General features: G+C 43.5%; 2 protein-coding genes and 1 gene segment (V, D, J or C); all 3 read right to left on the reverse strand.

Moving 5' to 3' along the window:
• Positions 1 to 4619: 4619 nt before the first annotated feature.
• Positions 4620 to 20588, reverse strand: nacc1a (nucleus accumbens associated 1, BEN and BTB (POZ) domain containing a). Its single transcript, XM_080009083.1, has 8 exons — positions 20179 to 20588; positions 13600 to 13753; positions 11828 to 12118; positions 9856 to 10489; positions 9269 to 9439; positions 8771 to 8876; positions 8343 to 8440; positions 4620 to 6746 (listed from the first exon to the last, which is right to left on the reverse strand). The coding sequence occupies exons 2-8, from the start codon at positions 13723 to 13725 to the stop codon at positions 6433 to 6435; spliced, it is 1740 nt and encodes a 579-aa protein (XP_079865209.1). The 5' UTR covers positions 13726 to 13753; positions 20179 to 20588; the 3' UTR covers positions 4620 to 6432.
• Positions 20589 to 31877: 11289 nt separating this feature from the next.
• LOC307237331 (immunoglobulin heavy constant mu) lies at positions 31878 to 36171 on the reverse strand (the record flags this gene model as incomplete). Its single annotated transcript, XM_080010044.1, has 5 exons — positions 31878 to 31895; positions 32146 to 32294; positions 32717 to 33004; positions 35604 to 35843; positions 36081 to 36171. The coding sequence occupies 5 exons, from the start codon at positions 36169 to 36171 to the stop codon at positions 31878 to 31880; spliced, it is 786 nt and encodes a 261-aa protein (XP_079866170.1).
• A 1311-nt stretch (positions 36172 to 37482) lies between these two features.
• Positions 37483 to 42860, reverse strand: LOC307236531 (Ig mu chain C region membrane-bound form-like). The segment is given in 6 exons: positions 42822 to 42860; positions 41470 to 41769; positions 40177 to 40503; positions 39760 to 40089; positions 38094 to 38230; positions 37483 to 37852 (listed from the first exon to the last, which is right to left on the reverse strand).
• Positions 42861 to 72089: the final 29229 nt, after the last annotated feature.

The following is a 72089-nucleotide window of genomic DNA, read 5'->3' on the forward strand; positions in this document are numbered from 1 at the left end:
GGTCACGTGGCCTCTTCCTGTCATAGTCATGGCAGTAAATGAGGGAGAAAGGGAGAGGGATGCACCCAGGAGGGTATTGGGGGTGTGTTCAAAGCAGGTGCAGGTGGTGTGTGTGTGCCTGCGATGACTCCGCCTGTATTTGTGTGTGTGTGTGTGCATGTGAAGTGTTCACCGGTGAGTGTACAGGACTTATCCCGTAGGTGCAGGTGGTGCAAGCAGGTGCAGGTGGTGTGTGTGTGCCTGTGATGACTCCGCCTGTATTTGTGTGTGTGTGTGTGTGAGTGCGTGTGTGTGTGTGTGTGTGTGTGTGTGCGCATGTGAAGTGTTCACCGGTGAGTGTACAGGACTTATCCCAATTGGTTCTGGTGTATAAATTCGGTTTTATATCGTCGCGCCTCAACGCAGCGGAAAAGGCCCTGAAGCCACCCCTGAGTCCTGCAGCCGCACAGACACCCCGGGACCACAGGAAAGCCCTGAGCACCCAGCCCTGCGGCCACAGAAGGCCCCCCTGGTATAGAGAAGCCGCAAGGCTGCGGAGCAACACCCAAGCCCGGCCCCAAGGAGCATAAACCAGTCCCAGAGATTGCGAGGAGACCCTGCGCCCTGAGGCGCACACACACAACCCACCCCCACGTGCAGGCACGAGACACAGCAGCAGGCGCCTAACCCAGGCCGAGGACGCCAAGCACAGACCGGAGGCCCGGAGCCCCGATCGACACCCCGCCTGAACCGGCCGCCTTGCAGGCAAGCTGGCGGTGCCCCCACTGAAGCATAGATTTTGAATTTTTTTTAAATTTTCTTCCTGAATCAGCCTGACAGGGTGGAACTTCCTGAGTGTGACACACAGATTAAAGGGACCTATTATGCTCCTTTTCAACAAGTTAATATAGGTATTTCTAGGTTCCAGACTGGGCTGTTTCAGTGGGTGGAGCCACCCTCCCGAGACCCCTATTTCTGTTAGCCAAAGTGGTTTGAGCATGGCTTCCGGGTTTCATTGTATTTACTCAGTAACTTTTACCGATTTCACCTTTTCAGTCCACAAAAATCATATTCTATCTAATCACTCATATTAGATCTAGAAGGCCTCATTTAAAAGGTTGTTCCAACATTCCTTGCTGTGCGCCAAGCTTGTGGGACACGGACACTGCACCACGACTCACCGGGACAATGCCGGCGGAGATTCATTGTTTCATGTAAACGTCGGAAAATCAAATAAATAATTACATCTACAATAAAAACATAGTACTTGTATTGGTTTTGTTTGGCGAAACGCACAGCTGATGGGATGGAAAAAAAGTGGAAGTGGAAAAAACCTTTAAAAACGGAGCGTCCGGGTGCCTTCTGGGGCCCCTGGGGGGAATGCTTGTCGTTGTGGGTGCGGGTTGGGGTGTGGGGGCCGGCTGTTGGCCTTTTGCTTCTGCGGCGGGCTTCCCGGGTGCTGGGGGTGGCGGAGGGCCTGTATACCTGGCGGCCTGCCGGCATCTTTCGGAGGTGGGGTGTAACATCGAGGTGCCCCGCGCACTTGATGCTACAGGGCACTTGATGCTACAGGGCACTTGATGCTACGTGTACGGTCACTTGGCACTCACGCCGGGCGGGGCGCCTGGTCGGCTGCGATGGGGCGCAGCCGACCATAAATAAAATAAAATAAAATAAAATAAAATAAAATAAAATAAAAACGGAGCGTTCAGAGCAGTCGGAAGCCTGAGGGTTCTGTTCACAGCGATTACTTTGTCATTACTTGACACTCTGGCCACGTCTAATATGAACATCCCACATTGTAACATTATATATATGACAGAAATTAAGGAAAAGCATAACATGTCCTATTTAACTGATGTGTTATTTGGGAGTTACTACTCACTTCGCTTACAAGCCAGTGTTTGGTTTGTCCATTCTGGGCTTCCGTAGAAACATGGCGGTGCAAAACGTCTCATTCTAAGGTAACACCAGATCAATTCTTAGTTTCATGGGATCATACTTGAATTGAAACACACTTATGAATATCATATTCCATTTCTGCAACGTCCGTTCTGTAAATTCCGCCTCTGCGCCTTTAAGTCAAAACATGAACCGGGAAAATCTAAATTCACAGCAAGGTTCACAAGACTCATTACACGCCGACAACAAAAACAAAAACAACATCCATAGAGAAATTGTTACAAACCTTTTATTAAGATATCTTTTATTCATGTTAACATTTTCTCACTTTGACTTTGTTTTGTCCCCCCATTTCTTTTTCCTTTTTTTTTTTTTTTGTTTTTTTTTTCCTCTTTTGACAGTAGTTAATGTGCAATTACTTTGATAATTTTGTGTCACAGTTACAGGGCTTTCACAAAGTTATTGGCACTTGGAACACGGAGAGTACAGGATGAGCAGTATAGGGGTCGCACTGGCGCTACGGGGGTCACACGGGGTCGGGAGCAGGGGGGGGGGGGGGTCTTGGCAAATATATACCTCATGCTGTGATCGCACAACAAACATTCTGATCTCTATGAGTGCCTCTATATACAATATACAGTAGTCATCTATACATGTATATAATCATATTTATATATGCACCGTATTGTGGAAAAAAAAGCTTCCCCATGCCATGCCATTGTTACGTTGCTTTTTCTTTCAAGTGTGTAGGTCTGTGTGTGAGGAAGTGTGATGCACGGACGCTGCTCTGGGCACAAACTGGAACTGGGTGAGGTTAGCGTTTGGAGGAAATGCAACACACACACACACACACACACACACACACACACACACACACACACACACACACACACACACACACACACACACACACACACACACACACACACACACACACACACACACACACACACACACACACGGGCCTCTTGTCCTCGAAAACCGAACAACAGAATGATGGAAACAGAACCACACGCCTAGTGCAGATCGATACGAGGCGTCGCCACCTCCCAACATTTTGATCCTAATATTCCCCTTCGGTCGGCGAGGTGAGGTTGGAGGTCAGCGCTGAGAGTCATTTTTTTTTTACTTTATTTTTATAACCGCTGTGTCCTGACCGGTAATAATGCACACAAATTGTGCATGTCGTTGAAATGTAGACTGACCGCTGATCTATGCAATTTCCCCGTGATCCAACTGAATGAACTGTATCTGCTTCTGTTTTCAAACTCTACAAAACAAACAAACAAACAAAATTACATTCATAAATTTGACAGCGGAACATCATTTTTGCCATCGCTATCACTCGGAAAATTACACACTATTTTTCATAATTTTTATTTTTTAATCTGTAGCCCTCTTTGTGGAATAGTCTTTGTAAACCTGCAGTCAACGGAACTTATTTGGGGCGTGTGAGCTTCTTATTTGACACAAATCGAGACTTGACAATCCAATTGACCCCCGTTGCCTTGAGTCAGTTTACCCTGGTTTTTATAGTACAAAATGATACAGCAAAAAGGAAGAAGCAAAAAAAAGAAAAAAGAAAATAAACAACAACAACAACAACAACAACAACAACGTGTTTACGAACTGGATCTCAGCCATGCGAGCCTCAAAGCACGGCACTCACGTCTGACTCCAACGAGGTGATTCTCAATCTGCCAATACGGGACCGATACAGACACCTGATGGCAGGCTAAAATGGACTCTATCCTACACAGAAATATTGTACCGATACTGATGCTTATGTCAAATGTGCAAAAAGAGGTTTTTGAAAGGGGAATTTATTTTATTTATTTATTTTTTTTGACATAGAAGAATGTTTGCTGTCTCTAACAGAGAATAATTGATCATACGTCAGTCGTTATGTTCTGGTGACGCCAAACTAACAGTCTCAATCTGTCACATTTGGTATAATATTGGCTTGGATTGGAACCCGGTGTCCGCCGATACTTACAACTTCACTATTTTTCAGCCCGTCAACATTTTTCAAATGTTAGTTCCCATTATGTTTCACTTTCTACGACAACCTAGCTGAAGGCTTCACTATTGTCTATACACTATTGGGAGAAAAAAAAAAAAAAAAAAAAAAAAGGTCACAAACTGTGCATTAGATCGGGTTTTATTGACTCTTTTGCAAAAGAAAAAGAAAGAAAAAAAATGAAAATTAGAGACTAGAGACAGGAAGTTGTGCTGCTTCCTACGAGAAACCTATGTATTGCAGCAATTGCAAAAACAAATATTACGGTTATTCAAAATATTCTCAAAAAAGAGACACTCAGCCACGTGTGACTGTAATGTGAGTTTCTCGTTATTGAAAGGAAGGTTTAACATGTTTTTTTTGTTTGTTTTTTCTTAAAGCTTCATCCTCTGCCCCATTGGACTGCATCGGAGCACAGTGAGAAGCTGCAGAGTGGTACGTTTCTCTACGGTACAGCGTTCAACAAGGAGGTGCCATGAATGATGATGATGATGATGATAATGATGATGATGATGGGAACCAACATTATAACCTGGGTCACAACACGACAAACTTCTCCTGTAAAGTTTAGTGTTCGGTTATCAGCGGTCGTCGCGGAGAAGTGGTTTCTGTCCACCCCTCAAACAAAGGTGTACAACAAATCATTACACATTGACATCTAACTCAAACCCCCCCCCCCCCCCCCCCCCCCCAAGAAAAAACCAAAAAAACTCCCTCCATTATTACAAAATGATTGGTCCTTTCATACACTCATCTGGTCACAAGCAGGGCAGCCCTCATCCCAAGCCTCCGTGAGGAACGCTTGGAATTCAGCGCGACCGCTTCCTGCGTCGTTTTCCGCGGGAGGTTGTGACAAATACTTAGAAAAGAACAGTGAACCGAGCAAACTGTCAAAGACGTGGGCGGATGTGAAGAACCATTATAAGTCGCCCACACCTCTCCATTGGCTAAAAAAGTGCACAGATCATTGGTTCGTCTCATTAAGGTGCAGAAACCTCCTTTTAAACCCTCCTTAAAAAAAGGTGCACAATCCGACCGAGCCGGCCGCTCTGAACTTAAATTGTCAAGGAGAAGGTGATTTGATTTGATTCGATTTTCATCATCGATATAAATGACCATTCATTTCAATCGCAACGTTCCCAACCAATTCCAGAAGCTTTTGCATTCGGGAACTATTTAGATGGATTTCCATTTTACATGACTGGGGCTGGCCAAACTGACGCTTAAAAGCTTGAAATATCCGAATCAGCGCGCTCGTCCCAGGGAAGAGATTTAGAAAGTACGGTTAGAGGGCGCCGCCCCCGCCGCCGCCTCAGGGACAAAACCGAGTCCGTTTCGCTAACAGTCAGGTCGTCTGCATTCGCAACATCATGGCTGGAAGGTGACAGGTTTCTTCTAAAATCAACAGTTCGCCCTCTCTGTCCGCCGCTCCCTGCTCTGTCACAATAAACACGAAAAAATAATAATAAACCGGCGAGGCTCCTATGTCGGGAGTATTCCCTCTGTCATTAGACCACGTTTTTTTAATGCAAAAATATCACTTTTCCTTATTCAACAAGATCTCTGCAAAACCGCCACGTAAAGTACAATAAAACACAACGTTCGAGATTTTAAACAATCCCTCTAGCTCACCCGGTGCCAACACACACGATATGCATGGCTTTGCATATAATAAATATATTTCATCTTCCAAAAATAGGACCATCTTTATTTTATTTTTTTCCTTTAATTAATGTTTTTTCTTATCCCCGTAGATTTCCTTACAATCATTGCAGCGAAACCCTTCCCACCAAACTCTGCATCGTTGTGAGGTTAGAGACGGTGCTGGAAAATAAGAAGCACGACCCGGCGTAGCACGCCCGGATGTTGATCGATTTGCTCTAGTGGCGTGGGAGGGGCGGTGGTATTTTGGGAACTGGTGGACGAGGAGGGAAGAGGGTGCCGTCGTTTTTTTTTTTTCTTTGTTTGTTTGTTTTTATTAATGGTGACTTTTCCTTTATCAAAACCGAGGGTACAGTCAATGCTCACAATCCATCCGTCCATCCACCCATCCATCCAGCATCCCTCTCTCACTCCTCCACTTGGACCGCCCTCCTCTCCACCCAAACACAGAGACACAGAATGACACAAACACAAAGCGAGCGCGGATCTCGAAAGGAATGTTTCTAATATGCGGGGGGTGGGCGTTGCGCGATTATGAAGGAGGGAGCCGGAGGGCGGGCGGGAGCCTCACACGCCCTCTCACACACGCTCCACCTTTTGTCTTTTGACGGGCGTCGTCGCAAGTTAAGAGATTATCGTGTTCACTTCCTGGGGGGAGGTTGCAAAGCGAGGTAACTGTCGTCGTTTTTTTTTTTTGTTTTTTTTTTTAACCGTAGCGAAGTAGCATAGACAGTCTGGCGAGTGGCCGAGGGGGGAGGGAGGCGAAGCACAGAGGCGGGCCGAGGGGGCGGAGGCGCGTAGCAGAATATCGGCCTACCTGTCGTAATAACACCTCCAACCCTTCCCCCCCGCGGGGCGACGTCTAGCATCTAGAACAGCGCCCCGCCTCCGTCCCCGACCACGTTCGGTATCGACTCGCCGGGGGACGCGCCCGACTCCACGCCGGCGCCCCCGGCGGCCTCCAGGGACGCCGGGTCGAACGGCGGCTCCGCCCCCAGGTTGTCGTCCTCCATCTTGACGGCGTCGGGCAGGAAGGCGGAGTAGGCGTCGCTCTCGGCCATCAGCAGCTTCAGCTTGGGGATCCAGCTCTTGCGGACGACGCGCCGCGCGTTGGTGCACATGTCGGCCGCGATGGCGTTCATCTCGCTCTCCTTGAAGCTGGTGGCGAAGTTCTGGCAGTAAACTGGAGGAGGAGGGAGAGGGAGCGATGCATGAACCGGCGTGGGTTTACTCGCTAGGTGTGTGCGCGCGCAGGACAGGAAGAATGCAGAGTCCACGCTGAACAGGTTGATTCTGCGGTCGGTTGTTATTGGACAGTTGGACACTCCTTTCATCGTGGTCTTTAGGGTTCGTTTTATGGTTAGTAGACTTAAGTGAGAGTTATGCATGAAATTAGTGTGTGTGTGTGTGTGTGTGTGTGCGCGTGTGCGAGTATACAGATTTCACGGTATTCTTATTATTCCGGTTTAATTTTCTGACGATCAAATATAGGACAATTTATGAGCAAATATGTAGAATAATTTATGTGGAAAAATAATACACAAACGGACATGGACAGTCCAGAGCACAGGCTTCCAACTATGGGCTCGTATTTATGTGTTTGGTGTCGTGAATATCTTTTTTTTTTTTAATTCCTACTTTATTTCGATCGTTTTGCACGTAGTTAACAGGATTATTGTCATTATTTTATCATCTCAAACTGCATTAAAACTGGCTCAGTTGTACCTCTGAATTATGAGCCATCATTTTGCATTCAAATTAAAACGTACTACTAATTATTAACCTAGTTTTTCCTTCAAAGCTCTGGTGGGACAAATGACAAGCATGTGGCTGACCTTAGTTGGCATGCGGACCACACTTCGGACAGGCTGGTCAACCTCCGCGCACAGCCAGTCAACTTTCATGGCGTATGGCGCTATCTAGTGGTCTGAACGAGTCAGTGTCTTTGACAAATTCCTCCGGTCCATGAACACGTTAAATAGTGACAGAACATCCACGTACATAAACTAAAAACCTTAATTTATCCCAAAATATGCCCCTTTAATTATTTCACCTCAGAGGGTTACTGTGAACAATCCATTCATTCTATTGTTCGTTGGTCCAAAAGCTTGATCCTTTCTCTCTCCTCTCCTCCTCATACCGTGTAATGTTGTCATTTTTCTCCGTGTTAGAGATGATGCCGTATTAAGCGGTGTGTATTATCTCGCGCATACGCCCGGCGCTACCGATATGGGGCGTTGTGCCTCTGATTGCTCCCCTGCTGTGGAATGGATCCCCCAAGGGTAGCACCTGTTCTATCAAACCAATTTACTTCCTAAACCTTTCACTGATATTCCTGGTGATATTCCATTTCAGGGGGACGTAGTAGGTCGGTTCACACGGCACTGAACAACATCTTTACACAGCATATGTCTGCTGACAACAACCCCATTTACCTGGCTTATTTACCGTTTTTTACCGCGTGGAGGAGAAGAAGCGGTGAAGTGATTAAAACGTATTTACCCCGAGCCATTTCATTGAAACAGACGCTAGTTACGAAGGAGGTGCCAAACGCCTCCGATGCTGCGACTTTCCACCTTAGGAAAGATGTGGCACCGCTTCACAGAGTGGCCCCCAAAGAGGTTTTCGAAACAGATGACCTGAAAACCTAATGATCTGAAAACCTGTCATGATGCGGTCCTCGTAAAGACCTATTTATGACCTAAGTATTTCTATCTCATCACAAAAAAATATATATATTTCTTCCAGTTATCCTGGAGATAAAGGAGCTTGCACTCACATTTAACGGCGTGCAGCACTCGGTTGTCCAGCGGCTTGCGGCTGGGGTCGTTGGTCGAGGAGCGGATGCCCGTGCCGCAGCTGTTCGCCAACGTGTTCCTGGAGCAGAAATGAAGAGTCAGGATAAAATAGGAACGAGGGACGGCCAAATATAAATACAGTTATCGTTATCGGTCCAATGCCAGGCTCAAATGGGGTATCGCATCACATAATATCCCCACTAACAAAATCGGATGCTAAAATAAAAATCCAGGGACCGATTTTCAAGGAGACTTGATTTTTTTGGTCTTTTGACACAAAGGGCATCTTATATTTCTTCTCTTCCTCGCATTTAATTACTTTGTCAATTGCTACGAGCAAATATATACTAATATCGCTGATTGCTGAGACTGAAGAAGATGAAGAAGAGGACGGAAAAAACGACGTCACCTGTCGAAGAAGGCGGCCAGCAGCCTCCTCAGCAACACCTTGTGTCTGGTCCCCGCACTCACGTGACAGTTCATCAGCTGGGCTCGCGATATGTACACGGAAGTACCTGAAGAACGTGCACAAGCACAGATACACACGCCACACATGAAGCGGTGTGTGTGTTGATTTTGTATTCGGAATAGGAATAACCAGAAAACTAGATTGATGATTCTCAACCGTTTCCATATCAAGGAGCCCCGATTTGGCACGCGCTAAGCCACGGAGCTCCGGGACCCCAATCCAGACCTCCATCACACGAGTCTATACTATAGTTAAGGAGATGACAGTGATAAAATAATCAAAATAATGATGACGTTTAACTTGAAGGGCGCACGGGGGTCCCCGGGCCCCACGTTGAGGGGCGCACGCACGGCCCTCCACACAGACACACAGAGACGCACACACACACAGACACACAGACACACACACACACACACACAGACACACACACACACACACCTGAGACTAGCTCCAGTTTCTCTGCAGGGTCTCCCTCCTCGTAGAGTTTTGGGTGGCAGCGGTTCCCTATCTGAGTGATGAGTTCTGTCGGGAGGCAGGTGAGGTCTCGGCCTCGCATCCGCCCCCGTGTCTCTGTGTGGTCTGGAAGGGCCTCCACACGCTCGCCCGCTGCTGCAGAAACAAACGAGAAAATTAAATGATTCATTATATATATATATATATATTTGAAAAACAAAGTCATTTCCATGGCACACATAGTTGTGGAGTACTTCGCAATGCCTGCTGAAAGGTACATTCATCTTTGTATGCTTGTGACACGGGAAATCAAGCAATCAAGCAACTTTTTTTCCCCTCTAAATCTAGGCCCGTGGTTCTTTATGTAGAAAATAACAAAAAAGCAGTAAAACATTTCCAGTTGTATCTGTCATATCTGTGATCTGTGAGGAAGGGATATAAGACTTGAAACCGCTCTTAACGCCACTGAGACAGACCTGAGCTGTGCATCAGAATCTTTCTGTTTGGATTGTTCGCCTTTGGACCGACTCTCCTGATTTTCCACGTGCCGCCAAACCGCAGAGCAGACTTACCCGCCACGTTGAGCATGCTGTACATCGTGTACATGTTGCAGATCTGCCGGTACTGCTCCTCGGCACTCTCATCCGTCCCCTCCTCCTCCTCCTCATCGTCATGGTAACTGATGGGCGAGTCGCTGGCATAGGCGCTCATGGTTCCGGGGCTGGTGCCGTCGGACATTCCGAAACTCGCGGCTGAGTTCCCATTGATGGCGCCGCCGCCGCCAGCGAGTCCGCCGCCTGCTACCATGCCAACCAAGCCGGTCCCGCTGACGCCCATGCCCATGGCCAGTCCCAGCGCCCCGGAGCTCTGGATGGTGCTGCCCCGCACCGACTCTTGAGAGAACCGGGCCGCTTTCCTCGACCCCCCTCCGCCGCCGCCCCCTCCGCCCGCCGTGCCCCCGTCCCGACTGCTGCCCCCTTCCCACAGCCGCTTGGCCACCGGGGTGCAGACCACCGAGTACGAGGAGGCGGCCTCCGGCTGGCTGGCCGGCTGCTCCGTCTTCACCCGGGACAGCAGGGGCAGCGGCGTCAGGCAGGAGGACGGCCGGGCCGCGCCCCCACTGATCTGCGTGACGGGGCTTTGGGGCTGAGAGGGTGGAGCCTCCTCGGGGTGGAGCCCCTGGGAGTCACAGCTGGGGGAGGACACCTGCGGATCATCAATATGGACACCGTTAGGGTTTTGATAGCGAAGCGATTCATATAGGACGACCGTGGTCTAAACACAAGGTAACGTAAAGGTGCTGTAGGTGAGTTGAAAGTTAGGGAGGCTTGTCATTCTTCCTTTCTGGTCTCTCTCTCTGCTGCTCTCATCATAACCCAGCAGTGTTGCCGGTGCACACACTGCTTACCAACTCCTCCTCCTGCTCCACAGTTAATGTGATTGAGCAAATGCCCAAGCCACACAGGGTTTTCAAAGCTATAGTACTTTCAGTGCCGCTTTGATTGTGACGTTTTTTTTTTTGTTTTTTTTTTTTCACGCTCCTGACATGGGAATGGCTTGTGCTGAAATCATTTTTTTTAGCTATTTATCTATTGTAGAGATATTACGTTTGCTTTTTGACAATCTCACCCAGATTCAAACGACTAGGTCAATACCAATCTCAAATGTCTAGTACAGAGATAAGTGCTAACTGTGTTAGCTCAATGCATGGCTGCAGATGGAATCACTTAGCCTAGCTCCTGTGAAATTATGGAAATTCACCTTCCAGCACCTCAAAAAGATTAGTTATTTAAGCGATGCATCAAAACATCAAAACTAAGAAAAAATTGTATCCTAGTTTTTTTTGTTTCACAACATTTTAAAAGACAGGACGAGTCAAAAGTAAACAGAGGGAAAGGTCTGGGAGTCAGTTGAGGGCAGCCAGTACAGTGTCACAGTGATGTGTATTTGTTTGACTACGAGCGGTTGTGAAATTCAACCGAGACCTTCCCCTGCCACATCACAGCGAACATGAACAGTTTGGCAAAGTAGCAGTGGATCCAGGAAAGTGTATTTCCCACGTGCCCCATCGCCTCTTGTTGCGAAGAGCTGTGCAGATTCTCTGGGGGCGCTGAGATTTGTTTTGAAGGGAAAAGTGAAACGGGGCACTGGTTCGAGCTGACTGCAACATAACGAGGGGGTAATCCAACAATTGCTTGGTAGTTGTTCCTTTTCATAATAGCACAAATTGCTCCATCAGATTGATTTTAAGTTAATTATGTGTCGTCAGTAGTAAGGCAATGGAAGGAAAGACTTCATTTAACCCCTGGGGTGATTTTCAGGTGTTAACAGCAGCAGACCTATTAAGAACAGCGCAAGTCAAAAGAGAGGTACAAATAAAATATCACATATATTTTATCTGTACCCTACCATTTATACCATCTATAAACAGAGGTTAACAGGGAGCGGCACTTGTACCGTACTGTTGTAGTATGGAAAACGGGCGTTTCCAAATTAATAAATCGATTCGTGCCACCGGATGGACCTTTGCTGAGACAGCTTTACCTTGAGGAAGAACTCCGTGCCCTTCTCCATGATCTGCTGGATCTGGAGGAACCCCGCCGTGTACATGAGTATGAACTGGTCCCCCACCGTCATGCTCAGCCGGCCTGTGTAGCAGAAGGCCAGGATCTGCTGGAAGCTCTGGGGCTGCACGGCGGGGGGCAGCTCCACCACCACGGGGCTCTTCCCGCCCCCGTTGCCGGTCCCTCCGCCGCCGCCGCCGCCGCCGCCATCGCTGCTGCTGAAAAGGTCCCGAAAATACGAACTGCTGGCAGCCAACACGGCACGGTGGGCCTGGGGAGCGCAAGGGCAGAGGTCAGTGCCCTCTTGAAATATTGGTACAAAGGCGTAGATGAGGTGTCCGGCACCGCGTGGTGATATTATTGATGCTGCGCTAGTTCTGTCGGACAACTCGACGGCGCCGCACGCTTCCACGCCTTCATGGGCCGGCCTATTTAAGCAGCCGGTCTCTCCTGCCCTGTCTGCTCTGCCGCCTCCTTTGCTGCACTCCCGCCACCTCCCACCTCATCCTGTTGGGATCGACTCTTCTATCCAATATATTTCTTGCTCATTAAGTGCCTCAATGCTTGCTGTACACTTCGCTGGGAGTGATGAGCAGTAGAGCCCGGACGCAAATAAATAAATGTCCTTTTGAAGTCGATCGAAGAGTTATCTTGGATTTAATGTTATAAGGGTACTGCTCCCTGAACTATGCTCTCTGGGACTGTGATGAAACTGGACTGAACTGAATTACCCAGGCACGCGCGTTTGATGTTGCTCAGTCTCTCGAGGCGGGAGTGTTTGTGCGTCTCACTCATGGAAAGAGTGAGAGGCCTCTATGCTGGATACATGCTGGATACATGCTGCTGCATGCATCCTTATGACAAATACTCCACACCGGGGCGGCAGCCAGGAACAGAGGGGAAGGGATGAAAGACGCATGGGTAATAAAGCGGTGAAAAGATTATCGATTAGAGGTCCCGAGGCCATCTCGGGTTAAATTTAAACATTTCTTTTTTTAACTGTAATTTATGGAACTTGTAAAGATAAATATACTTTTAAAATGAATTCATGTGCCCCCCCCCCCCAAATAAAAATACAAAAATAGATGATATATTTTCATGGGGCCCAGTGTTCCTGGCAGGGACCTTGGATATGGGGCACGGGCAGCGAGTTCATAGTGTTCATATTGTCAACGTCTCTACCTGGACGAGTGCTGCCGCGATACCTCCATTCTTCCTGATAAAATGCAGTATCCGACACTTCAAATAGGCTTATATAAGTGTGTAGCCTTGTTCTTATTGGACTGTAACCTTTTGTCTCTGTGATTTAATTGTCTTTTATCTATTTTAAGCTCTTTATTTCTATACTTTTATTCTCTGCTTTCATACAATGCAAAGCAATTTGAATTGCCCTTGGGTATTAAATGTGCTATACAAATAAACTTGCCTCGCCGAAAATATGTCAGTGTTCCTGAGGAAGACACTTCGCTCCTATCTGCCTCTATCCTCAAAAGCTGGTTGCTGCATTGCATGGCTGCCTCCGCATCTTCTATGAGTGGCTGAATTCACATTTGGTGTAAATCAGTTTTTCATTGGGGCAGTGTACTGTAGTTTAGTCCATTTAATGACAAGCTCAATTAGGAACCATTACTTGTCGAAGTGGGAGAGCAGCAGTAAAGTGGCCCAGTGCAGGGTTTTGTCTCATCTTGATGTTGTCAAGCCAATTTAAGTTGGATTAGTTGCAATGATCCGGCCTGTGTGAGGGAGGCTGACCTTGAAGGTGTGGCCCTTCACCACCACGGAGATGTCGCAGTAGAGGCCCTGCAGCCGCTGCTCATTCAGACACTCGAGGATGTTGTTGCCGAAGTTTGGGATCGCCATCTGGAGGGTCTGGGCCATGCTGCGCCTACGCACACCAACACAGGGTCTGCAGGGAGTGAAAGAAAGAAAGAAAGAAAGAAAGAAAGAAAGAAATCAATCAATCAATCAATCAATCAATCAATCAATCAATCAATCAATAAAAAGGAGACAGAAGTGCAACAAGTGATGCAAGTCGATCAGTGGACCACGTAAGGGAGGATATTAAAGCTTTATCAAAAGGTGGAACCTCAATTAAGGAAGTAAACAGCTGACAAATAATAGCCACAAAAGACAGCTTCAAGCTAAATATCAGTGATAGTTTAGTCACATTATAATTTAAATCTGAAAAGGCTGACAATTATCAGAAACAAAATAAAAACAAAACAAGGAAATACACATTTTCTAACATGTAGCCTAGTGGTGGACAAAACGAAGCCTTTATTTATCATACATTTTATTTTATCATATTGTTTAAATAGGTCATTAAATATGAAATATATAAATCATTAAATATTAGGCTTTTGTACTATTTTGGGATACTTTGTACTGGTCGTTGCTCTGTGGGCTGTGCAGTATAAAATTGCGTGGAACACATTACACTCAGGAAAAAAGGCAAAAAAAAAAAAACCTATAAAAAGGTATAAGCGCTTGTTTTGGGACAATAATAATTACATCATGTATTTAATAAGTGTTATTTATCCTTTCTTTGCTGCACTCTCAGTGAGCGGTGGCCGCTTGGTGCCGTGTCCTGCACGTCATTTATTTGTTGAGTTTTTTCTCTTTGTTTACATTTTCAATAAGTTATGTTTCCATGAAATATGAAAAACGTTGTGGTTTTTCTGTGGGTAATTCTGTGGGTATAAGCCATTGCACGGCTTATATTTTTCCGACGCTGTGTTGGATCTTGAACACATCACTCAGTCGCACATTTCAGTGGTTTCAACTGGACGCGGTGACAAATTTCTAAGAATTATTTTTGTTGTATTTCTCATTAATCCCGCAAAGAAACGGGGACCACAAATTTAAAATAGCAATTGAACAGATCTACTGACATTAACCAGGTAAGAAAACTAAATAAATATACACGTAAGTCGATAGTTTGATAACGTCTAAAGACTACAGAATGACCAAGTCTAGACCGCACACTGGACACGGTCCAACTGGATATTCTCAATTGGAATCTGTACATTAATAGTAAATAATATGATGAAATCATAAAGCGTCTTACTGTAAATTTCATCTCCTTAATTTAACTTGCGAATAGTTACGTGTCAGTTAACCAAAACAGCAGAAAGATTTGGGTCAAAGTTGTTCGGTATTTCACTAATACCTGCTTCGTATGTGGACCGATTTGGATTAAATTTAAACCACAAGATCCTTGTGAAATACAGGTTTGAACCACACCTTAACCGTGTTGGTAATGTCTTCTGAAGTATGTGTTCCAGGTAGTTTTAGTGGGGTTGGATATATTTTGGAGTGAAATGCATTGGCCCCGAGTCTGAAATATCGATCTAAATTCGGTCGGTTATTCGGCAATATCTGCTCCGTATGTGGATCGGTTTGGATGAAACTTCAACTTTAAAGACGTTTGTGACATACCAGTTCAAACAAGACGTAACTGCGTTCGTGTATTATGCCGGAGTTGGTTCTCCAGATAGTTTGTACTTTCCCCGAACAATAACAAAAGGGCAATACTGGCTGGAGCCCTGATGATGATAATAATAAATAATAATAATAATAATAATAATAACAGCAGCCATAATTATAATAATAATAACAACAGCCATAATTATGTAACCCTAACCCTATAATAAAAATAACAGCCATAATTATATTCATAATAATACTCATGATACTATAATTATATATATTGTTTGTTTATTGTATTATTGTTCTTGGTCATCAACTGTAGGCCTTAATAAGCCACCATCTAAATCATTCACCTATGTAGCTTTCAGCAATACATAATCCTTTTTTACTTGTAAAAAGTACTTATTATTACCCCACAGGAACATGATTGTACCTTTGAGGGTACATTTGCGAAATGTTTACTTTAAAGAACAAAAATGTACCTACACCGTGACTTTATTTCTGAGTGTACATGCTTAAAAGCAGGTTTGCCACCACTGTTGTAGCTTATCCTAGAGTAGTGTTTAAAACAAAACACAGGCCGAAATAAATGACTTCTCCTGCCATATTTAATTGCTGCGCAGAGCTGCAATCCATCACACACACTATATTTGAAACACAGTTTTGTTGTCATATATGGTTCGAGAGTGTGTTAGATATTCTGGGCTCTGGTTCACATAAGGGAGAGGAGAACAGGTTTGAGAATCCTTTTAACTACACTGAGAGAAGACAGAAGGGCGACACACGCCCCACTTCTCTGGTCTGATTTCAGCTTTTATCCCCTGTAAAGATGCATTGATTTGAATGTTTCTCAATTCGCTCAACCGTCAGTCCTTGAGTATTAATATTCCGTTCATTAAAGGAGATTTTGTAAAGTAATTATAGTATTTGGCGATTCATTCATGAATTACAATCGCGTGTGTTTGCCTCTCAATCCCATAAGTATATCCCATAAGTATTCTATCTAAACTGATAATATCAATGTTCGTGTGCAAACTTAGAAACAGTGATTAGAATAATAATTCAAGTCATTGAAGCTATAGTCTGACCCATACAATATTACACAGCTCACTGAGGCCTTACTGTACCTTATTGTGCTCACTTATTACCAAAAGCGGGCTTAGTAAAGGACAGTTGAGTCTGTATTATCTATGGGCAATGAAAAACAGTGTCCTCAAATAACTGGGTTATGTTCTGTTATTCTATGAGCAAATGTATGCCACCTAAACAAACACTGCATAGTTGCCTCGCATGTTTCCATTCAGCTCCCTGAACACCAAAAGCCAAATAAACCCCATTTGGCCTGCATCCTGTAGAGGCTGCATATGTTAATGTTTTCTATTTAATTAAAGCCAAGTTGATTCCCCTCTTCACTGCGAATATTAACATGCTGCGCCTGAGCTGGGTCTTGAGAGTTAAAAGTTGCACAGTGCTCCACGCCTACTCTATAAACAATAACTGATATTCAGAGAATGGGCTGTGTGTTGGAATCACACAGGACACGCACTGCAATAGCTATCATACCATCCAAGTCTCTACGCACTGTAAATAGTCATGAATTTCAAGAGAGCAAAGGAGCTGCCCTTTAGCATTGGGATGAACCGGCACTATATGCCCATTGTACCCATATCTACGATCTTAGCCCTTGTCACAACAATAAACAATGAAACTGGTCCAGTAATCAGTTTTACAACACATTCTGCACAGAAAAGTACAGTTTGCAAGATCTAACCGCTTGCACATACATTTGGATATGGTCACATGAGGATAAAGGTCTTGAGTACACCGGCACAGATAAGGACATGCACACATAGGTTAGAAAAGTATTGCATCAACAAAACTCCTTCATCACTCAAAGCTAACGCAACACAAACACATGCACACAGGCGTATACAACACTTACAACACACAACGCTATATTGTCGGGGTGATTGAAGCCTACCCGGTCCGCAGCATTCAACCAACTTTGGTCCGACTAGTTATTGGAAGCTGCTGTGAGCCACCCCATCATATCCAAAGCCTTTCATTTGGGAGCGAGCCAGGCTTAGGGGGTAAAGGGAGAAATGCTGTCTTTGTCTCTGCCTCTCTCTCAAGCTCCCTCTCCCTCATACTAAAACACAGATGCGCACACACCACCCCAAACAATCCCACAAAAGGCACACTGAGTCTCACACACACACATCAGACAATACTGCTTGTTTACAGTTTGGCAAGCGAGTCACACTGCGCACACACACACACACACACACACACACACACACACACACACACACACACACACACACACACACACACACACACACACACACACAGAGCACACACAGAGCACACACTGAGCACACACACCATGCCGAGTGCATGTTCCTGCGTGCTCCAAGGACGGGGCAGCGGGGGCTGTGTCGGGGTAGTTCCTGGGGATAAGGATCATCCGAGTTCCTTGCTCCTTTACGTACACCCAGCGTGCATTTCATAAGGTAGACCTGTACAATCCAATGTAATCCAATGCAGCGGCTCAGCCATAAAGGTTGCCTAAAATGTTCGGGGTTTTTACGCCGTCATAGAAGAGGCATTCATTCAATACGCTTTCATAGTCGGTAGTGGTATGTAACCGAGCTGCATTATATTGAGACGTGTTTTTCATATTTGTCAACCACCTCGGCCATAAACACTTCATTGAATTTACACCTTTCCGACGCGATGTCAACAAAAACTGAACACTTTTAACTCCGCGAAAGCAGAATTCATGGCGGAGCTGGACTGCGTTGGGTTGTACAGGTGTGCCTGAAAAAGTGGATAACCCCTGCAGCGTGGATCTAATAGCGGGCGGCGGAGTCGGCCCCGGGGCCTGCAGAGAGAAGTAGGTCAAACACACAGCGCGCTTCATGACCGGGCCCCCTTCCGAAAGCGGCGCCCGCGCGGCGTTTTGTTGGCCCGCCGAGGGGCCGGACGTCCCGTCCCCAGCGTGTCCCGCGGGGGGGGGTGGGGGGGGGGCTGACGGTCAAAACCCTGAAACAGACTGTCCCCCCCCCCCCGTTCCACTCAGAGCGGCGGCGGCGGCGGAGGAGGCCGGGGACGCCGCGGGGAGAGCGCCGTGGGGATTATCTGCAAGGGGAGACGAGTTGGCACCAAAACCGCTGCTCCATAGGCATTTCCTGGTTCTCCTGCCAGCGTCTGCCGTCGGCCTGCGGCTCCGTCCCCGTTTCCACATCCTGATGACAACTCAACACCCGGATTATCAAACTCAGGGCGAGAACATATGGCTTTTTTTTTTTTGTTGTTGTTTTTTTTTTAACCATTGTTTGGTGCATTACACTACAAAACTGACTGACTGAATAGGTTTGGCAGCATGACTGGTCCCACGGGAGGGGAGGTGGGGGTTACCGGTGTGGTGATGGTGCTGACAGGGTGATTATGGAAAACATATATACATACATATATATATATATATATATATTTTTTTTTTTTTCTTTCAAAATATATAAAGTAAAAGCGTCCCAAACAAAGAGCGTCATCTTTTCCCCTCACCCCTGAACATTTTAAACGCTTCCTGGCGGTCCGCCCCGCCCGTTAAGTCGCTGAGCTAGCCGGTGGAGCTACGCTAGCGGACGTTAATATTTTCGGGGTTGAAGTGGTGAAGGGTTCCAATGGGGTTTTTTTCGGATTCGGTTCTTGACTTGATGGGTGACTCGGTTAAAAAAAAAAATATATATATGTATATATATATATATATTAAATAAAAAATATAACAACTAAATTATATATATATATATATATATATATATATATAGATATATATAAAAACATTAAAGGAAAGAGTCGATCGATTTTTTTTTTCGCCCAAAACGTTCCGCTTCTGATTTGATATTCAGTCGGTATCGACGCGCAGGTGAGCCGGGAGGCGGGGAGGCGGTCGGCTCCGACTTCTCACAGGAATCGTTTCAGTGTCTCGCCATTGCTAACTTTGGCAGCGAGGTGCAGCGACGCGGATCACTTCTGTTCTAAATGGACATTGTTGTCAACGGAGCACTCGGTGACTATGTCCAATTCGCGACGAACTCAAGCGGCGGGACTGTTTCGGCCGGAGCGACTTCCGACTTCCCGAGTCATTCGAACGATTCGTTCACTGGGAACGAATCGGTCGCGCGTCGTGCGTCGCCCGGGCTCCGTCCAGCTCCACTCGGCTGTTTTCGCCGTCTCCACGGCGGCTTCCACCGGAGGCAGCGCTAACATAGCTCGCCGTGCCGTGCCACCCCTGTCCCGGTCACAAAACCCCAAAACAAAACCAAAAAAAAAACCCCGCCACCGTTCTACGGACATATAGGGTAGGATGTGGGGGAAATCGCGCCCCCTCCTCCCCGCCCCTTACACAGCCATTCTCCATTTTCCCCCCACACCAACAGGTCATCCCAGGACACGCAGCAGCTGACGGCGAGCCAGACGGAACCAGTGCGGCACGGAGCGGGGGCTGGGCACAATGCCGTGCCGGTGCCAGCACGGTTCTGCTGGTGACATGGCCCTGACATTACCAGTGTGTTAGTTACTGTACATTCACATCGCCATTGCCTACACCGCCGCGAAACGCCTTTTAGTTAAAGTTGAGAAAGCCGTAACCTGGACCCACGTCACCTTCGTTGTAAACAATGCACATTGTTAGCATACCGCACGTATCACATCCAGATGTAATTCCTAAACCCTGTTGTTGTTTTTTATTTTATTTTTTTTATTTTTTATCGAGCCAAACAGCCGGTGCAAACTAAGATTCACCGGCGCAGACAGACCTCCAACCCTCCCAGCGGCGGCCGGGGATCCTCAGACGACCCCGGCCGGGGTGCCTCGACAGGCGGCGGCCAGACGCGCACTCACCGCGGCGCTGGGAAGCTGCTGCGGGGCGTCTTGCTGGAGGCGACACGGCGCTCTGTCTCCTCTGTCTCCCTCCGCTACTGACAGCCATTCATCGCGGGCGAAGAAAGCCGACGGCGGAGCTATCGAGGGCGGCGCGGTGTCCCGGGGGACTGCGGAGCGGAGCGCAGAGTCACCGATCGCACGGAGCGGAGGAGGGGGAAGACAGGCATGACGCGGGCGTCACTCAATCGCATGATCTGTTCCCGAGCAAGCCTCAAATTTGGGAAGACCTATCCTACGGCGGGCGCTGTTTGCGCATTGGCACAGCAACAGCAGCAGCCTGCAAGAGGAAACCGCCCCCTTTCTTTCTTTCTCTTTTTCTTTCTTTCTTTCTCTTTTCCCTCTCCGTGCATATGGGAGACAGACATGGGAAAGTAGGCCTTTTGATTTGTATTATTAATTGAGTATAAACAAATGTGAACTCAAATGTAGCCTATCTACTTTTTTTTTTGTAGTGTCAGAGACAAAGTATATGCATTGTCTCATGTAGGTATTCATTGTTATGTGCATGGAACATCATTCTTCGGTGCATCATGTTCATACTATGTGAAGCCTAGTTGCAGCCATACATAAATATATAAAATAGAAATTAAAAAAAATTCTCGCTTTAATATAGTCATGAATTAATGACTGCCAAATAACATGAGGACCGATATTAAAGTTTTTTCAATTACTGTTTTAATTTCTGTTTTTACTCAAGTCCAAAACAAGTTACATGCCTGTCTTATGCAATTAGGTACAAAGTCATATGAATTTGAGTTCAGAGGAGTTACTTGAAGAGATGCTGTCCTTGATTTGTTTACAACTGTTGTAAAGACATGTGAAAGACGACATGGTGTTTAAACGTTTTATTTCTAACAATAAAGGTTTGAGGTCTAGGGACCTGCTGATGGGGCTCCAGCCAATCAGTAATTTCTGAATAACCACTCGTTAAACAAGTCAAAAATATAATTTATGTTGGGTATAGGGCACAATGACCTGTTTTTTCGCATTTCACTTTGCCAGGCCTATAAAACCCTTCCTAGATTGTGGCCTTGTCGTGGCGGAGGGCTTGCAAGTTTCAGTGATCCCCCAGAGCTATGTCACCAGCAGCTTCATGGTCTGTCAAGGCAAACGGGTCGGGGGTGAGAATCCAGAAAAACATGATCCTAAAACCCCTATGACATGGTGAACATGAAGACCAAGTTTACCCTGCCCGTAAGAGGGCCACCGGGACCCACTCCTGGAGCCAGGCCTGGGAGCGGCGTTCGCTGGCGAGCGTGGTGGCTGGGCAGCCCACGTAACCCGACTGGGCCCAGCCCGAAAAGAATACACCGGACCATCGTGTGGGCTCACCCCCCGAGAGGTGCAGGGTAGGGATGGAGTGTAATACCCGACGGGCAAGGGAAACTGGTGGAGGTTTGTGACATTCTGGACTTTGGTATGTGGAATGTCACCTCTCTGGGGGTTAAAGAGCCTGAACTAGTGCGTGAGGTGGAGTGATACCAACTAGATATACAGCAGTTGGGCTCATCTCTGCGCACAGTGTTGGATCTGGAACCCAACTCCTTGATAGGGGGTGGACTGTCGCCGACTCAGGAGTTTTTCCAGGGTGAGAAGCGCGGGGTAGGTGTGGGGACAGTCATAAGTCCCTTGCCGATGGCTACACAGTTGGAGTTTGTCCCAGTGGATGAGAGGGTCGCCTCAATGTGACCACGAGTTGCAGAGAGGTAAATTCTGACTGTTGTTTGTGTATATGCACCTAACAAAAGTTCAGAGTATTCAGCTTTCTTGGAGAAGGTGGGAGAGGTGAAACAGGGGAAGAAGGCCTTCAGGTGAAAAGGCTGCAGTGACAGCAGTTGCAGAAGCAAAATTCAGGTTCTGGGAGGTATTCGGAGAGGCTATAGAGAAGGTCTTTTGGGCAGCCTCGAAGAGGTTGTGGGAAACCATTCTGCGACTCTGTTCTCAGCAAGGGCAGGGAAACTGATCTCGACTGGGCATATTGTCGAGAGGTGGAAGGAACTCTTTGAGGAACTCCCGAACCCGATGTGCATGCCCTCTGAAGAGGCAGGGCTAGAAGAGTCTGGGGGTCACAGCCTCTTCCTTGACAGAGTTCACTGAGGTTGTTGGAAAGCTCCTCAGTGGCAAGGTGCAAGTGAAAGAAGTGGATGAGATCTGTCCACAAATGCTGAAGGTCCTGGATGTTGTGGGGGGTGTCTTGTTTGACACGACTCTGCAATGTCATGTGGACATCAGGAACAGTGCCTTTGGACTGGCAGACCAGGTCCCTATTTTCAAAAAAGGGGACCGGAGGCTGTGTTCCAATTATCGGGGAATCACATTACTCAGCCTCTCCGGGAAAGTCTATGCCAAGGTGCTGGAAAGGAGACTCCGGCCGACTGTCGAACCCCAGATTCAAGAGGAACAATGTGGTTTTTGTCTTGGCCATGGAACAGCGGACTAGCTTTTATCCCTGTTGCAGATGATCGAGGGAGCATGGACGTCGACATGTGTTTTGTGGATTTGGAGAAGGATTATGATCAAGTTCCCCGTGGTTGTCTGTGGGAGGTTCTGCAGGAATAGGGGGTGCTGGGGTCGCTTCTGCAAGCCATTCAGTCCTTATACACTCAAAGTGAGAGCTGTGTCCAAATTCTTGGTATTAAGTCAAGCTTGTTCAAGGTGGTCGTCGGACTCAGACAAGGTTGCGCCTTGTTTCCTCTCCTGTTCGTGGTTTTCACAGACAGGATATCAAGGCATAGCTGTGGTCTAGATAGTATCCAGTTTAGTGACATAAGGGTGGCATCGCTGCTATTTGCAGATGATGTGATCCTTTTTGCGCCATCACACTGTGATTCTCGATGCACACTTGAGCAGTTCGCAGCCAAGTGTGATGCAGTCGGGATGAGGATCAGGACCTCCAAATTTGAGGCCATGGTTCTCTCACAGAAAAAGATGGCTTGTCCCCTACAGGTGAGTGGGGAGCAACTGCCCCAGATGGAGGAGTTCAGGTATCTTGGGGTCTCATTCACCGTACCTGACCATGGCAGTGAAGATGGAGCTAAGCCGCAAGGAGAGGCTCTCAGTTTACCAGTCGGTCTTCATTCCCAACCTCATCTATGGTCAAAAGCTATGGGTAGTGACTGAAAGAATGAGATTGCGGTACAAGCAGCTGAAATGGGATTTCTCCGTAGGGTGGCGGGCCTCACTCTCCATGATAGGATAAGGAGCTCCGTGATCCGAGAGTACCTCCCTCTCCTCCACATGGAGAGGAGTCAGTTGAGGTGGTTCAGTTGTCTTGAAAGGATGCCCCCGGGACCAACCCCCCCTTTGGAGGTGTACCGGACATGTTCAACTGGGAGGACATTCCGGGGCAGACCCAGGACACGCTGTTGTCCCTGTTGCCACTGTGACCTGACCAGGATACGCGGGTTAGAAAATGAATGGATGGATGGATGGATGGATGGATGGATGGATGGAGGCCTATAGAACTTTGGGATCGTTGGGCCTTGTTGGGTGATTTTTGTTTGCTCATTTGTTATGATGATTCAATATTCAAGATTTAAGAGGTTTATTTATCACATACATAAACATACGTTCATACATACATGCAGTGAAATGTCTTTGTAACGCACTTGGAGATTATGCACAATAAGTTCTAAACCGAACATTACAGCTAACCTAATTTCTACCTAGCTAAAACTAACTGATTCCTAAAATGTAATGCATTTACGGAATAGAACTATATGAAATGAAATGAAATGAAATGAAATGAAATGAAATGAAATGAAATTAAATTAAATTAAATGAGACTCAAAAAGGTAATACAGACAGACAGAATACAGGGGGTACAAAATAGAAGTAAAGGGAATAGAGTTATGTATCCTGTATGGGATAGGCTATTTGTATATACGGATATGTGCAACAAAGTGGCATGTGAATAAAGTGTGTATGGAGATATACAGTAGAGTATACAACAGTACGACACAACAATACAGAAACACTGAACAGAACAGCAATACAGTGCAGTGTGCAGTAACCCAGAACAGTGATACAGTATGCAGTACAGTATGGTGCATGTGTTCTCTAATTCTGTTATTACGGATTTAAGCCAGTAGAGATGAAACCCTATTGTTCTTGTAAAATTCCCTATTATTTTTCCGGTTGTTCTTCAGAAATGTTTGCGCAATTTCCTGTGAGATGGTAAATGATAGCAACATGAAATTTTGCACATGCATAAAAAGGGACGGCTCTAGCCATTTTACTGTTCTAGGCGAACCGTCGATGGGGGGCAGAAGGGGCAAATGGGCAAATTGTGCCTCGATCACTGCCTCTCCGCGCCCCCCCTCCAGATGGTGCCCTAGGCGGCCGCCTATCTCACCCAGAGGAAGAGCCAGCCCTGTGCGTAGATATTCTCTTGCAAATGGCTCACAAACAAAGAATATCCAGATCCAATTAAAAGTAAAAAAATATATTTTATGTTGGAAAAACACCATAACTCCTACATTGTAAGTCTGATTTTCCCCGAAGCCTTGGTCTGTATATCCAGTCAATCAGAGCCTTAATCTGCCTAACTTGAGTTTCTTCCACTCTGAATTTTTGAAAGGCTTTGTCAGCTTTTGACTCATTGACACCAAATTAGTTACAGGACTGCAAGGGACCTAGCTTCACAAAAGTACTATAAACTATTTACGATCAGATAAGCAACATGGCAACTATTAACCATTAAACTTGACAATGGATGTGGTCTAACACTAAATTTACCATAATCCATTGACCTGAATGGGGATATTAGATAGAGGTATTGGAACCTATGTGCCAAAGTATTGTAAAATTTGAATTTTAGGGGGCACTACAATTGCCAAAAATGTGTATCGCTTATGTGATTAGTGGAATTTCACAAAACATGGTGTACATGCTTTATAGACAATTTATAGTGGAAATATGCAGCTTGATTGTTATGGGTATACTAGCCTAACCTCAGCATATTTACGTGTGGCCAATCACATAATGGTTTTAGAACTCAAGTTGGGTTCAGGCAATTATCATGACACTGAGTAACATGGGTAACATGTTCAGACCACTAATTGGAACACGCACACCAAGTTTGGTGTTATCCATCCAAATATTACTGAAAGGCAGGACATTCTCTTGGTTGAAATATTAATGAGCTGTGGACACATAATATTTATTTATTTGTTTGTTTATTTATCTGTTTGTTTGTTGATTTGTTATTTACAATATGGCAGTGATGTACAACATTGTGATATGTGAAAAAATAGAGAGGGGGGGGTGTCATGAAGGGTCCCATGGCCAAAAGGCCATACTAAGAAGGCCTGGTATATTGTTAATGTAGCTAACCACACTTTGGGACAATGGGAATGTCCTCACAATTTTTTTTATGAAGTGAGAATGGGTGTGTGGACAGTGGGATATTTTTACTTTGATATCTTTTCCATATCACTACATAGTGCAACAAAGGACCAAATTATATTCTGCATTGTTTTTATTCATCATACGCAACATGAACACAAAACTTAAAGCCCGGTGAACTTGGCAAACTAAAATATGCTTTCTAGCACCACGCCTAACAATACACACTGTCTTATAGGAGGTAAGGGTTCGATCAGCTTTAGTGCACGCATCTCTGAGTCCAGCCTCATTGCAAGTGAGTGAGACAGCTGGCTTACGAAACTACGACCAGAGATAGCATATTTTTATGCTTGTCTCACCTCATAATAAATGAGCGTCATCTGTCCTGTAATTTGATCTGTCCATCTGTCCTTTGATTTGAAATCATGGCTGTCTTTTTCGCTTTTCATTGCTTTCCAGGGGCTAATGGGAGTCCTGAAAACATACTGTGCAATGGAACTGTGAACCTATCATCCTGTCTGTAATGAGCACCCTCTGGTCATTTTGTTTAGTTGAGTTAGTTTAGTTAAGTTGTCACTTAAAACAAGCTTCAGTGTGATATAGATTTAAATAGTTTTTCATCTCATACGTAATAGATATACTTGACTTTGCAAAGATCAGCTCACTCCTCCAGGTCTTGCTGAAGCTTGTTTTTAATATTTTTTGTTGTCCCTTTGTGCTTTAATTGTACTTTACTGTTTTAATCTTTAATCTTAATCTGATTTAATTTTTCCAACACCCTGCTGCAACCAAAATCTCTCATTAGGGACAATATAGAATTGAGAGAAAGAAGAAATGGGTTGAATTATTACCTTTCTACTGCACTAGTCCTTTTATCGATATAGCTTTGTTATGTATAGTAAAGTGAGAAAAGAAATCCACAGATGAGATGAGATCAAATTATATAATATAATATAACATTATGCTATATGATATCATATGATATGATTTTATATTAAATGGCATATTTTCGTTCCCAAGGGGTAATTGCAATTTTTAGGTAAAGTTTCGAAAGAGGCACTTGTTAATTATACAGTACCTGTCTTCGAAAATTCAGACTTCAAAAATTCAGTTTGTGTGAGATGCTAAACTACCGTCTGAGCTCTACAAATGAACTTGGTTCTCAGAATATAATTACGCAAAGGTTATTTATTGCGATATCTCAAGAGAGTTTCACAGCACATGACAAGGCAGTCTGTGGAAAGTCTAAACATTTCAAGAAGGGAGGTGGTTATATAGAATAGCTTGTTTACATAAAGGTTACACACACAAAAACCCTCGGGGAAAACAGGAGCATCTTATGGCCTTCACAGGATAACACACATAGTCTCAACACACAAAGAAGACTCGGGTAAAAAGGACATCATGCTACTGTGCATAAGCTTTCAGGAAAGAAGGCCGCTATGTGTAAGGGTCCAAAACAGTAAGGCATGTGATCCTATCAATAAGTTTGTGCGCCAAGAATAAGACATGTGATAAGCACATGGAAGTAGAATTAATATATGTATGACTATAAGGGAGGAAGCATAAATTTTTCGATTTCCATTACATACACTACATACAATTAAAACAGCTGATGAACAGTAATGACAATAGTGCAACGTTTCAAGTATTACAGTATCTATAGAAACAACTGTTTCATGCAGATGTGTATATGTATATATGTACTTTTAGAGCTTATAGTGCTTATTGTGCATAATCACCGGGTGTCATGACATTTCACTGCATATATGTATGACCGTATGTATATGTATGTGACAAAAAATCTCTTGAACTTGAACAATACGCTACCACCATATACGTATATATATAGGAGACGTTCCATCCTTAGAACAACCATAACTTTTCATGCTGGAAAACAAATGGATAAGGCCTGGATGGAAGAATGTTCTACTGAAGTGACTTATTACATACTTTTATGTTGTATACATGTGCCTGGTACCATATGTTTATAGTAATGTGCTGTAAAAAGTACATAGCACATTGGGGTATATTTACAACGAAAAAGTACAAAGTGTGTCAACATGGAACCCCAAAATGCTGCTAATAGACTATCTTTGAATCAAAAGTTGATTGAATATCAAAACAAATGAAAGAGTGAATTCAATAATTTAAAATGATAAAAATAATAAAAAATGTTTCAGATTTACCTCCAAGGAGTTGAGGAAATGCATTCGAAATAGATTTACTTTGGTCTCCCATGTAATATTTACAAGCTCTTTTATTTTTTTTTACTCTCTACTTGTCCAATTTTCTCTGTCTCTGCGCTTGTTTAATTATGTATTTCCCATTTTCCCCATGCATTCTTGTTCATAGTCAGGATTTGGACTAACTTGGCTCTAAACTCCACCGAGTAACTCCAATATTTTTTTTCTACGAGTCTACAGTATCTCATAGTCAGTATTTTTATTTATATGTATATATATATATATATATATATACACACACACACTGCATACACACTACATACACACTGTATATGCTTGACCAAGGTCTCTCATTTTCAGGGCTTAATATAACTAGTTTAAGAATACTTATGTTTCCTATCACATACCGGTTGATTGATCAAACAAATCAATACCCCATATTTACACAATTCCTCGAGGGCGGCAATATGTATAGATCGGTCCAGACTTGCATCCAAAATGGTGTACTACGTACTATATTCTGTAGGCCTATGTTTGTACTATCCAGTATGTGTGTTAGTATGTAAGTAAAAAAAAAGATGTCTTCTCAGACGTACTACATCTTAATATAATGTCGCACCACTTCCTTTCAGCACATTTAGGGTGGATGACGACGCTGCGTATAAACTTTTACCGGTGTCTCGCCCGCACAATGCATTGGTTGTTTAGTACTTTACTTTGGTATTTGATCATACTATTGTTTCAGACATGCTAAACACAAAGTTGGGGTACTAAGTAATGTACTTGTATGCTATTCCAGACACAGGGCAAGTTTGCATGTGTTCAATGTCAATTTTAAATATACCGTCAGCCTGCTCGCTCAGATCACACCCAGTTCAGCAAGTGGGAACTTGTGCAAAGGTCGTAAGAACACAACTAGGTGCAAAGTTCGTAAGAATGAATGTCGACTATTTGGAAAAAAAAAGAAATGTACGCCAACAAGAAGTGAATGTCTACAGCGTTGTTTCTCAAATGGGAGGACACTAAGAGCTAAGCTACAACAGGGGAATGTGAAAATGGAAATAATTCATTTCAACAACTATTATAATAATAAAATCTGCACTGACATTTTTTAAATGAAAATTCTATTTGATTGATTAATTGTATAACAGGTTATATAATTATACAATTATAAACAGGTCGCTGAAAGTGTTGTGTGTTATTACAACGTTTAGTTTTAGGAAAGAAGCAGACAAGGAACAGCAAAGAAGAACGTGTCATGTGTCTACTGTGTGTAATTCAGCAGAATCCTTCCAGAGGTGGAAGAAGTACTCAGACCTTTTACTTGAGTAACAGTACAAATACCCTGACACAAAATCGCTGTTTGAAAAAAAAGGAGAAAAGTATTACATTCACATTGCAACACAAGTAAAAGTACACAAGTACTTGCTGTTTAAAGTACTCAAAGTAATAAAGGTAAAAGTGTCTGTCATAACCAGTGCCCTGATATAACTATCGGCCTATAGTGCATAAAGTGATACTGTAGCTTTTCGGTGCAAATGGGTGCTCATGATCCCGATTACAATTTACAAAGCAATAGTACGAGTGGTGTCAGAGTAATTTATATATATATATATATATATATATATATATATATATATATATATATATATATATATATATATATATAATTAAAAAGTATAGATATTGGCTTTTAAACTGGTCTCGAAACTGAATATAATTCAGCAGAAATAGTTGAAAGTACTGTACTGTGAAGTGCAAAATAGGCTACTTGTAGTTCGTTACTTCCCACCACTGCATCGTCTACATTTTACACCTTTGACCTGATAAAGTCACATCAATGAATACAATCCTGGAGTCTCCTAAAAGTAAAATTAAAAAAAAATAAAAAAATAAAAAGCAAAACAACAATAATAATAATAATAAAAAATAATAATAATAATTGCAGAACAGTACAGGTTTCTTTGGCTTAGAAAACAATTAAAATACTCAATTGCCAGAGGGTTTTTGAGGTCCATCAGGCGGTGCTGCCGGGCATCCCCCTGGCTGGCATGAGGACCCGCGGTCCAGCAGGCGGTCCACCGGGCAGCCCCTGGCATCCAGACTGGCAGCGGCGTGCCGTGACTCCGTCCCAGCAACAGCGTCACCGAAGGGGGCGGGGCTGCCTCGGCGCTCTCAGCCAATCGGAGCGCACGGAATGCCAGCTCGCACCAGTGTCAGCCAATGGGGGGGGCGGGTTTTCGTCCGGTCCCGTCCCGTCCCGTCCCGTCCCGTCCCGTTCCCTTCCAGATGTAAATTCCTCCAAACCCACTAGATACACAAAGGCAGACCCAAACACGCCAAATTCACGCTCGTTTACACAATTTCCTCATTCAGCGTCGGCGCAGAGTTTAAACAGACAATCATTCCCAAACTGCCGGCCGCCCCCAAACTGTGGCTGTTTGTGTTATCGTGGTTTTTTTTTAGTTTTTTTTTTAAGTGCTTCCAGTCGATCTGGACCAGTATCCGCCTCCAGAGCCGACAGGTATGACTTCTACTCCAGCCCGGTTGTAGAGCCACGGCTCCCTCTTGTGGATAACGCACGGTACCTCGCAGGCCCCTAAAAGTACACATCTAAAAGTGTCTGAAATGTTATGGAGTCTCGGATTTGTCCACGTATCCACTCGGTTCTTCTGTATCAGCGTCAGCATTTCAGAGGTTTCTCAAACCCGGAAAACCTACCACCCCGTCTCGCTCACGCCTGTCCCAGGTGAGCCCAACCCACTTACACTTCTTCTGCCGTCGCTTTCGACACCACTTCTACCGTCGCTTTGAAAGACACCGGAACGGTCCTGACACCATCCCCCGTGACGCCTCCCGCCAGCCCCAGCCTACCAGCTCCACCTGCGCCACCACAGCAGGAGACTGGACCTCGCCACAACGAGTCGTCAATACCTCCAAGGCCTAGAGGTGTTGACTGCACTGTTTCAGTTGTGACAGCAGCATTTTGTTTGGAAGGTGGTATCATATTGCCTCAACTGTGTTGCTTAAACATCGCTCATAACAAACCTTATGTTAGAAACACAGTATAATAACACAATTTAGTAATTAATTACTAAGGACATAACAATTGCTCCGTTCTTCCGTATGCATTTATTTGGAAGGAGAAGCATTAGTTTCAAGTAACATTGAAGTAACAGTAATGCAGCCCACTTTCCACGTAGGTGAGGAATGATTTCAAATCGAAACGAAATGCTTTCAGTTACAAAAACCTCCACATTAAGCCTCAGCCCTGGGGCTTGCACTAACGACTATAAAATAGGGATGCACTAATTGTAAAATTATTGGCCGATACTGACGTTTAAAATAACTATTTGGCTGAGGGCCGATGCCGATACCAATTTTTTTCCGAGTTCCCGTGAACGCATCATCACTTACTGCTTAAAGCGAGAGACCCGTGTCAAGAGACCCTTGTCAATGTCTCCTAAAATCGAATGCAGATGGTATCCTTCTATCGTACGGATAAAAAAATAGATCAATTAACATTAAAATAAAAAAATAATTGATCAAAACAGTTTACTTAATTACTGAAAGGACGTGTTTGGTAGTGACAATTTTTCAAGTCACACACTGATTTTCAGACTTTGGAAAACATTTTCTTCACCTTCCCCACAGGGACCATGCACTTTGAAATGTAGGCCTGTGAATTGTTTTTTCATTAATGTGGAAAGGCAAATTGGAACCAATTTGGTAGAAGCAGAAGCAGAGGTATTTAAAATAAAACTTAAAAGTGAAACAATCAAAAATTAGTTTTGGGATTAATAATAAAAAGGTCTTCAAAAGTGTTATGTAACTCTGATACCTGCAGACACCCTGTTATAATAATAATAATAATAATAATAATAACAATAATAATAATATCATAAACATGAATTTATGTTTTTATTTTAAAGTGAAGTTGTGGGGTACACCGCTAAACTGAGTGAGCTCAACATCAGTGAAACTTTTATTTATGTTTAATGTCTGTGGCAAATCAACATGAGAAAGCTGAAGAAAGAATGAACAAAAAAAAAACATGGCAAAGATTAGAATGAACAAAAAAAAAACATGGCAAAGATTGGAATAAACCTATCAAGACACGTGTTGTCACAGAATGTCCATAGCCTGGTCAGACGAAAGGATCCAGTAGAGGGCTCTGTTATTTAGTCTGAAAAAAGGAAATTTTGAATTTATGTGAAATCTGCTGCCATCTAGTGATTATGATTGCATCACACACAGAAAATATTTCATGTTCATTTCATTTCACCTATCCATTTCACATACAATTGTATCTGATAATAAGGGATGAAAACTCTTTCAACCTCTGGGAAAATAAATATATACTTTCATTATTCAGTCCCCAAGTTTTCCTCACCTTTATAAGCATAACCGATGTGCCATAGAAGAGGGAGATGAAGAAGAGGATAAGGAATGTGACGGCCATGTACCAGTTCTCCTCCCCTGAGTCCTGCATGAAAGCATCCTGTTTGTTCTCATCAAAGAACACTCCCTCCTCCAGAATCTCTACAGACAGGATGAAGAAGAGATATGGAGTTGCTGTCTATTAAGATCATTTTGCCCAGAGCCAGAAAGTTTGCTTGAGTTTTTGAAAAACAAATAATTATCATTTCAAAATATAATTTATGCATAGAATGACAACAGTACCATACAGTAGTAAGCGACCTTGGTTTTTTTGAAAGGCGCTATACAAATTTAAGTTATTATTATTATTATTATTATTATTATTATTATTATTATTATTATTATTAACAGTATGGCGTAAAAAAAGCATGTCAGTGAATGGACGAGCTGCGTAATATCACCCATTTAACACCATAAAACATCCCAACACTAACAGAGCCATGTTTATGGCTGTTGTCAGGAACCATATGATTTCCCCACTTTTAAGTACGTCGTAAGACATTGTATAAAGGACAAACGTGTACCTGGTTTAGATATATTCAGGGTTAAAGTGATGGTCGGGTGTGTCACCCTGCAGGTGTAGACCGACCCAGGAAGCCAGTCGGAAGGGGATAGACCGAGTCGGCTCTGGATGCTGAACTTCCCCTTCGGACTCCTGTGGGGTGCGCTCGTGTTGTAACTCCACAGCTGCGTGGCGTCATTAAGAAGCCAGGTTATGTTGATGGATGCAGGGCTGAAGCCATACACCAGGCACACTAGCTCGCCAGAACCCTGCAGCAGAACACCCGTTGGCTGGGAAAGACTGACGGCGCCTCGGGGGAAGATAACACATAACAGAGTCATGTTTTTGTGTATTGTTAAAGGATGGGTTTGCTTGTGCTTAAGTGCAATCCAATAGGGCAAAGGTTTAAAAAAGTGAAATATCCTTTTCCACAATGGCTGACTGGCATTATACACCCACATGTCTTAATAATAATAATAATAATAATCACTTAATAGTAATATCACATTTTATTTAAACCAATTTTCTGCTGCAATACATTTAAAGCTTAACACTGGCTACAGAAGGCCGCCAGTAGGAAGCAACATAACTTCCTGTTTTTAGTCTCAAACCCAAAAGGTCTGAGTCATGGAAGAACAAGAGAGTTGATAAAACCCTGATAAAAACCTGATGAAATTCAGGGTCTGTGACCTTTTTTGAGGTTAATGTATAAAGACTGTCTGACAATCACGTTTGTTTTCCCATTTTCAAAAACAAAATGAAATTTGTTTTTTTAAGGATTTCCCCCATTGAATTGCATTTAAACACAGTGAGCAGCAGCAGAACAGTGTGTTTCTCAAAGCGTTGATGGTGATGGGAACCAACATCAAGGAGTCAAAAATGCTTAACCTATCCCTTAAAAACATTTGTATAGACAAATAATTAACAAGAAAATAATAATAAGAAAATAACAATTAAATGGACTGAAATTATTTCTTTGGAAATAAAAATCACTTCAACTATTTGCTAGGTATTCTCCACATAAAAATCGAATAAAATGTTTATATAATTATGCTGCAAATTCCTGACTCTTGTCAGGTAAAGAAGCTTTATAGCAAGGCTCAATGTCATATTTTATCAATAACAAATGGATTTCAATGGATTTATCCAATCAATTTTTCATTGCCTTGATTTTAACTAACTGACTGAGCGAGGAACACATAGATTAGAATGATCAATCTGCTCATTATTACAATAACTAAAACAGCATTCATGCATGTTGAGTAGCATTTGTTTTAAAAACAATCTCTCAAAGAATTTTAATGGTTGATAAATGGCAGCTGCTTCTTACGCCTTTTGATTGAGAACTGATTTGTCTAATACCTCGTGACGATTACAAATCCCGCGCCTGGCAAAACCACATGCCCACATTTAATATCCAGTAATATTAAAGTATTTTCATTTTTTGCTTACCTAACACATTCGCTACAGTGTGTTTGAGTAATTCTTTGCTTGACTCGTGATCGACGACGCAGGAATAGATCGATTCCTGATGCCGTTCAGACAGCGACACATTTAGCCTGCTGCTTAAGGAATACGTGCTCCTTCCTGTGTATTTCAAAGCAGGACTGTTGCTGTAGTGGGATGTTGGTAATTGTAGGCCATCCTTCTCCCAGTACACAACAATGTCAGATGGGTAGAAACCAGAGACTAGACAAATAAGTGTGGGGTTGTTCGGCTCCAACAGTTCCCAGTCAGTTGGCTGTATTATCTCCATTGATGGACGCTTTGGGTCTTTAAACACACAAATGAAAATAAAATGTCAGCGGTTTGCATTCTGAGAAACATTTATACATTTTGTTTTGGAGACAAATAATTTCTCATGAACATAGTTAACATATTCAGAAACGGTGCTGGCTAGAGTTTGGGAAGTGCTACCTCTGTTTTTGCTTATATGTTTCTCATGTCCCTGGTCAGCACAGCGGTGCTTTGCCTCACAGGACACTTGTGTGTATGCATTCCAGGCCTTTACTGATATATTCAGGAAGCTGTGCATGGTCTCTGTGCCATTGCTGTGTCTCACGGGCGGCTCCGTGTGCACATTCTGAGAAGGTTTGATCCCACCCTCTTTCCAGGCAATGGAGAACTCATTTAGATTTGGAGCCACCAGAGTACAGGTGATCAGCCCTTGTCCATACGTCCTCAGATGATGGAGATACGGGCCTTTAATGTCAACATCAACAGACTGAGAGGAAACTGGAGTCACTGAAAAAGAGGAAGATGGTCGAACAATATATGCTCAGTGACAGCCAAAAACATTATCATTTTTAAAACCAACTTATGTTCCACAAATCCACTTATAATGAAACATTAAGATTACATTGAGATAACATTTTCTGACTTTTCAATGCTTATGGTTCAAATGAGAATATATATATTTTTTCCTTTCAATTTTATTTATTTTCTTATTGTTTAAATTCACCTGAACACAAGCTGATGGGCTTGCTGACAGCTGGTTGGGTAGACCTATCAGAGACTTCACAGGTAAACACGTCCCCAGTCTTCCACTCAGTCTGAGTCACATGGAGGTGACTAGTTACTGCCACTCTCCCATCTTCACCTATCCTGATGTCAGTGGTTGACCCAGATTTGCGCTGAGACCCAGAAAGCCATGTGATCTGAGGGTTGAATCCCCGGCCAATGCACAACAGTTTCTGAGGCCCTGAGCGTTCACTTGGCGATAGAAGGAGCTCCACCGTTGGCTTACCTAAAAGACCAACATGTTGTATGACAGTTCAAAATAATCCACGTGATAAAAGTTTCATCAACACAAAACATGGAGTCAACATTTTACTCACTGAAAATCATCCCAGTTGGGGTGGACAGCCAGGTTTTGGAGAATCCTTGATTCACCCTGCAGGTGAATGTACTTTCTTCATTCCAGTGAGTTTTGGGAATGTAGAAGCGCTCAGTGATGGTATGGAAGTCAGACGCTTCAGGAAGATCGACAAACACTTTCTCTGAGATGTCGGACTCGTTGGCCTGAAACGTCACGTAGATGTTGCTGGAGGCGAGTTGAGTGATGTCGCACTCCAGCAAAGCACTGTCTCCTCTCTGCAAGTTTGGCAGATATCTTCTAATCAGCACTGATGGAGCTCCCACTGGAGGCCCTGGGCAACAAAGACATGCAACTCATTGCGCCGTTCAAGGAAATGTCATAAAACAACCATTTGGGACGTTTTGGATAGTTGTCTTACCTGTTACACTTATGGTCTTCTCTGTGGTAGTGAAGCAGCGATGTTCTCCCTTACATGTGAGGTTATGGAGTGTCTTCCATGCACTGAAAGAAAGGGTGAGGTTGCTAACGATTTTAGTGGTGTCTCTTCCATGGCTCTCTCTATGGATACTGGTGGAGACTATCCCATCCACAAGCCAGACCACCTTGGCGTCAAACGCAGTGTGAACGACACATGTAGCTGTAACATCCGACTCTGCCATGATTACCGCCTTGAAGCTGGGGATCTTCAGATCAATGGATGGATGGGATGATGGATAAACTGCCAGAAAACAAAGTATTTGTTTAAATTCTCAAAATATACATTTCAACACAGTGTAAGGCAAAAAAATTACAAAAATATCTGGAAAATAAGTAATATACAATGACTGAAAAGAACGGAAAAAAAACATGTGTAAAGAACAGATGAGGAATTTTATTTTGTTTAATTTATGGTTAGATTCATGTTGTTGAAGAAATATTAAGCATGTTAAGTTGAAATGCTTATCTCAGAGATCAGAATTCAATGTATCTGTATATGTTTGAAAAGGTGACAAATTGATCTTTTATATGTTGTGTTTTCAGAGAAATGTATTCACACTTACCTGAACAAATACTGAAAGATTCTGAAAACATGGTTGCCTTTTGGTTGGACTTGCATGTAACTGTTGGGCCCTTAGTCCACTTCTCCATATCTAGTTCAATTTGGCTTCTTAGAATGAAGGTTTTCTTTCCTCCATTTACACTTTGAGACCTTTCTGGAATTTGTGCTGTTTCCAGAGCATCGCTGTCCAGTAGCCATTCCACTTTCGTGATAGAATCATCTGGAGAGAAGCCACTCAGAGTGCAGATGAGGCTCAGCGGAGAGGCGCCGAACCCGGCTCCCCAGACAGGGTACAAGGTGATGTTTGGATGAATGACCAGCTTCACTGAGACAAAACATATACTTTATTTTTTTTCCACATTTACAGCAATAATCAGCTGATGGACTGTTTACATCTTCAGTTGCTATATGTTTGGGCTACCTCTATCTAAGTAAAGCATACCTTTACTAGTCTGTACAAGAAAGCAAACATTAAATGTAACATCCTTTAAGTAAAGCTAAATGGCATAGTTTTAAAGTGATGGAGGGTCTGGAGGGCCGTTTGCACACATGTTAGAGCAGACATGGCTGAGCGGTCTGAGCAGGCAGCAGCAGAGGCATCAAGCAAAACCCTGCGCTCAGAAAAGCACCCGAAATACAGAAGTGAAACATGGTGCTGCTCAGCAGCGCATCACAAACACCAGGTGCAAGTAGCAGTGAGGGAAATACGTTTCAAATTTGAATATTTCAGAGCAGTTTGACTTTCTATCTCTTGGTTTTGTAATTGTTCTTTTCATGACTTGGCGAATAGTTTGAGTTCTCTAGTCTGTTATTATCACCACATGGGATAACATACAATATATATCAAATCTTAACATTCAAATATTCCCAGAGATGAGTAAATCTATGAACTGAATCTCTTTAACTCTCTTTTGACGTGAGCATGATTAAATTAAGACTGTTACAAAACCTGTGGTAATGTTGGAAAGTTAGATGACTTGCATTTATAACTCATCTCAAATATGTCAATAATGAGAACCTTTTGTAACTGGTGGAAATAATACATTAGGGGAACAAACAATCTGACATTTCACTTCATATATGTATGACCGTATGTATATGTATGTGACAAATAATCTCTTGAACTTGAACTTGAACTTATAAAAGGTTCTCTTTCATTAGATGTTTATTTTTGAGAATGAAAACACATAATTAAATGAATATGTGATTGTTGCTACTTGAAAAATAGGATTTTAAAAAGGATTGATATATGAGTTTGTTTTTCCTTTTTTATAGAGAATCAACAGCTCCTGTCACTTGATCTGAAAAAAGAAAGACAACGATATATTTGGATCAGTAAATAATGATCTCAATATATACCAATATAAATGTAATACCGCTAGTCCTCTGTTTGGCCTTGTGTTCTTTAAATCCAGACATTGTGTACGTTATGGACTAAAGTTCTAATGTAGACCAAGCTGGACTGTAAATAATTATACCACTATAATAATTGGTAATCTATTATAAGGGCTTCACTTCTCTTTGATCAGCGATCATCATTACCTTGATGGCAGTGGATCCAATGCTGTAGACAAGAGTGATGAGGAAGAGGATGATGAAGGTGAGAGCTGTGGTCCCCATACTGTCCTGGTCTGTTTCTACAGTGTGACCCCATTGGTCGTCAGTCAGGATCAGAATATCTGCGTAGAGGTGAGGCAATCACATATACCACCTTCCACTGAACCATAGCAACTACACGTGGTTATCATGTTAAATTATAAAAAAAATACATTTTATAAGCAATTAAGCAGTAATTAAGCAATCATTTTTATTTGAATGAAGATAATTTATGGCTTTAGCCAATGCTTGATGCTAGACTGTTTCTGCTATAACGTGTGTTAAACTCGAAAATTGCCACGAAAAACACTCTCACGTTGTACATTAAATCTGTTTTCTGGAATCTTATCATGAATTCTAAAATCGTAACTGCAACTATTCCTATGTAATGACATTAAAAAGGCTTTTGACATTAACCATAGTTCTAAGTATTCAAAAAAATTTTTTAATCATCTTGTTATATCGAAAACCACTGACAGTACCATTTAGAATGATCCCAACTTGCTTTTGAAAGATATCTTTATTGGTGAGGAAAATGGTTGGTTGCTTGGCTTGGCTTGTTGTTAAAATAATTTGGGAAATAATTTAGTTATTTATTGCAAGACCAAGGTGAATGATTTAAGTGTTTTTTTCAGGGCAAGACCCAGTAGAGACGGGAAAAGCACAGAAACAAAGGCAAAAACAGTTAGTTTCACAACATTTAATCAACTAAGGACACATTCAATGATAAAATGATACTAAGTCAATTTAGAAATTTAGTAATTAATGAGGATTATTTATTTTCTAGGCCATAATTATGTGGAGGGGGTAGGTTTCTTTTTCAATGGAATGGATTTATTATTTTTTAATAGATTATTTAATGACTATTATGCCTTGGGATACAAATGTATGCATCAAATCCCTGGAATATCTGGCATTTTTATCCCCCTGCTTCATTTTATTGAACTTAACTGACGGAAATAAATATAGGACGTATATTACTAGCTCAAAAGGGACATGAACTGTGTGGGACATACAAAAACAATTGTGAAATAATTTTTTTTATTTATTTTGGTTTTGAATTTTGCAGATTAAAGAAAAAAACAAAAAGTCATATCACAGGCAACAAACACAAACAGAACACAACACATAATGACACAACAGAACATCTACTGGGTCTTGCACATTTAGGGGATGCTCATGTTGAGGTTGACCAAGTTGGCCAATTCAGACATTCTCTCCATAATGGACCTGACAATGACTCGAGTCGAATTAATCATCGACTCGTGGTAGACTACGCAGTTGTACACCGTCTTGGTGTGTTTCCAAACCTGGGAGCTGAATCTAAGTTGGCCATAGACAGAGAATTGTCCGTTTTTTTCTAAAGGGCTTGTCATATTGGTGGAGAAAGTCGAATCTACCACCATATCATTAACCAGCCAAGACACCAAAATCTCCTTGGGGTAGAAGTCTTTCACATAACAAGTGAGGGTCACCTCGTCATTAGACTGATCTGCTGGAGGCAGCAGATAAACGGAAGGGCGTTTAGGGACTCCTGCAAGCATGAGAAAACAATTAGGATTGAATATTCACCATCACATTTTGAAATGTATAACCACGTGTGTACACTGACCGCTCTCTTTTATGTAGACTTTTTTCTCTTCCTCTATCAGTTCCTGGTGCCTTACAACGCAGCGGTAGTTTATTCCGGCACTCCACTCCTCGTACGTTATGTCGATAATGGCGGTGAACAGTTTTCGGTCCCCCCGTTGGCTCTCACGCTGATCGCTCAGAACCAGCATATTGTCTTTGTTATTCTTCCACTTGACGTACTCAATACCTTGTTCTTTTTCAAGGACCTCGCATATCAGTTGAGCTTTCTTGTTCAAAAACATATCCTCTAGTGAGAGGGGTAGGATCTCTATTTCAAAGTACAGATCTGGGTTTGAGCAGGGCAGATTTTCTGTTGAGAGAAGAACATGTTTACTACTTCACTGTTGTTGCTGAATTTTTTTTGCAATTGCGACAAGTAATGATATGTTTTACTCACCTATGTAGGCCACAGATTTTTTTGTGGAATTCTGACCTCTCTCGGCCACACATGTGAAATCCGCATCATCCAGCAAAGAGGTGTCGTTAACCTGGAGATAGCTTGCTGCATTGTATCGAGTCCCACTTTCTGTTTCTCTGCTCCCAATATAAGTCTTGATGTCAGATATTTGGTCACTGATTGGCTTCCCGTTTCTTAGCCATTTGAACTTATAATCTTTTGGTGAAAATTCACTGGCAAGGCAGTAGAAGGAACCCAGCTTCTTTTTCTTCATCTCCTCGTAAGAGGAGGTAAAGACGTTAAGAGTTGGCAGAAGAAAATCCTGGACTGAAAAACAGTATAAGGATATATTTTTTCATACATATATGTGTATACACATATACGTTTTGTAGCAGTAAATGATATACATGCAGAGGACAAGGGAAAACATGTTTAAATTGAAGTTAAATTCAACCAAATTATGTAACAAGGTCATCTTTTTGGACATTGACTCAAACATTTCAATGGGTTAGACATAAAAAGAACTCAGTAAAGTTTTCTAAGCTGCAAATGTTCATTGGAAGGAAGTGGAGGTGCAGAAGGTATTATAAATGAGGGGGTTATGCAAGTAGATGAAAGGAAGCAGAACATAATTACATTTTCTGTACATAGCAAGTGTGGAAATCGAAGATGTGCAAAGTAATCAGATATATATAATAAGACAGCAAATTAATATGCATTGGCAAGCTTTAGCCTCTCCATTCCCGCAATAGCCAAATCATTCTATCCCTGCAATGATCCGGCAATGAGTTAATAAATATGACACATAACATATGAATGGTGTTTTCTAGTCACAAAAAATATATAAAATACAGTAGAATAAACGAAAAAAATACAATGAATGTATAATATAAAAGATCTACATAAATAATACTAGAGCTGCGTCTATAATACTTATTTCTGATTTCTTATTTTTAGGTTAAACACATTCCTGCACTATAAATTACTACTGTTGTGTCCATTACTAAAAATGAGTGACGATGCTGTGTGAAAATTGTAATTTAAAACAAATTTTTAACACAAAATAGCAATGTTGCACAAGAGCCTTGCTGTGACATGCTTAATTAAAAAAAACATTTTTGCAGTAAGATAATAGTTACTCTAAGGAGATACAACTAGCTATTTTGATATGAATTCCAATTTTAAGACAACCCTGTTAAACATATTTTCACATATTGTAGGTTACCTTACAGTTGGTTATTGGATTTTCAACTTACATATATCTAACTTATTTCAATTTCTTTGACATCATACCTGTTGATGGCCGGATCACGGCATCATTCTTTACTCCCGAATGTTCCACTGTACAGGTGAAGACTTTCTTGGATTCCCAGTCTTCTCTCCGCACATTCATCTGACTGACCCCTGTGTACAAGTCTCCCTTCTCGACCGTGGGGTATTGGACGAAGTCGTCCAGAGCGGTTCCGTCCACTGTCCACTTGAAGGTGAGCGCGGCCGGTCTGAAGCCCGTGGCGAGGCAGCCGATGGTGAACATGTTTCCAAAACCAGAGCCACACTGGGTCAGAGGGAACACTGTGGGGGCCACTGGGCTCCCTGAAAGAAACAAATAAATTTTAAATGATGCATAAAATAAATCCTAGATTAAGATAATACATATTATTATTTTTTGATAATCCTCTTCTATAATCCTCTTTGATCACTGAAAATAAAGCCCATTGAAGTTTGATCGATGAAGAGGCTAAATACAATTGACAGATTTATTTCATTTTATCCATATTAGTAATAAATCGTACTGTCATTCTCAATGTCAATTCCACATAAGTCATTCATAATAAATACATTTCATTCAAAGTCTCACTGGTGTTCATCGTCATAATAAAATTAACAAATAATTAGGCTGCTTCACACAGCTTGACTGTGTAGATTATTAAAAAACATTCTTTAAACAGTTTTTGTAAACCTCTCCTCTCTTATAATCACACTTACAGACCCTGAAAATTGATCATTCTGCTGGCAAAATGCTTCAAACTGTGATGAGTCACACTTTTCAGCTAAGAAACTAATTGGAGTAGAAACATCAGTAGAAACAGAAATCATTATGCAATGCATACTATTACCCTTTTTTTTTTTTACATTTTAAGAAGTGATAAAACGCTTAACATTATAGCAGGATAGTGCAGATATATTGTATGTACTAAGTGACTGGAGATAGAAAAAGGTTTAACTAGATAGAAAAAGTAAACTACACCATTCTATCAGAATTCATAGAAAAAAAAACCTCAATGCATGCATGTTGTCATCGCCAATTCCATGTATTTCTATCTTTTTACCATTCTCAGATGTTTTTGGAGATATAACACATTGCCTTTGAGTAGCTGACATTTATACTGACAGCTTGGAAGCAAAGACATAAGAAATGACTGCCTTCCTTATTACAAAACCATCAATACGCCAAAATACAAACAGAGATAGATTTAAAAACTGCTTGAATCCTCACCCCAGCAGTCAAACGCCGAGAAGCCACAGTTTAATTAATCGCTTTACCAGTGAAACAAAACGTGTCGAATCGCCTCAATTCATCTTATTTTTTCTGAAATGTGCTTTCATAATTTAGACATTATTTGTGAAGTAAGAATATTGCTTACCTGATGTGACAGTGACCATGGTCCCTTTGCCCCAGACGTCAAATGCATCACAGTGTTACAGATTACTAGTGACACCATGCAAAAATATGTGCCCACAGAGTTGCCCGAATATTCAAGATATTTACAATCCTAGATAATTTTTACCGACACGTCAAATCTCTTTTTCATAATGTATCATCATTTAATATTTGATAATGTCTGAACAATAATCTTGTCCTCCATCTTGTCTCCCTGTTTAGATATATTCAGACATCTACTAATTGTGTCCTCTAATATTTTGAAAAGGCCTGAAGACAGAAACAAACCTGCTCAGAAGGTGAGCCACACATTTTAAATATAAACATTAAATCATATTTGGTTTAAAACAGTAAAGTTCTTTACCTGATGTGACAGTCACCGTTGTTCCTTTTCCCCACACGTCAAAGTAATCATCACAGTGGTTGATTTCAATCGCGCTCTAGTGCAAAGAATGCTCCTACTTCTGTTTTCCCTCTTGTTCAATCCAGTTTTTAACATTCTCCTTCCAAAATTCAGCATTTTGAAACATTCATCAATTATTTCTGTATAGATTTGTCTCTGTTTCATAGGAATTAAGCCAAATGGAAATAAAAATCACACGTATATTTCAAGGGGTCAAAATCAGGTGTCATAATAATATAGTATAATATGTTATATCAAACCATAATCACATTGCATGGCAATTCTTTTCCAGTTCAAATATCAAATATCAAATATCGAAGAAATACTTTCCGCTCTGTTTCCATACCATCCGGAGTTTGATCTGGCTTAAGTTTTGGCAGATAGGTTTCTGGACGAGGCAACTGAATGCACTATATATAGAACTTTACCCTTGAGATTACCATATCCTGAGCGCATGAGTAACAGAATATTTTGCCTCTGTGCTCTGAGCTGGTAAACACTTTTCATCATGTAAGACGTTAGGCTGGCTGTACGGAAGAAGGTGAAAGTCAAATCCATTTCAAATGAACTGGCCACAATACCAACTTAAAATCTTCATGTATGTTTGTACCTAAGCGTTGAAGAAGAGGATTTTTTTTTCATGAAAATGAGAACGATTTAAAAAACAAGTCATATAACTGACTGACCATGATGCTCCTAATTCTTATTAGGTTGGGATAGGTTCCCTGTCCCAGGTTCCCCAGCGAACAGGGGTGGTGGTCCCCATTTTTCAAAAGGGGGACCGGAGTTCCTTCTATCGAGGGATCACACTGCTCAGCCTCCCTGGGAAAGCCTACTGTATGCCAGGGTACTGGAATGTTAGGATCCAGCCGATACTCGACCCTCAGATTCAGAAGGAACAATGCGGATTCCGTCAGGGTGTGGAACAACGGACCAACTCTTGGCTCCTCAGGGATCCTTGGGGGGTCGGGGGAATTTGCCAGACCAGTCCACATGTGTTTTGTAGACTTGGCACAAGCTTATGACCGTGTGCCCCGAGGGATTCTCTGGGAGGTACTATGGGAGTATGGGTTCCCTATACAACCAGAGTGACAGTTGTGTTCGTATCCTCCGCGTTAAGTCTGTTCCCCATAGTTGTGGGGCTCCGGCAGAGGTGCGCCATGTCTCCTATTCTGTTGTGATTTTCATGGACACAATATCAAGGCGTGGGCCGAGGGCCAGAGTCTATCCAGTTTGGGCGGGTGGAGGGGTTGAGGATTTTTCCAGATGATGTTGTCCTCTTTGCCTCATCAGACTGCGATCTCCAGCACTCACTAGAACAATTTGTGGCCGAGTGTGACACGGTGGGGATGAGAGTCAGCACCTCCATATCCGAAATTATCGTTTGTGGTCGCTCAACCGCCGCAGAGTTGTCGCTGCCTTGCCTGCCTGACTCTATCGCTGTTGCTTGTGGGCATCCTCTTCAACTTATTGCTGAGTAGTTGCCATAGCAGCGTAAACAGATGAATGCGCACACAGCTGCATCAATTTATTTAGATGATGTTTACTTATATATGTATATTACGTCTCCATAGATGAATAGCGTAGCGTTACATCATAAAGTACGGGGAAACTGGGTACCGCAACAATGAGCTTCTCCTCTGTTTTGGGAACAAAAGTTATGTAGGAACCAGAGTCAAGGTGTATTTTCACGGACAAACCAATGGAAAATAATTTTCGCTTTCCGGTGTCACAGCTAATTGGCATAAAGTTGAACGTCGGTAAACGTTTTCCTGTGGCCAAGTCTCTGAGATTGGGCGGCAACTGCCACTAGAAAATAATGTCTTCCAGCGGTGTTGTCGCTGCGTCTCACATCTGGTGTGAGTGTACGGTAATTTAGAATTCGGGCGGTCCCAGGATGTCTTGTCCCCTTTGGGCCCACTTTTCACTGAATCTGACTAACGACCACAGTTGGGGGGGGGGGGGTCCGTTACCCGCTGTCCATTACGCACGGTGCTTCTTCTTTTTTTAAATTTATTTATTTATTTATTTTTATTGGCCCCTAGCGGTCACAGGGTGCAACTGCACCGGTTGCACCGGCGGTAGTGGTGTAACGGAACGTAGTTGATCTGTGATCCTAGGTGTTGCCCCCAACGGTTCGGCTCGCATGTGAACCATTTCGGGAAGCAAATGTCGCCGCTATGCGTCTGCTCAGCCGCAATATTGGAGCGGTCAGGATCCACCAGTAAACATCCTACGAACATACAATGTGTATTGAGGGATGCAGACTTCTCTACAAAATCGACTAACACGCTTAATTCTGAACTGATTTTCATGAAATTTAGAGGAGAGTGTGTTGAGAAGGTGGAAGGAGTACTTTGAGGAGCTGATGAATGAAGAAAATGAGAGGGAGAGAAAAGTGGATGATGTGGCGATAGTGGATCAAGAAGTTCAGCAAATTAGTAAGGATGAGGTGAGAACAGCATTAAAAAGATGAAGAGTGGAAAGGCAGTTGGCCCAGTAGACATACCTTGGGAAGCATGGAAATGTGGCGTTCCTAACGAGACTGTTTAACACCATCCTGGAAAGGGAGAGGATGCTGGAGGAGTGGAGAAGAAGTGTACTGGTACCCATCTTCAAGAATAAGGGAGACGTACAGAGCTGTAGTAAATTCAGGGGAAAAAGTTGATCAGCCACAGCATGAAGCTATGGGAAAGGGTAGTGGAGGCTAGGTTAAGAGGAGAGGTGGGGATTAGCGAGCAGCACTATGGTTTCATGCCAGGAAACAGTACTACAGATGCAATGTTTGCTTTAAGAATGCTGATGGAAAAGTACAGGGAAGGCCAGAGGGAGTTTCACTGCGTCTTTGTGGATTTTGAGAAAACATATGATAGGGTGCCGAGATAGGAAGTGTGGTATTGCATGAGGAAGTCGGGGGTGGCAGAGAAGTATGTAAGAGTGGTACAGGATATGTATGAGGGCAGTCAGACAGTAGTAAGGTGTGCAGTAGGCGTGACGGAGGCATTCAAAGTGGAGGTGGGATTGCATCAAGGATCAGCTCTGAGCCCTTTCTTGTTTGCAATGGTGATGGACAGGTTAACAGATGAAATCAGGCAGGAGCCTCCGTGGACTATGATGTTCGCGGATGACATTGTGATCTGTAGCGAGAGTAGGGAGCAGGTTGAGGAGAGCCTGGAGAAGTGGAGGCATGCATTAGAGAGAAGAGAGAAAGTCAGAAGGAGTAAGACAGAATACATGTGCCTGAATGGGAGGGAGGGCGGCGAAAAGCTGAGAATGCAAGGAGTGGAGGTGCAGAATGCAGATGAGTTCAAGTACTTGGGGTTGACCATCCAAGGCAGCGGAGAGTGCGGGAGAGAGGTGAAGACTACTTATTCTATAAGTATTCAACTTACTGTATTACGTTTTAGGAGTCAGTTAGTCGGTCTATTAGAAAGGAATTTTCTACTTTTATTTTTTTTCCTAGGACATATTGTGTGCTATCACCGGGTGCGTTGCATTACATTTCACTGCATATATGTATGAAAGTATGTATATGTATGTGACAAATAAAAATCTTGAATCTTGAATCTTGAATCTTGATCTGTGACAGAAGGGTTCCAGCAAGAGTGAAGGGGAAGGTCTACAGGACGGTAGTGAGACCAGCAGCACAGTATGGGACAGTATGGTGGAAAAGTGAGAGAGGCCAGATTGAGATGGTTTGGACACTTGTGTAGAGGAGATGAGTTACATTGTGAGAAGGATGCTGAGGATGGAGCTGCCAGGCAAGAGGAAAAGAGGGAGACCAAAGAGAAGGTTTATGGATGTGGTGAGGGAGGACATGCAGGCGGCTGGTGTAAGGGAGGAAGATGCGCAGAACAGAAGGTATTGGAGGCAGATGATCCGCTGTGGCGACCCCTAACGGGAGCAGCCCAAAGAAGCTGAAGATAAACGTAAGAAATGAAAGAGGATACTGGTTTCTTATTGGAGTTAAATTCAGTTACTGGGGGCGGATCTAATCATATTTTTTCATTCGGTACCGTGTTTAAAGGAAGATGGTATAATTTTTGAGATTTTATTTAAAGTGTGAGTGTTGTTTTCATTTAAGGCCATGGGCAAAAGTTACTTGCTTTAAGTGTTTTACAGAATCAAACATTGAGGTGCCCCACACTTGCTGGGCACTTGCTCACTCACGTGTATGGTCACTTGGCACTCACGCCGGGCGGGGCGCTGTGGGGCTGTGATCTGGGCCCGCGGTCCGTGCCTTGCGTCTGTGGCCCGGGTTGGTTGTATGTATGTGTGCGCTCCTGGGGCGCAGGGCCTCCTCGTGCTCCCTGGGACTTGGTCATGCTCCTCGGGCTGGGCGTGGGAGTTGCTCCACGGCCCTCTGGCTTCTCTGGGGCCCCGGGAGTCTTCCGTGGCCGCAGGGCGGGGTACCCGGGGATCTCCTGCAGCCGGGGGTTTTCCGCGGGGCTGTGGGGTTCGGGGGGGCTTCGGGGCCCCTTGCGTTGCCTGGAGGCGCCGTAACATAAATAGCGACCTTCTACAACAGTACCAATGGGGATAAGTCATGTACAGTCACCAGTGGACATCTTACACACATACCCACACACACACGCACGCACACATGCACACACGCACACACGCACACACGCACCCCTGCTTGGAGTGCACCCCAGCAACCGGGAGTTGCTTTCCTCTCCTTTCCTCCCTTATTTACTGCCATAACCTTGACAGGAAGAGGCCATGGGACCAATTGTAGTTCCAGTTTTCCTGGACCTAGCTGGACCTAATTCAGTTTTTCAATACATCATCCAATGTCCATGTTTTTGTGTAAATGTTGTTTGTTTCTATGTTTATTTGTCTCGCTGTGGTAATTATCCCCCTCTTGGAGTAGTGATTAGTTGTTTATAGATCCAAACTGTGCTCTTGTCATTCTACAGGGCATCCACAGGACAGAGCTATTGCAGGAGTTATTGTGTGTGTTTTACAGAATAAATGCAAGCAAAGTTATATTTGTCTTTCTTTTTTGTTTTTTAGTTTTTTGCAGAGCCGAAAAATTATCCGATCAAAACCGTGATACGATCCGAATCGTGAGTTTTGTAATCCGTTGCGCCCCTAAACAGCAGTAATTACGCCAATGGTTCTATGCCACGTCCGTGAAATGCCACATGCCACACAGGTGAAAATCCAAGAGTCCACGCATGTTTCATGAATCCTGCATTGTTTTATTTTACAGGCATTGGTTCAAGGGCTTCATGTTTATAACTGACAGGTGATCAGCTAACCAGCTGAAAAAAGGGAACTGCTCAACTAAGTGGAGAAACACACCAAGATGTTATGATTATGTGTCCACAACATTTAATGCAATCCACATCCTGTACAGCTGTGTTTCCTACCGGTTTGTCGTGTCTGTAGAGCTGGAGCCTTGCAAAAGCTTGCACTTGCACTCTGCATTCCAATGCAACATTAGCCCACGAATCAAGTACCAAAACTCACCGGGGATCCCAACTGCCTCCAAAATCTTCTTCCACACATAACTTTTTTAAAGGGAAGTCTCTGTAAATGGATAGCATGACATCATGAACTACGGGGAAACCGGCTACCGCAACTATAAGCCTTTCCCCCATTTTGGGAGCAAAGTTTTTGTGGGGACAAAAATCAAGGGTTTGTTCACAGTTTATTAGTGGATGAACCAGCGGAAATGCACCGCCCGCTCAATCGCTTGGAAATAGGATGTTTCCCGGCTGCTTTGTCGCTGCGGGTCGCTTCTGGCGTGCGCGTACAGTTATTGATGCACTCACAAACAATTTGTTCGTTGGGAATGAATCGAAACGAATGACTCACGAGTCTGGAATCGCTCAGTCAAACTGCAGACACACAGGCTGAACTGCGTCAAAGCACTCCCCTCACTGATTCAGAGCCAAACTTCTCACCACTCCGCAGTGTTCTGCTTGTGCAATGGAATGAATGTATTCAAATTAAAGGGCTAAAATGTTTGCAATGCTTTACAAATTGGCGGGGGGTGTGTCATTATGTTATTTATACAAAACACGGCGCTGTAATAGGCTGACACGCAGAACGATATGCAGACCCTCCAGCCCCAACATAACATTACTCAGACCCTGTGGTTTTAATTTTTTCTGCTTTTTCACCAAAACAATCTGTTTCAAGGTCGTTATTGACATGAAATATTATGACATAGCCCTCGACATACACTGCTCATTTTACTGAATATGAAAAAGAAAATTGGTCCGCGGGGAGGGGGTCAGCGTGGTTGCTCCCCGGCCTGCTGCGCCCCTGGATCGATCCGGTCGCGACTCGCCTATCTCTCCCAGTGCCAAAACTCATACTCAGCACATACACCACACAATAGACCGAGGGCTTGCCGGATGGGTGGGGTGCAGACTATGTGGGTGGGGATGCCGCGGGCAGCTGCCATCTTGCCTGTCACGCTGGCCGGTGGCCTCTTCCTGTCAAAGTTATGGCAGTAAATAAGGGAGGAAAGGAGAGGAAAGCACACCCGCTTGCATGTTGCCATCCAATGTTCATGTTTTTGCGTAAATGTTGTTTGTTTCTATGTTTATTTGTCTCACCATGGTGATTATCCCCCTCTTGGAGTAGTGATCAGTTGTTTATAGATCCAAACATGCTGAATAGTTCTCCAAAGAGGGGAGTTGGTGGTGGCTCTCCATAACCAAAAACTGTGCTCCTGTCATTCTACAGGTCGTCCACAGGACAGAGTTATTGCAGCAGTTCTTGATGATTTAAGAATTAATAAAGAGTGGCGTTGCAGGTTGAGAACTTGAACTCCACTTGCAGACTAACTCTGTCCTGAATGCAATGGCATACAAATACTCTGTGTTGTATGCCCAGCATGCTGGCAGCACAGGTTAAAAAAAAAAAACAAATAAATGAAAAAGAAAAGAACTGCCTCCTCAACAGTGGATGAGCGTTGACCAAAATAAACGCCACATTATCTTTGGTTTAGTTTATCTTTCTTTGCCTTTGTTGTTTCATGATGTTGGGTTTTGTCCATATCGTGTTGGCTTCTAAAATATTACAGGCCAAAAAATATATAAAATTGAATATTATAATATAATTAGAAAATATGATATGAATAGCTCTAAAATAATACATGAATAATCCAGCACATCTTCATCAGATATGACTGGATTTATTATACATTTGTTTGATGCTTTTGGGTGAGAGGTTTTTGTGCAGGGATGTATCACTGTGACCCCACCCCAGTATACACAGTGATTCAAGCAATGACATAAAGCTCGATTACTGCTACCCACTGGCCCCCACTGTTTCAAATGATGAATAGAATATCCCTTAAATACATTTAAATATATCCTAAAACTGTCTTGAATTACAATTGAATTAAATCATATCCTTATTATGTCACCTACATTTAAGAACATTAGGGAATTATGACATTAGTTAAATTATATAATAGCATGTTGTATGTCAGTATGTCATGTCATTTCAAATAGTCATGGGGAAATGTTGACTATTTTATTAGTTTTGATCTAATATGATAGAAAATTGTAAAAGTTTCAAATGATAATTTGTATATCTATTATAAATATACACATTTATTTAAAAACATAGACTGAATTTGTCAGAGACAGAACTGATATTTATTAGGATCTCTTTTCACTCATTAAAAAGAGGCTTTTTATCTGTTGGTCAGGTTTTAGTCTTTAAATAATATTTTCCATTGTGAATTATGGAATAAAGACTGACAAAGCCACGACTATATGATGCATACAAAACTTAATTTCAAAATTATGATGTTCGTTGTACAAATTATAGTATTGTATGTCTGCAATCATTTTAAGCAGTCCTTGAGAAGTGTTTGACTCTATTTTATGAGTTATTTTACATGATTAAAAAATTATGTATATACAGTATAAGCATATATACTGTATATATGTATGTATTTGCATATGCAACCTCACCTTTTAATAGTGACAGTTGCCTAGGTTTTTGTAAAGGCATTTATCACTGTGGCCAGTCCATACACAGTGACACAGACTTCTGCAAAAACTATGTTCCACAGAAGGTGGGATCTCACACGTACACATTGAGTTCCATATCTATGCGTAGCACTCAGTCTGAGGTATGTTTTTATGTGAAAATATAATATCATAATAACCAATTTAACTTTGACAATAATAAATAAGAAATAAACTTGAGTTACAAACCAATATAAAAATAATCCCAAATTGAAGACACCCACACAGTCCACTTTGGGCGGAATCGAATCCATTAGGATACTTCTTAAACTTCAAGTCGTGAGAACACATTTGAGATAATGCTTGATAGATCAAAATTGACTCTGAAAATATTTATTTGTTTTTATTATTAGTATCTTAAATTAAGGAAAATTAATACATTTATTTTACATTATAAATATACACATTTATTCGTACTTTGACATTTAGGAATACATTTGTCAAAGAGAAATGCTCTTTTCACAAGTTAAAAAAAAAAATGTTTTAGTCTGTGCTTTGAGTTCTATTTTTCATTGTGATTTATGGACGAATACGAAGAACAAACCAACATATATAAATATACTGTATATTATGTATGCATTATTATCGTAAGAGTATAATTATAAGACAATAAATTAATTGATAAAAATAGATTTGTGGTCGACCGCCACAGTCCCAAGTTGGGCAGCTTCATACCATTTTTATCAGTAACCTTTGAGATCATATTTAATCGTTCAAAAATGACTTCTTCTTCTTTTTCTTTCGGCTGCTCCTGATTTCAAAGTAAAAAAAAAAATACTGTGAATGCTTCTTTTTTTTCATTTGAATGTTTAATTGTTTATTATTCATGTTTTCAGCGTGATTATTTTAAGGTGAAATTATTCAAGCAAAGAAGTGATCTTAAAAAAACAAACGTTGCAAACCGGCAGAGGTTGATGAAATTGGGTTTTTGCAGTGTTCCCCAAACCTAACACAGCATCCTGGTTGGCAAAGGACCAGTCCCTCATTTTACTGACTATGAAAATGAAAATAATTGCCTCCTCAACAGTGGATGAGCGTTGACCAAAATAAACGCCACATTTGCTTTGGTTAAGTTTATCTTTCTTTGCCTTTGTTGTTTCATGATGTTGGGTTTTGTCCATATCGTGTTGGCTTCTAAAATATTACAGGCCAAAAAATATTAAATAGAATATTATGATATAATTAGAAAATAAGATATGAATAGTTCTAAAATAATACATGAATAATCCAGCACATCTTCATCAGATATGACTGGATTTATTATACATTTTTTTGATGCTTTTGGGTGAGAGGTTTTTGTGCAGGGATGTATCACTGTGACCCCACCCACTGTATACACAGTGATACAAGCAATGACATAAAGCTCGATTACTGCTACCCACTGGCCCCCACTGTTTCAAATGATGAATAGAATATCCCTTAGATACATTTAAATATATCCTAAAACTATAATACTTTAATTACAATTGAAAATATCACATCCTTATTATGTCACATACATTTAACAACATTAGGGAATTATGACATTAGTTAAATTGTATAATAGTATGTCGTAAGTCAGTATGTCATGTCATTTCAAATGGTCATGGGGAAATGTTGACTCTAGAGGCCGCCCTTGCTCCATCTGCAGTTCCCTACTCGAGCCCAATTGCACACACCTGGGATCAATTACCTGCATCACTCTCACAATATTTAGCCTCAGCTTCCCAGTCATTCCTTGCCAGACCGTCAACTGTGCTTGTTTCTAGTTCCTAGTTTATGTCTCGTTGTCTCGTCTTCCCCTTACCTGCTTATCTCCTCTCGTCGACCCAGTCTGTCTCTCCAAATCCAGCCAGCCCGGTTTACCTGCCTGTCCCCGCTCGTCGACCAAGGCTGCCCGTCCTTCTCCATCCAGCCTGGTTCTCCGTCTCTCCACCCGGATCCTGGACCCCTTCTCCTGGTCATCATCCCTGCCCTGCCCCGCTCCATCCCTACCTGACCGGGTCCTCCTGGCCGGCTCCACCGTCCAGGCTAATAAACATCGTTTGCCTGCCTTCCGTCTCCCTGTGTCGTGCGTTTGGGTCTCTTCTAGTTCCGGTCGTGACAGTACGGTCTGGCCAGGAAACCATGGACCCAGCAGACACAGAAGGGCTCTGCCGCGCACTGCGGCACCAAGGAGTGTTGCTTGGGCAACAGAACACCTCCGGACCAGCTCGGCTTCCGTCAGCAGCCTGCAGGGTCCTCCGGCCCCCGTTGCCCTCCCTGCTCCTCCGACCCGCCCTCCTTCCCCCACCAGGGCTCCCAGGGCCTCTCTCGTCCCCCCTGAGCCCCACGTTCCGGCTCCAGCGCCTTACGACGCCGATTTCGGCCACCTGCCGCGCCTTCCTCGTGCAGTGTGCGGTGGTTTTTCAACAGCAGCCATCGTCGTACGCCTCTGATAGTGCCCACATCGCGTTCCTCATCTCCTGTTTGAGAGGGGCGGCTCTCGGCTGGGGTTCCGCGGTTTGGAGTCAGGGGGGCCCCGTGAGTCTCTCCTACGATCTGTTCACCCGTGAAATGAGGAGAGTCTTCGACCACCCAGTTTGCGTCAAGGACGCCGCCAGAAAACTCCTCTCCCTCCGCCAGGGTTCCCGTAGCGTCGCCTCCCTCGTCTTCGAGTTCTGGACTCTAGCCGCAGAAAGCGGCTGGAATGACGGAGCCCTGCAGGACGTGTTTCAGCGCGCCCTGAACTACGAGTTGCGGGATGAGCCCACGGACCTGGACCAACTAGTGGAGTTGTCCGCCTGGACAACTGGCTACGGGAGCGCCAGCGCGAGAGGGAGGGGGCGAGACTCCAGCCCGTGCCTCCCGTCTTGGCAGCCACACCCTGGTCTCCAGCGCCCGCTACTCTTGGGCGCCTCAGAAGTCCCCCGACTCTCTCCGATGCCGAGCCCATGCAACTTGGTCGCTCCCGGATCCCCCCCCCGAGGAGCGAGCACGCCGCATACAGACCGGCGCCTGTCTGTATTGCGGCCGGCTGGAACACCTCCGAGTCACCTGCCCGGTCCGGCCACGAGAGGGCGACTCCTCGATAGGGTTACTTTCTGGTCGCTCCAACTCTCTCTCCCGTCCTCTGCTCCCAGTTACCCTCTCGTGGGGGGATATAACACTCTCTTCCTCCGCTCTCATCGATTCTGGGGCGGATGCAAGTTTTCTCGACCAGGGACTAGCATGCCAGCTAGGGCTGACACCCGTCCCTCTCCCCGCACCGCTCGAGGTCAAGGGGCTGAACGGGTCACATCTGACCCGGATTACGCACCAGACAGCCCCCCTCAAGCTGCTACTCTCCGGCAACCACCGTGAGTCCTTGAGGTTCTTCCTCATAGATTCCCCACTGAATCCCGTGGTTCTGGGGTACCCCTGGCTCCGGGGTACCCCTGGCTCCAGACCCACAACCCTCAGATGGACTGGCGCGCGGGCAGCGTGAGCTCCTGGAGCACACACTGTTATGCCCACTGCCTCCGCTCGGCCTCAACCCCGCCGCCGGACGCGCCACCGGGGGACCCCAAGAGCTCTGACCTGTCCTCGGTTCCGTCGCAATATCTGGACCTGGCCCCGGTCTTCAGCAAGCAGGGTGCGCTATCCTTACCACCTCATCACCCCTACGACTGCACAATCAACCTCCTGCCAGGCGCCCCCTCCCCTGCAGTCGCCTGTATAACGTCTCCCGGCCCGAACAGGAGGCCATGGAAACTTACATCCGCGACTCTCTCGCTGCCGGGATTATTCGCCCCTCGTCTCCTCCGCTAGGCGCAGGGTTCTTCTTTGTTGCTAAGAAGTACAAGATCCTCCGTCCTTGCAGTGACTTCAGTGGCCTTTACGACATCACTATCAAAGACAAGTACCCCTTGCCCCTGATGGATTCAGTCTTCGTCCCCATCCAGGGTGCCACCCACTTTTCCAAGCTCAACCTCCAACGCTTACCACCTGGTCCGCATCCCCGAAGGGGACGATTGGAAGACCGCGTTCAACACCCCGCTCGGACACTTGGAGTATCTAGTAATGCCCTTTGGTCTGTCAAATGCCCAAGCGGTCTTCCAGGCCCTAATTAACGATGTCCTCCGGGACGTTCAACTCATTTGTCTTTGTACCTCGACGACATCTTGATTTTCTCCAAATCCCTCTCCGACCACGTAGAACATGTACACCTGGTGCTGCAGCGCCTCCTGGAGAACCGTCTGTTTGTTAAGGCCGAGAAGTGTCTTCCATGTTCCGTCCATTTTCTTCCTAGGATTCATCATTGGCCGAGGGAGGCTGGAGATGGACCCCAAGAAGGTGGCCGCCGTGTTGGAGTGGCCAACCCCAGCCAATAGGAAGCAGCTCCAACGGTTCCTCGGGTTTGCTAACTTCTACCGGCGCTTCATCTGTAACTTCAGCCGCATCGCTGCTCCCCTCTCAGCCCTTACCTCCACCGCAGTGGCCCTCAAGTGGACCGCAGAGGCCGCATTCCTCAATCTCAGGAGCCGCTTTTCGTCGGCCCCAGTCTTGGCCCAGCCCGACGCCAACCTCCCGTTCATGGTAGCGGTGGACACTTCAGACACGGGGGTAGGAGCAGTACTTTCTCAGCTCTCTCCAAGCGACGTTAGCTGCACCCCTGTGCCTTTCTGTCCCGCAGGCTCACCCCACCCGAGCGCAACTATGACATCTATGACCGTCAAACTAGCCCTGGAGGAAAGTCGCCACTGGCTTGAGGGAGCAATCCACCCCTTCGCCGTCTGGACCGATCATAAGAACTTGGCCTATATCCGGACGGCGAAGCGGCTCAACTCCCGGCAGGCCAGGTGGGCGTTGTTTTTCAGCCGGTTTAACTTCTCTATCCTACCGCCCAGGAACCAAGAACACCAAACCTGACGCCCTGTCCCGTGTGTTCGCACCAGAGGAAAGACAGGGGATCCTGAACCCATCCTTCCACCCCTGTGCCTTGCCGCCACACACACCTGGGAAATCGAGTCCCTCTTCACCCAAGCGCAGGAACAACAGCTCGACCCAGGTACCGGACCCCCTAACCGCCTGTTCGTCCCTGACTCCGCACGCTCCCAGGTTCTGCTCTGGGCCCATGCCTCCCGCCTAAGCTGCCATCCCGGGATCACCCGCACCCTGGCCTTTGTCCGCCAGCGCTTCTGGTGGCTGACCCTGCTCCCTGACACCCGGTCCTTCGTCTCGGCCTGTCCCACCTGCGCCCGGTCCAAGACCTCCACCCGACCCTGCTCCGGTCTCCTCTGCCCATTAGCCATCCCGACTCGTCCTTGGTCCCACATCGCCCTGGACTTCGCCCAGACGTGGTGTCGGACAGAGGACCCCAGTTCACCTCACCTCTCCTCCGGTTTCCAGACCAACGGCCAGACGGAGCGGGCGACCCAGGAGGTGGAGGCCATGCTCTGCTGTCTGACAACCACCAGTCCCAACTCCTGGAGCGACCAGCTGCCATGGGCTGAATATGCCCACAACACCCTGGTGAACGCCTCCTCCGGCTGGTCGCCCTTCCAATGCTCTCTGGGCTACCAACCCCTGCTGTTCCCTGCCCAGGAGGTTGAGATCACCGTACCCTCCATCCAGGCCCACATTGGTCGCTGCCGGAGGACGTGGAGGAGGGCCCGCTCTGCACTACTCCAGGTCCCAGCGGCAGGCGAACCGGCACCGTACGCCCGCACCAACATACGTCCCCGGACAGATGGTATGGCTCTCCACAAAGGGCTTGCCCCTCAAGGTGGACTCCCGAAAACTCGCTCCCCGGTATGTTGGCCCCTTCCCCATTGTGTCAATCATCAACCCCTGTGCCGTACACCTCTGTCTCCCTCCCTCCCTCCGTGTCCACCCTACCTTCCATGTATCCCAGCTTAAGCCGGCCCTCTCTCCCTCCCCGCCGAGGCTCCACCACCCCCCCGTACCATCGATGGTCATCCGGCCTACACAGTGCGGCGCCTGCTTGATGTGCGGCGAGGGGAGACAGATCCTGGATGCCTCCCTCATCCGGGATTTCAATCAAACTCGCCCTTCCGGTTCCAGGTGTCCACCAAGGGGCGTCCGTAGAGGGGGGGGGGGGGGGTACTGTTAGGCCCACGGCCTCCCAGCGCCACTAGAGGCCGCCTTTGCTCCATCTGCAGCTCCCTACTCGAGCCCAATTGCACACACCTGGGATCAATTACCTGCATCACTCTCACAATATTTAGCCTCAGCTTCCAAGTCATTCCTTGCCAGACCGTCAACTAGCTTACCCGAGTTGTACAGCTACTGGCTCCCTTCCAAGTTCCTAGCTCCTAGTGCTTGTTTCTTTTTCCTAGTTTATGTCTCGTCTTCCCCTTACCTGCTTATCTCCTCTCGTCAACCCAGTCTGTCTCTCCAAATCCAGCCAGCCCGGATTACCTGCCTGTCTCCGCTCGTCGACCAAGGCTGCCCGTCCTTCTCCGTCTCTCCACCCGGATCCTGGACCCCTTCTCCTGGTCATCATCCCTGCCCAGCCCCGCTCCATCCCTACCTGACCGGGTCCTCCCGGCGGGCTCCACCGTCCAGGCTAATAAACATCCTTTGCCTGCCTTCAGTCTCCCTGTGTCGTGCGTTTGGGTCTCTCCTAGTTCCGGTCGTGACATTTCACTCATCTGTTGGTCAGACTTTAGTCTTTAAATAATATTTTCCATTGTGAATTATGGAATAAAGACTGACAAAGCCACAACTATATCATGCATACAAAACTAAATTAGAAAATTATGATGTTTGTTGTACAAATTATAGTATTGTATGTCTGCAATCATTTTAGGCAGTCCTTGAGAAGTGTTTGACTCTATTTTATGAGTTATTTTACATGATAGAAAAGGATACACTGTATATGTATATACATATACGGTAAATGTATACATCCAGTATAAACATACTGTATGTATTTGCAATTACAACCTCACCTTTTAATAGTGACAGTTGCCTAGGTTTTTGTAAAGGCATTTATCACTGTGGCCAGTCCATACACAGTGACACAGACTTCTGCAAAAACTATGTTCCACAGAAGGTGGGATCTCACACGTACACATTGAGTTCCATATCTATGCGTAGCACTCAGTCTGAGGTAGGTTTTTATGTGAAAATATAATATCATAATAACCAACTTAATTTGGTTAATAACAAATAAGAAATAAACTTGAGTTACAAACTCATATACAAATAATCCAAAATTGAAGACACCAACACAGTCCACTTTGGGCGGAATCTAATCCATTAGGATACTTCTTAAACTTTGAGTTGTGAGAACACATTTGAGATAATTCTTGATCAAAAATAACTCTAAATATATTTATTTGTTTTTATTAGTATCTTAAATTAAGGAAAATTAATACATTCATGTTACATTATAAATATACACATTTATTCGTACTTTTACATTTGTCAAAGAGAAATGCTCTTTTCACAAGTAAAATAAAAGGGATTAGTCTGTGCTTTGAGTTCTATTTTTCATTGTGAATTATGGACGAATACGAAGAACAAACCAACATATATAAATAAACTGTATATTATGTATACATTATTATTGTAAGAGTATAATAAGACAATAAATTAATTGATAAAAATAGATTTGTGGTCGAGTTAAAAAAAAAGTGAATGTCTTTTTTATGTGAATGTTTAACTGTTAATTATTCATGTTTTTCGCATTAATATTTTTAAGTGATTATTCAAGCAAAGAAGTGATCTTAAAAAGCCATACGTTGCAAACTGGCAGAGGGTGATGGAATTGTGTTTTCTCAGTGTTCCCCAAACCTAACACAGCATCCTGGTTGGCAAAGGACCAGTCCCTCATTTTACTGAATATGAAAATGAAAATAATTGCCTCCTCAACAGTGGATGAGCGTTGACCAAAATAAACGCCACATTATCTTTGGTTAAGTTTATCTTTCTTTGCCTTTGTTGTTTCATGATGTTGGGTTTGTCCATATCGTGTTGGCTTCTAAAATATTACAGGCCAAAAAATATATAAAATAGAATATTATAATATAATGAGAAAATATGATATGAATAGCTCTAAAATAATACATGAATAATCCAGCACATCTTCATCAGATATGACTGGATTTATTATACATTTGTTTGATGCTTTTGGGTGAGAGGTTTTTGTGCAGGGATGTATCACTGTGGCCCACCCAGTATACACAGTGATACAAGCAATGACATAAAGCTCGATTACTGCTACCCACTGGCCCCCACTGTTTCAAATGATGAATAGAATATCCCTTAAATACATTTAAATATATCCTAAAACTGTCTTGAATTACAATTGAATTAAATCACATCCTTATTATGTCACATACATTTAAGAACATTAGAGATTATGATATTAATTGAATAAATTATACTATAGTATGTCTGTGAACACTTCAACAGTACTTGAGAAATGTTTGACTCTGTTATGAGTTATGGTCTTACATGATAGATAATTGTAAATGTCATGAAAGGAAAATAAAATAAAAATGAAAATTAAATGATCATTTGGAAATCCATTGTAAATAAATCATTTATTAAAAAATACATTTTGACTCAATTTGTCAGAGAGAAATGCTGTCTCCAGCCAACTGCTATTTATTTTGATTCCTTTTCACCAGTTTAAAAAAGAGGGGGTTTTACTCCTCTGTTGGTCAGGTTTTAGTCTTTAAATTATATTTTCCATTGTGAATTATGGAAGAAAAAGACCGACAAAGCCACATATATGTATATATATGAATGCACATATATCAAAAGTGAGTATAATATGCTAAGCATGGGGAAAGTAGAATTGATATGAATCTATAGTAATGTACATGAGTCATAGATAACAAGTCTAAATGCTCCAAATCTCTCTGAACACACAGAGTATGTTTGCATTGACTGCCCTCTAGTTGTTAATATAGGAACTGTGGGTTTAGGCTTTTTATTGGCGTGGCCCGCCTTTCCCAGCAAGAATGCATACATTATCTCAGGATTCCTTCTAATAGTATGTGCCAGCCGTGCCAACCAAAACTTGCCATTTAGACCAGAGGCAAAGCAAGGTGTAATATAAAATAAAATAATACAAAATGCAGAGATGCAGCAGTTGAGCAGCACTGCGGTGATATGCTGTGTCTGCGCACATGGGGAACAGAGAGGCATTCCTTCCAGAAAATCAGCGTTGGACAGAACTTTCTTTGAAGCCACAAAACTTACGGTTTGTCCTTTGACCTTTTGAGTACTGTAAGCTGCAAACCGTTTGTAAGATGTGTGGCCAGTCTCTATTACTTCCTTTTTTTAACTCCAAACATGGTCGGGCTGGGACTGAAAAACATCCCGGGACTTGGGACACGGATCGGCCCACCACCCAAGTACCATTCCCAAATATACACGCCATCCCTATGATACAGTGCTTTCCTATTAGCTACATGCCACCAAATTTTGTGATGCTTCACATCCCCCTTGAAACAACTCTTTGAACAGTCCCTATTCCCGTCTGTGAATGAATGAATAACATCATCGTCTGACCAGCGTTGGACACTCGTCCCCGGGCGCATCGAGGAATGCTGCCCACTGCTCCTGGCTGCCCCCCCCAGAGGAAGGACAAGCCAGGATGGGTTAAATGCAGAGGCCTCATTTCACCGGCCACCATCCAAAGCATGTGCGTGTGTTGTAGTGTGGTGTGTTGCGGTAAATCGGCGGTAAAACAGCGGTAAAACAAGACTCTTGTTGACCGCTGTGATTGGTCAATGGGCGGAATGAGTTCAACCCCAATGGAAGCCAATGTAGTGGGCGTGTCGCTATGTAATTAAGGCAACGCACATGTCATAGGCTGAACCACAGATTTATCGCTGCACCTTGGCGCTGAGGAGAACTAGCCCTGCATCCTGACATTACTCAACCTCTGTTTTTCCGATGGCCATTCGGTGGCGCAGTATTGTTTTGTGGATTCACCAAAAATAAAAATGATCCCAGCCTCCCAAGAGCTTAGCTATACCGTATGTGGTCAACATGGATGAAGATGAACAAAAAAGAACAGCAGGCTCAGATGAAAACAATGTCCCCACCACCTCAAGCGACCACGAAAAATAAGACAAGACAAGACAAGAATAAACCCGGATGTTAAAAAACATCGGTTTCCAAAGGAATTTGTATTGTAATCCACCCAACACAGACGATTTGACGATATGGTTTTAATTAATCCTGTATTTAATGGGAAGCCGGTGAAGGGATTGCTGCTTTCAAAACGACACCCAGATTTCTCATGTGTGCAGTTAAGGGACCTGCGTGCGACTGAAAGACGGCGGCCGTTATTACCCGACCGTTGGTTGGAAATCAACTCTATTGCGTCAACACGACTCTCTGTGTCTGGGACCAGGGTGCCGAGTAATCCATCCCACGTGACATATGTATCCTGTCCCACGAAAATAAGAAATTAGGAAAAGAACGGAGATAGCTCCCATAGCTGCCAAATAAAAAAAAAAAAGCGGGCACTTAAATGTATTTTTTTCACGGCCCTATTTTTGTTATCATTGACCGTTTCGTGGCATTGATTTCTGAGAGATGCGAAAGCTCGTGAGCTATACTTTAAACTGAAATCGAGGGGAAACCGTCTTGGGTATGAACATGGGTGCGGCTTGACCAAATAAAATCGCTCAATTCGACAGATTTCACAGAGTTTGTGATTTCACAGCCCCCCTCCCCTGTCTGCGGAGAAAAATAATGAAATGGTAGAACGAAGGAGAATGGTCCGTGCGCTGGGAAAATGCTGTGGCCACGAAATAGATGCTTTCGTGCCTAAATTCTGCGTTCCGCGGCAAAGGCCTGCGGTTCTTCCAGATGCCTGAACCAGCTCAGTTGACTCCTCTCAATGCGGAGGATCGTCCCGGATCACCAAACTACTGGTAAGGATGTCTCCCGGGGCAACAGGGTGCCTCCAGACATGGCCAAGTGGGAGGAGATCCTGAGGCAGACCCTACCTTTTATATAAACAAGGGCAGGGCTATTGCACAATTTTTTTACAGAAAATCCAAAAGGAGAAAACAGTGGATGAAGTCACGGAGAGGTCGTAAACACGGACTGCACATGTTACTTTATGCTTTGCAGCGTTTGCATTTGCCGCCATGGCTGCTGTTGTGTTTATGGCTTCTTCCGTTTCAGTCAGCTTGGCTCCCAATTGGCTCTCTGTCTTTCCCATGTGACGATCCACAGCCTCGGCCGTCCTCCGGGTTCCCCCTGCACTGATCTGACATCGGATCGTAAATACTGAACATGTTTAATACTTATATATAGAAAAGCTGCTTTATTATCTTGTAGTGTGTAACCCACTTTAGACTCAAATATAACGAGGTGGATCCAGATGAAGAAAGGGCACAAGTGGATTTTATTTAAGGATTTGTGACCTTTGATATGTGATACTTTTAATGAATTTCCGGTTTAAATTGATTGACCGCTGATAAACAATAAAGAAATAAACTGTGTGTGTTTGTGTGTGTCTGTGTGCGTGTGTGTGTGTGTGCGTGCGCGCGCGCGGGTGTGTGTTTACTGAAAATGTGACGTCGACCTTTTGAACCAACTGCTTAGAGATAAACTCTCAAAGACAAGAAGGTGAAAAAAGGAGAATTTTAATGTTTGACAGTTTTGTTCTGGTAAATGTAAGTAGCACCGTGATATCTGTCAGACTCTTATTTCTCCTTTCTTTCTTGACATCTTTACATCAAACTGTCAAAATGAGCGAAATTAATGTCTTATACCCTCAATATATACTTTTATTATCATACAGGACATTGGCAAGGCATGCAAGATGTTAAAAATATCTCATGTGCCCTCAGAAGCATGAAGGTATTAGTCAGCGACTCAGCCATGGGTGTGAAAGAGAGCGGTGGTTGCTGTTTTTTTTTTGCTGTCGTTTTTTGTTGCTGCTGCTGGAGTTGATGTTGGTGCTGCTGTTATTTCTGTTGCTGTAGTTTCTGTTGTGATATTACAGTGGGAGGATTATAAGAAGGGTGGGTCTTCGGAGAGATAGTCAAAAGCATCTCCCTCCTGAGGTCAGAATGAAAAAAAACAAAAAAAACTTGACCCGTAATTTAGGGTTGGTAATTAAAGGACCGTGACTGGATTAAGATGAGACGGTGCACAGAGTTGAAATTCCCGTTTCCGGTGAGGGCTACCACTTCTGGTTCCGGTGACGTGTTTGCTGTGCCTTACCTCATTGAGATGAGATGGTACACACTGTTGACTCAATACAGATGAGGAGATATCTGGTTCCGGTGAGAGCTACCACTTCCAGTCCCGGTGACGTCGTCGCTTGCACGCTGTTGCTGCTACTATTGCTGCTGCTGTTTTCTGTTGCTGCTATTGTTTCTGCTGGTATTGTCATTGCTGCTGCTAACCTTATACCTAAACTTAACCATACACCGTGACTGGATTTAGATGAGATGGTGCACACAGTTGAAATCTCAGTGTCTGGTGAGGGCTGCCACTTCCGGTTCCGGTGACGTCTTTGCTGTGCGTTGCTTCCCTGAGAACGTTTGACTCAATACAGATGAGATTTCAGGTTCCGGTGAGAGCTACCACTTCCTGTTCCGGTGACGTCTTCGCTTGTGCGCTGTCGCTGCTGCTACTGTTGCTGCTGTTGCTGCTGTTTTTGCTGCTGCTATTGTTGCTGCTGGTACAGTAGCCACTAGTGTTGTCATTGCTGCTGGTGGTGTTGTTGGTGCGGCTAACCTTATGCCTTAACTGGTGTTGTCGTTGCCGCTGCTAACCTTATACCTAAACGTAACCATCTCTGACCTTATTCCTTAACCTAATCATCTCAAACATTCTACTAAACATAATAAGACTTATACCGAGACTTGTACCTAAACTTAACCATCTCTAACCTTATACCGTCATTTAAATATCTCTAACTTTGTACCTCAACTTAACATCTCTAGCATCTCTAACCTCAATGACTTTTCTGGTTCCGGTGAGAGCTACCACTTCCGGTTCCGGTGACATCTTTGCGTGTACGTTGCTGCTGCTGTTGTTGCTCCTGCTTTGGTTTTGCTGTTGTTGCTGCTGGTGTTGATGTTGCTGCTATTTCTGCTGCTGTGGTTGTTTCTGTTGTGATATTACACCTCGAGGATCATTAGAAGGGTGTGTTTTCGAAGAGAAAGACTCAAAAGGATCTCCCTCCCGAGGACTGATTGAAAACTTGACCCGTAACTTAGGGTCGCTAATTAAAGGACCGTGACTGGATTAAGATGAGACGGTGCACACAGTTCAAATTCCCGTTTCCGGTGAGGGCTACCACTTCCGGTTCCGGTGACGTCTTTGCTGTGCTTTACTTCATTGAGATGAGATGGTACACACTGTTGACTCAATACAGATGAGGAGATTACTGGTTCCGGTGAGAGCTACCACTTCCAGTCCCGGTGACGTCTTCGCTTGTGCGCTGTGGCTGTTGCTGTTTTTGTTGCTGCTGTTGTCTGCTGCTGGTATTGTCACTGCTGGTGTTGTCGTTGCTGCTGCTGCTGGTGCTGTTGTTGGTGCCGCTAACCTTATGCCTGAACTGGTGTTGTCGTTGCTGCTGCTAACCTTGTACCTAAACTTAACTCTCGCTTGCCTTATACCTCAACTTAACGTAGCCTTAAACCTCGATTTAACCATTTCTAACCTAAATGAGCTTTTCAGTTCCGGTGAGAGCTACCACTTCCGGTTCCAGTGACGTCTTTGCGTGTACGTTGCTGCTGCTTTTGTTGCTGCTGGTGTCGATGTTGCTGCTGGCGTTGTTGCTGTTTCTGTGGCTGTTGTTGCTGCTGCTGTTGTTTTCTGTTTTCTGTGTAATTGTTGTTTTTGTTGTCTTTGTTGTTGCTTTTGTTGTTGCCGTTGTTTCATGGGCGTTCTTTTGTAATGACTGGCTGACAACTACGTTCTCTCTTTTTTGTATTTCTTTGTAAAGCGCATTATGTTGCCCAGGTATGAAATGCGCTCGATAAATAAAGTGTGACTTTTCTTGACTTGACTTGACTTGGTGATGAACACTACCAACATCCCAGATACAATCTGTACTGTGGGATTTTGTACAACTGATCAACCAACTGTTGCACTGTGGGTCACGAGCACAATAATAAACAGCCGAGTCTTCAGTCTTCAGACGATCCATCTGGAGATACAGCTGCTGTCTGCTATTGTCTCTGGAGATGATGAACCGACCCTGGACTGACTGAGAGTACGTTTGGGAGCTACCAGCTGGGTGGATCGAGGCGATCCACTCCAGGCCTTTTCCAGGAGCCTGTCTGATCCAGGCCATCCAGCGGTCACTGAATGTAAATCCTGAGGCTGTGCAGGTTAATTTGTGGGACGCGTCAGGGTTTTTAACCACTGCTTCAGATTGTTGAAGAGTCTGACCTTGAACACCTAAGACAAACAAAAAACACATGTAATTGTAATAAAACATGATAATAAAGAAGATAGTTCACAGTCCAAGACTTGTCAAAGTCAGTACCTGTCCAACAGAGAGATAAAAGTACCAGTGCTGTCCCACAAGCCATCATGGTAAGCTGTGTGCTCCTTTCAGGAGGATGCTTTAGTCTCCTTCATTCTTTCTGCCGTCAGATAAGTAGAGAAGAAAACATGTGAGCTTTGCATTGACTCCTCCTCCCATCAAGCAGCAATGTATCTAAGCTGGACCCCAATGAACCAACGCATGGTCCAGTGGTTGTATTTACCTATTGGAAGCTTTAAATGTCTGTGAAAGCTTGAAAGCCAAACAAGCCCTAACATTACTCCTGAAGGTGATTATCATCGTTCAAATCTCTATTTGACCTCATGAGACTTATTATATTTCTGAGCGCTTCATTCTTTGATAGGAATCATCTCCTCTTCATAATACTGTAGGTATGATATCAAGTTATAGTAGAGATATGAGAAGAAATGTAAAATACCTTCACTGAATCCTACAGAGAGAGCAAGTCGCCTTTACTTTCTAAGATTCTCTGGGGCTATTTTTTCTCCTTTTCCAACTATTATTTAGTTTTCTGTTTAAACAAATTACTCAAAAAATAATTTTCTATTTACAGTGCTTGACGTAAATTTACTGTTGAACATTCCAATAAAGATGTAATCGTACCATTTTTGTGTAATTCAGACTACTACCTCATTTAACTTAAAATAAAACTTGAATAGCAATGTTTATCCAGATGCAGGAACACACAAGTGGAATCTTTTTGGATTTGTGACCTTTCGTGATGGTCACATGGAATGTATGAGAAAGCAAGTCGCTTTTACTTTCCAAGATTCTCTGGGGCCATTTATTCTTCATTTTTAACTATTGTTCAGTTTTTCCTTTTTTACAAATTACTGAAAAGAACATTCTCTATTTAAAAATGTTTGATGTATATTTGCCATTGAACATTACAACCGAGTTGTAATGGTACCATTTGTTTTTGAATAATTCAGACTATTTCCTTATTGAACTGTGTCATTAAAATAAGTCTTTGACTCAAATGACGATGTTTATCCAGATGAAAGAACACCCAAGTGGAGTTTTTGGGGGATTTGTGACCTTTGATACATTTAATAAAATTCTGTTTTCTTGTTGAAATTATTTAACATATAAAACAAACTCTGTCTTGGATTGGTGAGTCCACTGATATTCAATAAAGAATTCAACAGTGTGTGTTTGCGTGTGTGTGTAACTGTGTGTGTGTGTGTGTGTGTGTGTGTGTGTGTGTGTGTGTGTGTGTGTGTGTGTGTGTGTGTGTGTGTGTGTGTGTGTGTGTGTGTATTCCTCTGCGTTGCCCCCCTTGGCCAGCACAACGTGATGAGCTGCGGGAGATCTTCAACGAAATCAGCAGCAGCAGCGAGGATGAGCAAGACGATGTGGACCGGCACGAGGACAAGGACCTGAACATCATGGACACGGAGGATGATCTGGTCCGACAGCTCCAGGACAAACTCGACGAGTCCGACTCCGCTCAGCACGAGACCGACAGGGACAACCAGGTAGGTGAGAGGAGGCTCCGGAACGGTGTGAGGGTGTTAGCGCAGTGATGCCTTCCCTGCTGCCTTTTCCTTGTTATTCCGCTTGAACTAGGAACCTAGGAACGTATGGCAATTTCAGAAGAGGGAGCGAGAGAGATATTTTTAACATAACATTGAATCAAAATTGCAGGTATGTTTCAAAACGGAGGGCAGAAAAAAATAATTTGCGCCAGGTGCTTATAGTCAGAGCTGGGGTTTCTAGGTTAAGCAACACACACACACACACACACACCCACAAATCCCCACCCTCACCCTCACCCTCTATACCCCCACAACCCATAGTACTCACTTCTCCCGTGGCTGCTCTCCTCCCCCCTCTTGCAGTCTTACAGGTGTGTGTGTGTGTGTGTGTGTGTGTGTGTGTGTGTGTGTGTGTGTGTGTGTGTGTGTGTGTGTGTGTGTGTGTGTGTGTGTGTGTGTGTGTGTGTGTGTGTGTGGGTGTGTGTGTGTGTGTGTGGCTGATCTTTACTGAAAATGTGAAGTAGACAATAAACTCGTTATTCTTTCTCGACATCTTTAAATTCATCTTTTTCTTCTTTCAGCTGCTCTCATTAGAGGTGGCCACAGAGGACAATCTGCCTCCAATACCTTCTGTTCTGCGCATCTTTACATTAAACTGACAAAATGAGAGACATTCATGTCTTATCCCCTCAGGGGTGAATTCACAACAGCAGGGGTTGTATCCAGTTCCGTGGTTAGACCACTGGTTACTACCACTAGGGGGCACTGAAGGTAATGGACTGGACCAGTTCCTGAGTTGTCTGTGGAGTGGTCCTTGTGCTCTGTCCGTGGTCCTAGGTACCAGATGTGTTCTGCTACCAGACCGCGCCATGTGTTGGCGCCTCAGACTACCATTTAAATTAACACATTTTGATCGTGCGAATGTTTGTGTCGAGAATGAGACCTACATCTAATAAAATGTAAATATATATTAATATAAAAATAATTGAATTCTGTATTTATTTATGTGCTGTGCATTACTGTCTTTGTACTGTTTGGGACTACTTTTTATTTGAACAAATAAAAATGGCAATATTTACATCTGAAAAATACATCTTTCTATAGATACTTTTATAATCCAATTCCATATATACAGTATATATATATTTAAAAAAATATATGTCGATTTTTTTAATGTGTTTAATATATGAAATGTAGACCCATCTGGACACAAGAACTTTTATTTATTTATTTATTTATTTATTTTGTTATTCTGAGCTGAGGTGTGACTGGACCTAGAGGTGGAGCCTATTGGCTTTGCAGTGAGCAGCCTCTCGTCCTTGTGGTCCGGACCAGTTGCTCAGTGGTCTGTCATGGTCCTAATCCACCAAACACCTCCTCTGTTTTAGCTCCTCTTCTCCCATCTCTCTCTCTCAGCTGTCTGCTACATTTTGTTTTCATTATACATTGTCTAATGCATTTTTTTTGACTGAGACAAATAAACACCACAAATCACAATATTTTGTCTATGAATTATATTCTGTTGTCAACTAGACCTAGATTGTATTGTTATTGATGTACAGAATTTTGAAGTTTGTTTGATGATGGATGGATGGTCGGTCGACAGACCACTGAACTGGCTACGACCCTCTCTCATTCACAAAGCGATTGCACGATTTTTCCTGCCGCTAAACGAGCGCAAATAACAGAAAAGTCGAGCGTCTTATTCTCAAAACCCTAACTAACCCTAACTGCACTGCCACTCAAATAGCGTCTCTGTGCGCCAGTGTTATTTTCACGTATTTATACAAGGTATTATATATACATTTGGTGCAAAATTGGCCCTTTCTAATCAAATGAGTCCAAATTATAATTATAATTATTATTATTATTATAAGTAGTATTATTAGTTATATTAGTATTATTAATATTATTATTACTGTCACGGCATCTGTAGGAGGTGGAACGGGCAGCATTCCATGGTAGTTTTCAAAACGTAGTCCAAAAGCAACTTGTTGAAACTTTGAATAATTCATTGTTCAAAAAATGGGTTCTCTTATTCCTGTTAATCTCAAAAGTTCAAGAAGAGAATACAAAAAGTTATAGGGAATAGCCATAAAGTGGTCAAAAATTGGCAATGAACCTCAGATGGCATCGAACCTGTGGACCAGCGACAGCTCCACAGAACTTTCCCGTGCAGGTGCCCAGGGCTTTGTGGTCGAGCAAAATATATTAGATTAACTGTCATCATTTCACTATTGAAATATTAATATTCATTGAGAACTAGAATTTCTGAAGTAAAAATGTAAATACATACACATTTTATTCATGTGATAAATGAACTGAGTGAGAATAATACCTTTTATTATAGATTTAGCGAGCAGAGATAGCGAACCTTTTATTATATATTTGCTCTTACAATTTAAATGATTTATAGTGAATACACATAAACCTATGAATGCGAAAAACCCACCCCCCCCTTTGTAAATCGGACACTGAGACGTCGCAGATAGGGGGCACAATTCATGGTGCTTTTCGAGGCCGCAATCCATTTCTTTGTGAATTCGCCCCTTAATACCTACTTTTATTATTCTACAGGACATTGACAAGGCATGAAGAAGACTTTAAAAATATCTCATGTGCCCTCAGAAGCACTAAGGTATTAGTGAGTGTGAGGGGTTTTAGCAGCGACTCAGCCTTGAGTGTGAAAAGGAGCGGTGGTGATGAACACTACCAACATCCCAGATACAATCTGTACTGTGGGATTTTGTACAACTGATCAACCAACTGTTGCACTGTGGGTCACGAGCACAATAATAAACAGCCGAGTCTTCAGTCTTCAGACGATCCATCTGGAGATACAGCTGCTGTTTGCTATTGTCTCTGGAGATGATGAACCGACCCTGGACTGACTGAGAGTAATATTGGGGGCTACCATCATAGTAGATGTAGGCGATCCACTCCAGGCCTTTTCCAGGAGCCTGTCTGATCCAGGCCATGTTGTAGCTACTGAATGTAAATCCTGAGGCTGTGCAGGTTAATTTGTGGGACGCGTCAAGGTTTTTAACCACTGCTTCAGATTGTTGAAGAGTCTGACCTTGAACACCTAAGACAAACAAAAAACACATGTAATTGTAATAAAACATGATAATAATGAAGATAGTTCACAGTTCAAGAATTGTCAAAGTCGGTACCTGTCCAACAGAGGGTTAAGAGTACCAGTGCTGTCCCACAAGCCATCATGGTAAGCTGTGTGCTCCTTTCAGGAGGATGCTTTAGTCTCCTTCATTCTTTCTGCCGTCAAATAAGTAGAGAAGAAAACATGTGAGCTTTGCATTGACTCCCCCTCCCATGAAGCAGCAATGTATCTAAGCTGGACCCCAATGAACCAACGCATGGTCCAGTGGTTGTATTTACCTATTGGAAGCTTTAAATGTCTGTGAAAGCTTGAAAGCCAAACAAGCCCTAACATTACTCCCGAAGGTGATTATCATCGTTCAAATCTCTATTTGACCTCATGAGACTTATTATATTTCTGAGCGCTTCATTCTTTGAAAGGAATCATCTCCTCTTCATAATATGTGAAATAACTGAGCAAGTCGCTTTTACTTTCCAAGGTTCTCTGGTGCCATTTTTTCAACTTTTTCAACTATTATTTCATTTTTCTTTTTAGCACTTTACTCAAAAATGAATTATATATTTAAAAGTGCTTCATGTAAATTTGCTGTTGAACATTACAATTTTTTGCTTTCATACAAGCAGTGGCCCAGGCAGAAATTGTTTTGGGAGGTCCAGTCCTAAATTGGGTGGGCCATCTTTCCCCAGAGAAAAAGGACTTCTCAAAACTTAGAAGTAGAGCAAAGATCAAACACAGACAAACTGAAAAAACAGCAACAATTTTACTTTGTAACATCCTGCATTACAAACGCAATAAGAGCAAAACACTGACTTTACAAAATCTTCAATCAACAGAACTCAACCTATAAAGACTATAGCAGTCGAGAGTTGACACTTAGGGTTTAGGGGAACTGGGGATCCAGCGGGACTGAGGTGTAGGAGGAATGGGGCTTCAGTGGGGACTAGAGCTTCAGTGGGGACTGGGGGTTGAGTGAGGACTGGGGGTTCAGTCGGGACTGGGGATTCCTCCTGACATTCTCCACTGTGCAGGTTCTGATCAAATGACCCTGTTTTCCACACCCTAGGCCATACCATTCTGTATTTCAATGTTATTTTCGGGTCCGTTGCGTTGTTTTTTAAAACCATAAAGACTTGTCTTCTGAACGAAAGAAAAGGTGTTGAAGCTGAAGACCTTTGCAACCTAAGGAAATCAATTTAAGGGGAGAAACAATCCACACAAATATACACACTGTCCAGAAAAATCACCACCGTCCAGATCATTCTGGAAGCTAATTTTACAGCTCCTCCACGGAGCAGCTGATGCCCGGGTCAAGTGTTTGGTTTGAGTAGCCACACCTGTCCTGGGTCTATGTAATTGGGGCCCAGGACAGGTGTGGCTGCTCAAACCACACCATCCCCACACCACAGCCAGCTTCACTGCATGCCGGTGAGTGAGCTCCACCCCCCTGGCAAAAGTTGCTGCCCGGCAGAACCACAACAACCAAACTACACTAGAGCAGTGATCACAAAACACAACATAAACTACGCATTCAAGAGGACAAGACGAAAACAATAGAATAAAGAAAAAAGTAGAGAAAGTTAGAACAAAGTGGCTCAGGCTGTGAAGGTGGTTTTTGGCAGGTGAACCTGCGTCAGGCTGACCACCAGAGAGCACTGGTGCCGGGCAGCAACCAGTTAGGTTCTGGCGAGGCGGAGACTCCCTACAACTTGTTTCAATATTTCTGTTTTAATCAGAAGACAAATTCATCACACACAACAAGTCAACAATAAATCTTGTTTATAA

The sequence above is a fragment of the Zeus faber genome, assembly GCF_960531495.2.
Source record: "Zeus faber genome assembly, chromosome: 11".
Lineage (NCBI taxonomy): Eukaryota > Metazoa > Chordata > Actinopteri > Zeiformes > Zeidae > Zeus > Zeus faber.

Coding starts and splice junctions, on each gene's coding strand:
- nacc1a (XM_080009083.1), bottom strand. CDS start 13,725: ATGGCCCAGACCCTCCAGATGGCGATCCCAAACTTCGGCAACAACATC. Junction 9,440..9,855: donor CAGCATGCTCAACGTGGCGG/GTAAGTCTGCTC, acceptor TTGTTTCTGCAG/CAGCGGGCGAGCGTGTGGAG. Junction 8,441..8,770: donor CTGGCCGCCTTCTTCGACAG/GTGACGTCGTTT, acceptor TTTCTGCTCCAG/GAACACGTTGGCGAACAGCT.